This window comes from Canis lupus, chromosome 5 (assembly GCF_048164855.1).
Source record: "Canis lupus baileyi chromosome 5, mCanLup2.hap1, whole genome shotgun sequence".
NCBI lineage: Eukaryota > Metazoa > Chordata > Mammalia > Carnivora > Canidae > Canis > Canis lupus.
Genome location: NC_132842.1, coordinates 64,656,025 through 64,728,113, shown reverse-complemented (window position 1 = coordinate 64,728,113; position 72,089 = coordinate 64,656,025). Strand labels below are relative to the sequence as shown.

Here is a 72,089-nt window from a genome sequence, read left to right as displayed (position 1 = left end):
AGCACTTAGACTCAGGCACAAAGGGCTCCTCTCCAAAGCCCCGAGCTGTAGAGTTCTACATATCACAAACAGACACACAGGATACCCCTCTTAAAGAATATATAGTTGCCTCTGCAGCCCTGCAGAGGGTTGGGTGGGTTGGGTGCTTAGCCCTGGCAGAGCTTGACTTCCAACCCTAACTAACATCTGCTATGGTGACTAAGTCATTCAGGCCCCAGGGAAATGCTTCTCCACCTGTCCAGCCTTTTCCCTCCAAACAGAAGGCAGCTGGGGCTTGAATGCCACCAAGGGATGTGGATTGACTGCTGAGGTCGGACATGGAAGGACCAAAAGTGAAAAGAACTTCATGTTGGAGGTGTTGGGTAAGAAAAGAAGGCTAATTGGTATATCGACAGCTTCTTCTCAAAGAGGGAGTCAATTAAAATGTTTTCCTTCCATTCCCACTTCTCTTTATGTTCTCATCTGTGACATGAAGTGACTCACAAGGGTAACTTCACACACATTCTTCAGTTTTGTCATTATCGAAGGTACATTAGTCAAGGTAGAAGTGGGGTTGCCAGGCTTAGCAAATAAAAATTAGGACTTTTTTATTGAAGCCGGTGACTCCTGGGAGGAGTGAACATATTTTTATTTAGCAGTTTGTTAGCTCAATTTATGGCTCCTAAATATTTATACATAGGGATTGTGGGCCTCCATTTATACTCTTGCCCTTGGGGCCTGTGAATTTAGGGCTGAGCCCAACCCCAGTTTTGTTTGGGATCTCTTCTGGGGTTTGGATAGTATTAATCCCTATCCTGACCCAGGACTGGACCATGTGACTTATGCTTAACTAACCAATAACTTGCCAACTTCCTGGTCCAGAAGTTAGCGTGAGGCCAGGCTGGTCTAATCAGAGTGCTTCTTTGGATTTCTTCTGGGACATCGGAACAAAGTCAATTTTGATTTTTCTGCTGGATTCAGACAAGGAACACATGGACCAAAGAGCTATTAGCAATCACCTTAAACCAGCAGAAGAGCTACTGACAAATACAGTTTCTTTGACCAAAGTTTAGACAGGTCCTCATGAAGCCTCTTTTCAGCTAGCACCTCTTCCCACCTTCTGGTCTTTGGTCTGCCCAGCTCAGTTTTGGCAAGAATCCTGCTATGCCATCCCTCCCATTCTATGTGATATGTGATCATACTTGATATCTGATCAAGTACCTCATCTCCTTTGTCTTACCCTTAGAAGGATCCTGTTAGATCAGTTATAGAGAACCCCACACCCCTTGGTGTCTCCTCTTGGTAATTTCTATTCACAGCTGCCTTATCCCACTCCTTGGCTATAAATCCCCACTTGTCTTTGCTGTATTTGGAGTTAAGCTCATTCTGTCTCCCATATTGCAATACTTCAATTGCAATAGTCTTCCTTACTGTTTTAACAAGGGTCTGAATACTTTTTCCCCCCTTTAACAGGACCCTTAAGGTTAAATTGACAACATGGAAGAGAGAGCAGAAAAAAAACAAAACAAAAAAACCTATTTTGGGACTTAAGGTTGACTGGTGGATCAAATCTCCTGTGAAACCAGTCTCAGATATTGATGCTTCAGTTACAAAGCCAGTAACTACCAATATTGATTGAGCAAATTTGAATTATGTATTATAATACTGGCCATCAAAATATTCTTGACAATGGGAATGATTCGTGAGGGATACATGTGAGGATCCATATACACAGAACCCTGCAGAATGCAAAAAGGGTTTTAAAAAAAGAAAGAAGAGGGATCTCATCCTTCAGGGAGTCTGCTTCTCCCTCTGCCTGTGTCTCTGCCTCTCTGTGTGTCTTTCATGAATAAATAAATCAATCTTTAAAAAAAAAAAAAAAAAAAAGAGGAAGGATCCTGAGACTTACTCTCACTAAGGAGACTGTTTGCTCACAAAACAACAGTAAACAAGGCATATTACCTGTCCTGGGTAACCTCAGCATAAAGGAGCCACAGATGTGGGAGGGGAGCAGTAATTGCTAACTAATGTCTGTTGAGAGCTGATTTTGCATCTGGAACTTTTCAAAACATGTTCCATACCTTATTTTACATATCTTCTCAGTAACCCTATGTGGTACATATTATCATTCCTGTTTTAGAGAGAAGACATCTGAGACACAGAGGGGTTAGGCAACTTGCCCAAACAGCTAGTCACAATGGAGTTGAGCTTTGAACCCAAATCTCAGATGCTAGAGAGTGTGTTTTTAATTATCCTATCCTATCCTATCCTATCCTATCCTATCCTATCCTATCCTATTCTACAAGAGGTGAGCCTGAATGAGTCTCAAAAATAGGACATGGAATATAGAAAAGATGGAGGACATTTCTTCTGAAAACCAGACATCTTGAAAGGCAAATTAAAGTAATTTTCAGAAAATGTACCCATACGACACCATCCCCCCAGGGGTTGTCTTCCCAACCTCTTTCTGTTTCTAGTAGCTTCACTCTCTCATGCATGTGGGCAGGATTAATTACCTCTATGTATATATTTCTCTGTCTCACAAGATTTGAGATGTTCCAGAGGATGGAGTCTGTCTCCTGCACTTTCCCGACAGCACAGAGCCAAGGGGATGTCAGTATTCTGACACTATTCAATAGATTGATAGGCTATGATGAGTATCTGCTCACCTGCACGGGAAAGGGGCTGACAAACAAGATGGGCTGGGGGAAGTAGGCAGGGGTCCTGAAAGCTAGGCACTGTCTCCTGTGGCTATCCCCTTTGGAAAGACAAGAACCAGAGTTGGAGCAAGGTGGGTTTAGGGAACTATGAGCTGATGGACAATGGTGATCTCACCAGTAAAAACGCAGAAAACAAAAGGCATTCTTGACTTTTCCCAAGTTTATGCTCATATTCGTGACACTGTGTTGACTTCGCTGACTCTTCTAAGACTGGTGGGATGGAAGTAAGTGCAAGGCAGCAAAGGGTAATGAAGTTTATAGTTGAGCAGGTCTGGGTTCAAACTCTCTCACTCAATGTGTAGTATTGACAATTTGCTTCACTCTGGCTCTGGGTTTCCTCTTCTATAAAATAAAGTCAATAACATCAAATTGTACAGGCTAATTGTGAAGATTATATGAAAATGCATATATCAACTGCCTCTGATAATGCTTGGTTCATACAGTTACCAAATGAAACTTGGTTCCTTATGGCTTGATCTCAGGTTTTCTCTTTGGGCAGAACTCTTTAGGTTTTAAGTGAGAGATATCCAGAGTAAACAAGCTTTAAAAAACATAATTCATGCTGTTGAAAAGTCTAGGGTTATGTGGCATCAGGTATGGCTGGATCTAGGGGTTTACATGCTCTCTCTCTTCTCTTTCTCTGATTCTTGGGTCTATTTTTTTTTCTTTTTTTGTATTAGATTTATCCTTGTTTTGGCTTTAACTGTAGAAGGAAATGTATAGTAATAAATGTCTATTTTAGAAAAGAAAAATGGTCTCAAATCAATGACTTTGGTTTTTACCCTAAGACACCAGAAAAAGAAAATCAAATTAGATCTAGTTCCTTGGCAAGACCAATAAAATTGATAAATATTTAGCCTAACTAACCAGGAAAAAGAGAGCTAAGACACAAATTACCAATATCAAGAATAAGAGTGCTGGCATTACTAGTGATTCTACAGAAGATAAACTAATAACAAGGAAATATCATGGAGACCTTGATTCCAATATATTTGACAACTTAGCTACAATGGACAAAGTTCTTGAAACATATAGACTATCAGTGCTCAGTCAATGAGAAATAAAAAAGCTGAAAAAATTTGTTTTTTTCAAGCTGTTTAAAAATTTGAATCTTTAGTTACAATTCTTCCCGCAAAGAAAACAACAAGGGCAGCCCCAGTGGCCCAGTGGTTTAGCCTGCCTTCAGCCCAAGGCGTGATCCAGGAGACCTGGGATTGAGTCCCACATCGGGCTCCCTGCATGGAGCCTATTTCTCCCTCTGCCTGGGTCTCTGTCTCTTTCTCTCCCCCTACCCCCTCTCTCTCTATGTCTCTTATGAATAAATAAACAACATCTCTAAAAAAAAAAAACAAAGAAAACAACAAGCTAAATAGGTTTCATTGGTGAATTATACCAAATATTTAAGGAAAAAATAATACTAGCTCTACACAAACTTCTGGACAGTTGAAAAAGTAGAAACCCTATATCTAGATTTTATAAATAACTCTCAAAATTCTAGAATAGAAAAACAATCTAAAAAAATGGATAAAAGATTTGAGTAGATACTTTACACACATACACACAATGAGTGTGATATTACACCCACTAGAATGGCTAAAACTTTAAAAATTAATGACTCCAAGTGTTGGTAAGAATGTTGAATAAGAGGCATCTGGTGGGCTCAGTCAGTGGAACATGCAACTCTGGATCTCAGGGTTCTGAGCTGGAGCCCCACGTTGGGTAGAGAGATTACTTACAAATAAAATCTTAGAAAAAAAAAGAATGTTGAACAACTGGAACTTTCCTATGATATTACTGGGTATGTGAAATGGTACAACTACTTTGGAAAATCATTTATAGTTCCTTAAAAAGTGAAATGTACACCCATCTTATGATTCAGCCACCTTCTGGATACTGGATCTATCTGTCTGTACAAACTCTTTCTCATATGTTTGCATAATAATTTTTTTATGATAGGCAAAAAGCTGGAAACAACTCAAATGTTTATCAACAGGTGAATTGATGAATCAGTTGTTATGAATCCATACAGTGGAATACGGCTCAGTCATTTAAAAAAAAACCCAGGAAAACTATTGATATACATGAGTACATTAATGCATTTTGAAATATCTATACTGAGTGATAGAAGCCAGGTCCATAAGAGTACATAATCTGTATAAAATTCTGAGAAATGCAAATTTCTCTACAGTAGCAGAATGCAGAAATGTGGCTGCTCGGGATCCAGAGGAGTGGCAAGGGCTAGGAGGATGTGACTACAAGGGATCAGAAGAAATCTTTCTTAAAAGATTTTATGTATTTATTTTAGAAAGCTTAGGGGAGGAGCAGAGGGAGAGGGACAAGCAGACACTGTGCTGAGTGCAGAGCCTGACATGGAGCTCAATTCAGATCATGACCTCAGACAAAACCAAGAATTGGACACGTAAACCACTGAGCCATCCAGGAACCCCTAGAAGAAATTTTTTTTTTTAAATGATTTTTTAAATTTATTTATTTTGAGAGAGAGAGAGTGAATGAGGAGGGGAGGAGCAGAGGGAGAGGGAAAGAGAAACTCAAGCAGACTTTTCAAGGAGCCCAATACTGGACTCAATCACATGACCCTGAGATCATGACCTGAGTAGAAGCTAAGAGTCAGATGCTTAACCAACTGAGCCACCCAGGCACCCTAGATCAAAAGAAATTTTGATGATTATACTGATTCATGGTTTCATGGGTGCAAACTCATATCATAACTTACCCAGTTGTATACTTTGAACACATGCAGTTAATCATATGTCATTTATACCAAAACATAGCTGAGGGAACAAAGACCATTCTGTAGTAGCTTAGAACATGGATGGGCAAGACTCAAAAGTACCTACAAAGAAATAACTCAGGAGAAGAGTATAGGATACAAGAGCTAATGAAAGCTTAGACCTGAATGGAAAGAAGTAGATGTGAGAGAATTTTAGAAGGGAGAATCAACAGAAGACATTTAAAATGGCCTCAAGAGTTTTGGCTCAAGGGAGTGAGTAGGTGGTGTGCCATCCGGGGAGAGGTCAGAGAAGCAGGTTGAAGGAGTGGAGAGGTAATAAATTCACATTTAAATGGGCTGTGTTGAGGAGCCACAAACAAGCAATTCAATTTGATACCACACTAAAATATTCTTTGAGGTCAGGGCCCACCTCTCTGTGTTATGCCCGTGTACTACGCCCATGTGAAACAATGTGCCTGCAGTGTTATCTTTAAAAATCCCCAATATGGGCAGCCCGGGTGGCTCAGCGGTTTAGTGCCGTCTTCAGTCCATGGGGTGATCTTGGAGACCCAGGATCAAGTCCCACATCAGGCTCCCTGAATAGAGCCTGCTTCTCCCTCTGCCTGTGTCTCTGCCTTTCTCTCTCTCTCTCTGTGTCTCATGAGTAAATAAATAAAAAGCTTAAAAAAAATTCCCAATAAATGGGTAAGAAGCTAGAAGATGAGGTTCTGAAGTTTTCTGATCCTTGTTGTATTTAATCCAAGAGTTCGTTTCTTTGATTTTCTCTGAAGCTGCTCTATTCTGAGTAGCACAGACACAGACATAGATCCACACCCTTTGTTTGCTCCAATTCCCCTGGAATCTCCCCCTGACTACCCACAAAGCTAAAGGAATACCACCTAGGATTCATTTTCCAGCAGAGTCCCCATGTAGATGTGTCAGAATGAGGATCTGCTGTTAGGAAATCTTAGAGAATCTGAGTATTTTAAGATTGGAAGATATATCATTCAGCCTGACTCCCCACTTGATGCTTGGAGTCCTTTGTGCCATATTTCAGCAGGAAGACCTGCCTTGCTCACTGGGAGTGGGGGCACAGGCCCCATTCTGCAAGCCAGTGGGTTCCTAAATGCTTTTGCTTTTGACTTCCTAGAGCTCTCAGCCTTGCTTGTGGTAGAGACAACAGGCTCACCTTGCCTTCCACAGGTCTAGAAGATTTCAATTTCAAAGTTTTATTCTGTAAAAATGAATGTCCTTCCCTCTACATAACAGTATAGAGAGGCTTCAGCTTTTAAAGTTAAGACTCAAAAAAAAAAAAAAAATTAAAGTTAAGACTCATGAAAAAAAAAAAAAAGACTTATGGCACATATCAGCCCTAGAAGGCAGGTAAATACTAAGGTACATACCATGTGATCCCCCATAGTTGATCAGACCAGGGAAAACACTTACACTTACTTTAGGTGACCCCAAGCCATTGGCCTGTCAAAGCTCTGTGACTTGTATGTTACAACAGAGGAGCCTGTGACCAGGGAAGGGAGAGATTTGAAAACAACCAACCCAGAATTTCCATCCCTTATACATGCTTCTATCTTTATGCTACTTCTTTCTCACTCACCATCTTCAGCCTGTCATGCTTACATTTCCTAAGATAGCCAAGAGAGAGGCTCTTATCCTGCTCGAACGTCTTGATTGGCCGCACTTAGGTGGAACACCCATCCCTGTATTATGTAAGCATGGCACGGCCTGGAGTTCTTGTAGGAAATCTGTGAACCAGGCACAGGTGACTCAGAAATAGACAATACAAGGATCAATGGAGGACACTGGGCTTAAGTGGAGTAACCATGGGGAAAGTGTCCAGATGTGGGCAAAAAATGACGGCAGAATGGCAAGGATGAGATGAGGAAGAACTGAGGCAGGAAATGAGTTGAAAGGAAAGAGTGAATTATTCAGGGTGTGAATGGAATAGGAATGCAGTTGTCAGGGGAGGGCAAGGCATGCCCAAGGCAAGCTTGAGATCCGGGGGCTTATGTTTATGGGCAGCGGGTGTATGTATAAGAATGGAGCACTGGGGCTCCTGGGTGGCTCAGCGGTTGAGCGTCTTCCTTGGGCCCAAGGCATGATCCCAGGGTCCTGGGATCCCCGCAGGGAGCCTGCTTCTCCCTCTGCCTGTGTCTCTGCCTCTCTCTGTGTGTCTCTCATGAATAAATGAATAAAATCTTAAAAAAAAAAAAAGAACAGATCACTATCAGGACAGAAAACTGGAAAGGTATGGTTGCAGAAAGCTTTCCATGCTGGGATAAGGGGTCTGGATTTTATCTAGCAACTGAGGGAGTCATTGAGAGGTTTTGGACAGACTTGCCGTTAATGGAAGAAACCTTGCTTTCTTAGGTCTGTCAAAGAGTGGTCTGTTGGATTCCAGTCAGAAGAGCCTAGAAAAAGCCCTAAAGGAGGAATCTACAGTTCTGGGCTTGAATTCTAGCTCTGCTGGTTATGGACAAGCCACTGTGGGCAAACTATCTGAACTTGTGTCATCTTTTGTCAAATGAGATCCTAATATCTGTTCTTCCTACTTGACAAAGTAGTTTTGAGGGTCACATGATAGGATAGGGTACATGAAAGGACTTAGCACAGCCCCAAGCTCTATGTAAACCATGATTTGTACTATTGTGCTACTTTTGTATCCAGCTGGCCTGCCAACCCCATGGCACTTGGTGAAATGCAGATGTTCTCCTGTCATGAAAAGGAGTGCCATAAAACATCCAGACAGAGGGAAGAGGACATTATTTACCCGAGGCCGAGATGCCCCTTGTTTGAGAAAGCTCATTTTAGATTTCTACGCTATAGAAAATAAAATTTCAGTGGTGGATTTGTTCACTCACCTCCGAAGTGAGTGGCCAGGGAATAAAAAAGCTAACTACGACAAGTTTCCCGCAATCTAGGAGCTTGGCATCTCCTAGTAGAAGCAGACTGATAGATAAGCATATAAGTGCCCTAGAATGTTATGGGGTCTGTGAAGGGTCTCCGTAAGGTGGCCTCAGGTACCAGCAAGAAAGTGGTCGGGGCTCAGAGGGTGCTTCAGGGCGGGGATGCCTACCTGGGCTCCCTGCCCTCCTTCACACAATCGAGAAATAGTGAGCACTTATCTTGTACTCAGCCCTGGGTAATAGAAATAAGACAGCAGATTAGCAGGCAGAGCTCTGTCCCCAGGGACCTTACATTCCGGTAGAAAAAACAGAAACGTGGGCTCCCACAAATATGTAAATAAGAGAATTGCAAATGGTGTGACAAGTGCCAAGGAGAGAGGAACAGGAGATGATGAATCAGAGCAAGATTGAGACAAATAGGAAAGCCTTTGAGGGAAGCCACATTCACATAAGCAAAAAGAAATACACAGCTGGGATGATTTTCTTTAAAAGTTATTTATTTGAGAGAGAGAGAGAAAGAGAGACAGCACGCGTGTGCATGTGCATGAGTGGTGGGTGGAGGGGCAGAGGAAGAGGGAAGAGGAGACTCATTGCTGAGCAGAGAACCCGAGGTGGGGCTTGATCCCAGGACCTTGTAAGGGGGACCATGTAAGGGGAACCTTGTAAGGGGACCATGTAAGGATCCTTACATGAGCCAAAGGCAGACATTACGCACCTGAGCCACCCAGGTGCCACTGAAGCCTATCATTACTAATCATCCCACCTGTGGGGGCCCCTGGGCGGCTCAGCCACTGAAGCATCTGCCTTTGGCTCAGGTCGTGATCTCAGGGTCCTGGGATGAACCCCGTGCCCAGTTCCTGCTCAGTGGGGTGCCTGCTTCTCCCTCTTCCTCTGCCCTTCCCTCCACTCCTACTCGGGCTCTCTTTCAAGTAAATAAATATGATTATTTAAAAAAATAATAGTAATAGGCTTCATTTAAGCTAATACATCCCAAATACTATCATTTCAGCATATAATCAATATAGAAAATAGTAATGAGACATTTGAACTTGTTTTTTTTTTTTTTTCATACTCAGTCTTTGAAATCTGGTGTGTATTTTACACTTAGAGCTTCTCACCGTGTGCCCCTGCCATGTTACAAGTGCTCAGCAGCCACAGGTATTTAGGAGCCCCTGTACCCAATAGCACAGCTCTCTAGGCTTCTCCTTCTTTTATTGAATGTGTGTGTTGATTCTCTTCTTAAACCCCCAGAAAAGAGATTTTTATTTTATTTTTTATTTTTTAAAATATTTATTTATTTATTTATTTATTTATGATAGAGACAGAGAGAGGCAGAGACACAAGCAGAGGGAGAAGCAGGCCCCATGCCGGGAGCCCGACGTGGGACTCGATCCCGGGACTCCAGGATCGCACCCTGGGCCAAAGGCAGGCGCCAAACCTCTGAGCCACCCAGGGATCCCCCAGAAAAGAGATTTTTAAACTTCAGTGTAATCTCGAATGCTGAAATTGCCAGCATGGTGCTCTCATTCCTTCCTGTAAGGAATGTCCTAGCACTGACCCGGGCATGTTGGGAAGGGCTGAGTCATGGTGCTGATAAGCCATCCCTCACGGACTGGTCAGCGGGGCTGGCCTGGCCAGGATGGGACGAGACTTTGGAACAGGCCCTGGGGGCCAGCTGCAGTGATGGGCTTGGTGGTTTCTCTGCGAAGAGCTCTCCTGGGCTGAGACAGGAAACAAGAGGAGCTCATTTTTGTCCTGCAGTGGTTCTCACCCTGGCAAAGGGGGAAATGAAAATGAACACTTTGAAATGCTAATTATTTAATCTCTGCCAACTGTCGGCTGCTTCCAGGGGAGCCTGTGTTCATTTGTAAAATGAAACCATTTTAGAAAATGATCCAGGTTGTGAAAGTGTGGCCCGGAAGGAGGGCTAAGGGGGCTCTCCTGGAACCCATCAGCCCTCCAGAAGGTTCCAAAGTCCTCTTAGCTGTGAGGGTCCACCGTTCCCCAGGATCCTTCTAGGAAGCCCCCATAGAGCCCCTTGAGTTTAGAAACTTCTACCAGCAGACTACCACGGAGGTTGAGAACACTGGTTTTAGAGGCAGAAAGACCTGAACTCAGTACATTTTCTGCACTTGCCTCCTGAGGGCCCTTGGCAGATCATCAGCAATTTTCTTATCTCCAGAATTTTCTTTCTGGATTTGTCCTGTGGATTGAGTGATATCATTCACATGATGTGTGTGGCCCTGACGGTGTCCAGCCCACTTGGGACTCGGTACATTTTAGCCATTCTGGGTTGTGTAATTATCGCTGATGCACACTTCTTTCTCTCTACTTTTTTCTAAAGTTCATATTCTCTAAATATAGAAAGAAGGCCCTTGCTCTTCCCTTCCCCCATGTGAGCCTATGAGTCAGCTCAGGCCTCCATAACAGGAGACCACAGAAATTTAGCTGATAGCCCTGGAAGCTGGAAATCCAAGAGCCAGGGACCCAAGTTTGGTTTCTCCTGTGGTGTCTTCCCTATGGTCTGCAGATGACCACATTTTCTCTGTGTCCTCACCTGAACCTTTTTCTCTGTGCTTCTCTACCTTTTCTTATAAAGTCTTATTGAGTTAGGGCTACACTTGGCTAACCTCACTCAACCTTAATTACCTCCTTAAAGACTCTGTTTCCAAATACAGTCACACTGCGGGGGTTTGGGCTTCAACATCTGGATGAGGGGGTGGTGCTAATGAAGAACTCAAGCATCCTATGGTCTTTAGAATAGACATCTGAGAATGTGCCCCAAATCTAATCACTTACAAGTGTTTTTCAAACTCTAGTCATTTCTTTCTTTTTTTTTTTTTTAAGATTTTATTTATTTATTCATGAGACACACAAAAAGAGACAGAGACACAGGCAGAAGGAGAAGCAGGCTCCCCTGCAGGGAGCCCAATATGGGACTCCATCCCGAGACCCCACACCCTAAGCCAAAGGCAGATGCTCAACTACTGAGCCACCCAGGTGCCCCACTTTAGTCATTTCTTTACCATCTTTTTGTTTTTACCACATGCGCCTTCCCCATGTACTATATTTAGTATCTTTTTAAAACTTGTAGTAATTTTAATCTTATTTAAATTCAGTTAATTAAAATATCTATCTTGAAGTTGACTCCATATATTACTTAAATAAATAGGTTTTGAAAGAAAATCTGAGATCACTACCAAGAGATTTCAACTGCCTGCTTAGAAATAAGAAGTGATCAGGAAATAAGTCAATGAATAAATTCAAAGGGATGTTACTGAATTCTTTCCGGATGGTGCTTGATTTGACAAACACACAGCACCTACCATATATGCCAGACGCTATCAGCACTTAATGAACATAATCTTGTGTATCCTTCATGACCTAGGAGTGAATAGGTAACTTTATCATTTTTATTTTGAAGAGGAAGAAATACAGGCCCAGAGAGGTTAAATAAGTTGCCAAAGGTCACACCGCTAGGAATGCTGGCAGTCTGATCCTACAGCCTTTAATGATTAAACTGTATTTGCTGAAAGGCTAAGTTTTACAAATTTCATGGTGAAAACTCCTGTAGGGTAGCTCCCCCCATTCTCAAGATGAAAGTTTTAAAAGTCACAGCAAATAAACTAAAAATGACATTTTTAAAAGATTGTATGTATTTATTTGAGAGAGAGAGAGAGAGAGAGAGAGAGAGCAAGCACGTGAGAGAAAGCATGAAAAGGGAAAGGCAAATGGAGAGGAAGAAGCAGGCTCCCCTCTGAGCAGTGAGCCCCATGCAGGGCTCTATCCCAGGACCCTGGGATCATGACCTGAGCCAAAGGCAGACACTTCACTGACTGAGTCGGAGTCACCCAGGTGCCCCTAAACATGACTTCTGATTCCAAGAACAGGTCTCAGACTTTGGCTAACAGCTAGGTGTCCAGGCTTCAAGAACACCTTTCTGCGCAGGCCCTTCTGAGTAGGAAACCCCACACTGATCACAAGGCAGCAGTTTGCTTGTGAGGAAAGCCTCTATGAGCCCTGACAGCGTGGCTAGGCCGCCTCACCAGGCCTCCTGGAGGACCCTTCATGCTCCGGTGTCCTCCCTTAGCAGGGGCGGGTGGGTGGGGAGGCTCAGTCCCAGCCTTGTCCTGGCCGGCCACAACGCATAACCTGCTGGCTTCCAGGTACCAGGAAGAGACGGTGACTGAAGGGTGCCACTACAGGGTACAGCCTGGTAAGTGCATCATCAGGATCCTCCTGGGCGCTCCCCTAACCTTCCCAAGGCTGCCAGCAGAACTTGGGCTTCCAGAACGGGGTTAGCACCACACAGCTAATATTGCTGATTAGCAGAATCGGATGGAGATGCGTACAGGCAGATACGGTATTGAATTATTTTATCGAGGGGGTCGAATTAGATCTGGACATGCCAGTTCTCCTCCCCAGAGTGCGGAGAGATTGTCTACACCTGTGTATCGACCTGTACCCAGGTACAGAGGTAATCCCTTGGCTTGGGCACCGTGTGCACCTTGGTATTGGTGGTTACTGCAGGGTCGGGGTCACACAGCCGGTGCGAGGACCCCGAGGCATTGCTGCCCGTCTCCTCCGGACCTCTGACTCCCTTCCAGCAGACACAGGGGGACCCGGGCCCCCTCCTTCTTCCTTCTCGGAGCCCCAGCCCCCAGGTGGGAGGGGGCAGGGCCCGGAAGGTGAAGGGAAGAGGCAGGCCCTGCAGGGCCGCAGCAGCCCGGCCCCCACCTGCCCCGGGAGGGCGCCCAGGCCCCGTCCCGCCCACAGGCAGCCCCGCTAGCAAGAGATCGCGGGTGCCTGACCCCTGGGCAAAGCGGACTCCTTCGAACCCCGGGTTCCACTTTGCCAGTGTGTCCCCGAGGGCCGCCCTGGGGGCCGCCTGGCGTGCACGGGGCCGCCCCGGGCCCAGCCGGCGGTGGAGGGGTGGGGGGTGGGGGATGGGGGGCAGGGCCTGGCCGGTTCAGGCCTTAAAAGTAGTTTTGTGCAAATCCCCTCCTCCAGCCCCCTCCCCCTTTGCTTTGGAGCCCCCGTGGCCCGCAGGATTTCCAGGGCCCGGAGAAAAGGAGCTCGTTTGATTTAAGCACACAGAGGGGCTGGGAGCTGGGGGGGGGGGGGGTGTTTATATTTTCTCGGCCTCCATTAGGGCGGGTGGCTGAAGGGTGAGGGGGGCGGAGGGGAGCGGAGGAGGGAGAAACTTCATTTATATGTTAATAGTTGCCAGCACCCGGGCTAAACTGACAGAACTATTTCATGGGAAACTGACAAATTTTGTCAGCCAGGCTGTGCCTCCACATCTCAATGGGGCAATAATCTTGATTAGCAAAACAATTGGGGGCCTCCGGGTTCCTGCTCAGGTTACACTGGGCCAGTATGGGGAAGGCTGGGGCCTGCGGGCCGCAGCGCAGTTTCAAAAGCCCCCGAGTTTAGGCAACGGCCGGGAGCCGTGGGGGTGGGGGTGGGGGTGGGGGTGGGGGTGGGGAGGCGAGGGACAAAAGGGGTTAATATGATTGACCGAATCTTCCTAGTCTTAGAACAATCATTTACTTAGCGAGTAATTCCGCCAGAAACCAGTGGTGCCGACAGGAAATTGGAGTGCAGGATCTGTTTGCCCCAGATGTGTGGGAATTCTAGCCGCCTCCTTCCACTTGCCAACCCCCGAGAAAGAAAGGAAAAAAAAAAAATTTGCAACCCCCTTGGGGCCCTAATTACCACGTGCAGAATAAGTAGCTACCTAAAAATACACACCCGCTCACACCCACGAGCGGAGTCACTGCAAGCCACTGCTGCTACCTCATCTGGACTCCCCTTGGCTCCCATCGTTATTATTAGTTCGCTGCATCGTTAATTAAAGCTGCAAAATGATGTCCTGCCCCCGCCCCCCCACTTCCAGGGCCGCCTCAAGAAAGCTCCAGTCCCCAGCTTCCTTTTCAGTGTGACCAACTGGCCCTGTTTCTGTTTGTAAACATACTGGGGAAGGCCTGGGGTTCCCTCATCCCTTCTAGCACCTTCTTGGTGCCAGAAGAATCCACGCGGGGAGGATGTCCCCTCTCAGGGTTGAGGGACAGAGGGACGTGGAGACATTCCACACCTCCCCGGAGGGGAACCTTCTCAACCTGCTGGACAGTCCTTGCTCCCTTCCATTGCTCAGCCCTTGAGGGGAAAACAATTGTTTGATGCAATGGGTTCATTTATTCTAGGCTTTTTCTCTCGAAATCTTTATAGACTCACAAGAAGTTGCAAAAATGGTCCATGGAGGTCCTGCGTGCCCGTTACCCAGATTCTCCTAATGGTGACATCGATAGTTTATTATCAAAGCCGGGAAGTTCATTGTCACCACTATGCCATAGATCATACTCGGACTCCCCCCCCCCCCCCTTTTGAACTCATTTCTTTTGCTTGTCTCTGTACATTATTCTTTGATTCCTTTATTTTTTAATCTTAATCTTATTAGAATAAGGAAGGCAATCCTCTGATTTCAGATCCAGAAAGGCCATGATAATTCCTTCACCCATTATGCTCCCCAGTTTCACTCTACCCTCCTAGTGATGGTCTCTATACCCCGTCCTATCCTTGAATTCCCTCTGAAAACAAATCGTCTTTAGGTGATCATCAAGCCGCAATGCTTGCACACTTCACACGACAGGAGGCTCATTACCTACGGTCAGTGGTTAAGCGTCTGCCTTTGGCTCAGATCATGATCCCCGGGGTTCTGGGATCGAGTCCCACGTCGGGCTTCCCACAGGAAGCCTGCTTTTCCCTCTGCCTGTGTCTCTGCCTCTCTTTGTGTGTATCTCATGAATAAATAAAGTCTTAAAAAATGTCTATTATTTGTATTAATGCACTGGGGTATCAAATTCCTTTTTGAGAGTGGTACTAGTGACTTGTCCCTTAATTCTGGACTCCTGTCCTAGCCCTTTATACTTGGAAATTGGTCTTAGACTTCTCTATTCAGTGTACTCCTCTGTGCTCTTCTTTCTTTGGTCTCAGCCTCAGGTCTTTCTGAGTTCCAAATATGGGAGAGCAAGAGTAGCTTGGATAGCCTCAGATGTGAGTTAAGCACATCTGACTTTATTTTTTGGATAACTCTGCTATTAATTGATTATTGATTACTGTGTTAATTCAAACTAATTCTCCCTAATCCACATCAGGGCACAAGTCCTAGTGTATGGCCACTCAAAGTGTGGTTCTTGGATAAGAAGCACTGGCATCATCTGGGAGCTTAGTGTAGCAGAGGAAAAATTTTTTTCTCTACCCTCTTAGGTTTAGTGAATGAGGTCCTGCAAATTAACCTGACAACACAGATTAAGAAAAGAAAAGCATCCAAGTCTTATTAACATGTACAGCGTGTACACATGGGGGAACCCAGTGATGAGTAACTCAAAGGGATAGTTAGAACTTGAGGTCTTTATACTAATAGGGGAAAGGCAGTGGGAGGGCTCTTAGGGAAAAAAAAAAAAAAACATTTTGGAAAGATAAGTGGGCCCTTAAGGGAACAGATGGGAGACTTGATAGTTTTCCACAGTATCTGTTTGGGTGTGGTGCTGATTTTTTTTATCTCAGAGATTAGAGTTGCCCCAGGGGAGAGGATTTATAACAATGAGTTCTTTGGAGAGGCTCTGCTTTTAGGCAGATAAGGAATTTCAGGAACTCAAATGCCTTCAGCTCAGAATAATTTTTATGCAAAAGTGGCATAATTTGAGGTGGCATATCATGATCCTCTCCTTTAGGAATCCCAGAACCCACCCCAGATCCCATGAATCATAATCCGCATTTTAGTTAGATCTTCAGACAATTCCCAGGCATTCATTTTTAAGAAGCACTGACCTAACTGCAGCTCCTTTAAAATAGCTTCTAACGCATAATAAATCCTATTGTTTATAGAGTCTCTATCTTAATACATGAGTGTCTTAAAAACAGGGGTGTCAGTGTGGTTGTTATACAGACCCTGTGGGCTTCTTAAAGAGGTGGATTTTCTCACTGCCACTCATCCAGGGAGATCCCAGGACAGAAAAGAGAAATCCAAGACAGAAGAGGAGGATAGAGAATGGGCAAGAGCAGGAGTGCCAGTCTACCTCTGGCTTTGCCTGGTCGGTGTGGACTATTTTGGAGAGCTCTGACAAAGTGCTTGATGGTGCTTCTAGCAGGTAAGGAGCTGGGACAGTCCCTGGTACCTGGAAGCAGGTCAAAGGAGCTGCCTGTAGTTGAGAACTTGCCAAACTGTTATGGTTCTATGTTTATTCCTGGTCTTAATGTCATGATGGATTAATTCGTGCCTGCATTTGGAGGACAGCAATGTTAGGCACATTGCTGGGGCAACCCCGCCCAATGGTAGCAGCCCCTCTCACCTCACTCCGTGCCAGTGTGGACTTTATAAGTAGTACTCAGGGCTAAGAGTCACAGCTGCCAAGTGTCACCCTGCATCCATGCCGCGTGGTGATTCTTTCTTCACTAATAACTCAAAAAAGCCAAGTTATATTTTGTTAGGGAAGGTGGCAATTTCCATGAGTCTCTTGAAAACTTTCAAAGTGAACTAGGAAATAGAGATTTAAAGTCGCCTTTTATATTTCCCCAGAAGCCAAACTCAGTTCCTAGAAATAGGAAGGTCCCCGAAGGATACTTGCATGTGATTTGCATTTATATTCTCTATCTCCTCTAGCTTTAAGGTAAGGAAATAGCACACCATCCTTTCCAAAATATATGATTCATCTTTCTTAATTAGCAAAGGCCAACAAGGTTTACTGTTGCGTATTCAAGGCCAAATGCTATAAATGGCAAATTATCAGATACCAGATTAATGTATTAATGCAACTGAAGGTGCTGTTTGGTGTTGCTTTGCTTTTTACTTTATCAGATCAGATTCCACCATGTTGGAAGAGGTCTGAGGAGTGATCAAACTCAGGGATGACATAAAAGGCCCATCTTTTGGTCCAACCTGGTAGATCAAGAATTGCGTTACAAGAGATTTTCTGCTGTGTCTCAGCAGTAAAGGGCGAAACTCTGTGATTGATTACTGATGTCTGCCAGGGCCAGTGGTGAAGCAATGAGTGTACTATATCAGGTGTTGGCCAGTGCAGAGGACCCAGCCCTCATTTCATGGCCAAGGAACCTAGAAAACGTGAATGATTTAAGATCAGACAGCAAGTCTTTGCCACAGCCAGGATGCTGATACTTTGACTCAACCCAAGTTCTCTCACTGGTCTACAACTGAATTCCTCTAATCTATCTACATCATTTGAACTTACAGATTAATTGCTAAAACCCTGACTCCCTTGGTACCTTAGCGTCACAATCTTATTTTACCCATCCAAATACAGGCAGGGGTAACTTAAAACTGTCAATCCACTAAGTACACATCGTAGTGCTCAAAACCTTTTGAACGAATTAGGAAAATGGTATTGGTGCACATATTGATATTATACATCAAAAAAAGGGTGTTACAGGTTAGATTACCATTAACACAGTTACAAGGATGCTAATTATTTTAAAGTTATAAATTAATAATGATTTCTAATTATTTTGTTTAACATGTGAAAGAACACATTTCAAGAACTGACTTGAAATTGCATGCCAGGTGAAGAAACAGAAATAAAACAGTACAAATTTATCTCCGTTTTTAGGAAAAGAGCCCAAAAAGCAGGCATTGAGAGAAGTGAGTGAACAATCTACTTGTTTAAAAATTAAAAATTTTAATTAATAATAATATAAAAACCCCACAAATCGGTTATTTGCATGTGGCACAGAGCTAGGATTGTGCCAAGAATTATCCACATATGGTGATGTCTCAACTACTTAGCCATTTTTTTTGTTAATTATTTTTTTAAGATTTTATTTATTTATTCATGAGAGACACAGAGAGAGGCGGAGACATAGGCAGAGAGACAAGCAGGCTCCTCTCAGGGAGCCCGATGCAGGACTCGACCTGGGATCACAGCCTGAGCCAAAGACAGATGCTCACCCACAGATGCTCAGCCACCTAGGTGTCCCAATTTTTATTTTTTTTAAGAGAGACAGAGGGAGGGGAAGGGGGCAGATGGAGAGGGAGAGAAGGAATCTTAAGCAGGCTCTATGCCCAACATGGGAGCCTGATGTGCGGCTTGATCTCACAACCTGAGATCATGAACTGAGCTGAAAGCAAGTGTTAGTGACTTAACCAATGGAGCCACCCAGGCACTCTATTGTTATTATTTTTTTAAGTAAATTCTCCCCTCAAGGAGAGATTCGAAGTCATGACCCTGAGATCAAGAATCACATGCTTTACTGACCGAACCAGCCAGGTGCCCCTATTTTTTGTTAATTATTATTTAATTATTTATGATTATTATTTTGTTTTACTTATTAGTCCTCTGAGAATAGAACTTCTAACAAGGTTGGTTTTCCAAAGGCTGATGGCAATTCCAGCTGCTTTTGCCCTGGGTGGAAGTTACCGTAGAAACCAGAATTATCCCTCTTTTTTACCATATGGAAAGTTTTATCTTGGCACAGGTTTGCACAACCAAAAACATTTCCCAGCTTCCTGTAGATGTAAGTGTGGCCATGCAAGTAGGTCCTGATCAATGGGGAATGAGAGGAAATGATGTCTGTGACTTCCAGGTAGCGATCTTCAAAAGAGAGTGTACTCTCTCCTCTCCCCTTCCACCTTTTTTCTGGCTGATACTAGATGTGATGGCAGAAGCTAGAATGCAGCTCTCACCATCACTGAGAAGGAAGCTGCAGGTTGGGGCTGGCAGGACAAGAGAGAAACAGAGTGTCTGTCCCCGACATCACTGAGGCGCTATATTAGTTCTGGACCATCAGAGACATAAACTTCCATCTTGTTTAAGTCACTGCATTGGGGGAGCTTTTATTGCAGGAGCTTAACATGTGCCAGTTACTACCACTGAGGGCATCCCATGCGTCATGTTGGTCTCTACACACACCCCACTTGCACACTTCGAGTAATTTGGATCATGATCCGCTTACTTTTTAGGATCCTATGCCATATGAGCTACAGGTCAAAAATTTCCACTGACACAGAGAATTGAGAGGCAGCCTTTTCATTATCATTAATCAGATTGCTCCCCCCACCCCCCACCCCCCGAAGCTTGGTAGTGATTTCTCATTGCACTTAGACTAAAGTCCAAATTCCTTACATGGCCTTCAAAGTCGTTTTGATTTGGACTCATGTACCTTTCCATTATCACGTCCTACCATCTCCCTCCTATTCACCATCCCTGCTTCAGTGCTCCGGCCTTTATCTTTTCATGAATGGGACTTGGCAGTTTCTTCTATGTGGTCTTCTGTCCCCTAGATCTTTCTGTGGCTAATTCTTTCTTCTCATCAATGGCTGGATTCAAATGTCAACTTTTCAAAGAGCAAACCTATCTGAAGACTTATCTAAAATTTATCTGAATCCTCTCTCTACTTATCTTCCCATGATTTTGTTTCATTTTTACCATAGAGTTATTAGACAATTAAGACAATTGTTATAAGACAATTCTGGAATTGTCTTACTGATTCATTCAATCATTGTCTCTGTCTCCCATGAGAATGTTAGCTCCATGACGGTGTGGACCTAGTATCTTAGTGTCTATGAAAGTTCCTGCCATAGGTAGGTACTCAATAACTAAATATTCACTGGCTGATTACGGAATGAGTCCTCATGAGGTCCATACCATTGTTATCTAAATTGGACAGAGGACAAAATGGAGAGGCAGGTGCACATAGCTCCCAAGAGGTGATACAGTGTTTTCTGGCATGAGAGTGCTTACCCACCGTGCTGCTCTGCTGCGTAGACACTCAGCTTTTGTCCTCTAGGAACTAATCTTCCAGATTCCCTCAAGTTGTATGTCCATAGCTTATCTCTGTTACGGTCTCCATAAATATCCATTAATTTACAACATGAATCCACTTAAAGGGGTTGCTAGACATTATAATATATTTATGTATGCAAATATAAAGTCAGAAAGCTGTGTCCAACAATTTTATTCTTTTGGCTTTTTTTGCATCTAAGTGTGGAAAAAAAATATGTTTTTGAACTCTGGTCAGACTTGATTACTGCTGATGAATGACAAAGCAGTTCTGATCTTATCTGGAGAATTTTCCATGAAATACAAGGGGAGAGAGAAGCCAGAATAAAGGTTTGAAATAAATATATTGACACAATTCAAAGAAAAGATAATACATTTGGTCATGTTCCTGGCACCATTAGTAGGGGGCCGGGGGGGGGTTTGCCCAGCCAGACCTGTGTTTGGTTATAGATTAATAATCCAAGGTACAAATGGTTCGGGACAAATCAGAGAAAACATAAACTACAATATTCAACAAACTGGAGTTCAAAGGTTTCTGGAATTTGCTAAGTGTTCTCGGTCATACATTTTTTAAAAGTGATGACACAATACAAAGTTTTTGAACTTTGTCACACAAATAACAAGTAGAGTTTTGCTTGAATCGCATTAAAAAATTGTGCAACTATTATTAAAAAAATGAGGGAGGGGAACCAAGTGGAAAAGTTAGAAAGTACCAACTGTCCAGTTGCTGGTAGAAGAATAATCTAATCATTCTCCTGTAGAAAATGTGTGTTTAGTTTATGTTCCATGTCACACGGCGATTAAGAACGTGATTCTGGGCTCACTCTACAACCAGCCATTCGGTTCTGACGCTTACTGTCTCTGTGATATGGGGGAAGTGACTGAACTCAGTCTATAGAAATATTGTTTAAGCCCCATATAGTACACCGGGCACGTTTACCTTCTACCCAAGTTCACTCTTACTTCTTCAGTACATCCTCTGCATTGCCGGTATTGTAGAGTGTTATCTTTATAATACAAATAAAGTCATGACACACCCTTTCTTGAAAACCCTAAAATGTCTTTGCAAGAAGATGAAGAGCAAAATTCATAACGTGGCCCACAGGCTGTGTGTCCTTGTTCTCCCTGCCTCCTTGTCTATTCGCTTGACTCCTCTATGGTCTTTGCCCCAGCCATGCTGGACATCCCCTGTTCCTTCAATACACCATACTTGCTCCTGCCTCAGCATCTTTGCATCTGCTTTGCCATCTACATAGAATTCTCCTCCCCTTTCTCTTCCCTAACTCATCTTTTCAAGATCATTTTGATTAGCTGTCTTCAGGAATGTCCTTTGCCCCTCTAGACTGTTCTGTACTGCTCCTTTTTTTTTTTTTTTTTTCAAGATTTACTTATTTATTTCAGAGAGAGAGTGTGTGAGCACAGGGTAAAGGGGCAGAGGGGCAGAGAGAGAGGGAGAGAAAGTCTTAAGCAGACTCCATGCTGAATGTGTAACCCTAAGCGGGGCTTAATCTCACAACCCTGAGACCAGGGCCTGAGCTGAAACTGAGAGTTGGATACTTAAACGATTGAGCCACCCAGGTGCCCCTGTACTGCTCCTTTGTTGCATGTACCCAGGTGGACTCTGACAGAGTGTTTAATTCGTGGTTATTGTCTGCTCTCATACTAGCCTGAAGTGCCCTGAATACAGGGGTGGCATCTGATTTGTTCACTGCACCCCCAGCACTTAGCACAGGGCCTTGTACCCACCAAACACTCAATAATCACTCAGAGTAAATAGAATGAAAACATCAGGGTCTCAACATGTCCTCCCCTGTGAACACTGGGATAACACCACCTCCTTTACAGGTGCACAGTGCAGATTAAAAGAGAGAAAAAGTATGTGAGCGCTTTGTCAGTCATAAAGGACCATAAATAAGTAAGGTGTGATTAAAATTTTTAGATATTCTTTCATTTAATTTCAACTGCAAATGATCAGAATCTCAACTCAAATTGGCTTACACTAAAATAAAATAAGATAAAATAATGATAATAATAATAATGGAATTTTTTGGTATATATAACTGAATAGAGCTGGCTATAAAGATGCTGAAATGGATCATCAGAATTATCTCTCTCTGTGTGTCTCTCCCCTTTCTGCTTTTCCTCCTTTGTTTTTCTGTGTTCTGTCCTCAGCTAGGCCCTCCCACTGTGATGGTCAGTAGAAGAAGATGCAGGTTCTATTACATTGCACCCAGTCTAGTTTTCCAGGGGGAAGAAAGGGCATGTTTTTCCTATGGTTTTAGCAAAGATCCATGGGAAATTCTCTTTACTTCATCTTAATAATATGACTTCGGTTTTGCACTGAATGTGTTTCCCCAGAATTCACATGCTGAAACCCAACCCCTCAGTGTGATGGTATAAGAGGTGGAGCCTTTGGGAGGTAATTAGGATCAGATTATGTCACGAAGGTGGAACCCCCAGGAATGGGGTTAGTGCCCTGATCAGAGTCCTGGGACAGTCTCCTTCCTCTCCCTGTTCTCAGCAACGTGGAGATACAAGAAATGGACAGTCTGCAACTCCAGAAGAGAACTCTCATGCGAATCAACCATACTGGCACTTTGACATCGGGTGGGCAGGTAAGATCTGTTATTGTAATCTTCTCAAACATCTGAATGCTCACAAAAGATAAAGGAAACCCCGTAGAAGAGAAGTGCCCAGGTCTCCAACCTTGGGACTTCCAGAAAAGAAGCATATGTCAGTGTTCGTAAAAGCATCAAGCATCACTTGAGTGCGAACTGTCACTCGCTAGCAGTATAATCCTGGGCAGGTGTGGCAGATATAGTTCAACAATGGAACCACTCCCTGTTCCACCTCTTTTTTCCCTTGCTGGGGACTTTCCAGTGATGGTCTGTGGTGTCCTTAGGGGAGGAGGAAGTTCTGACAAATGAGATGTAAGAAAAAGTCCGTGGATGGGGTTTCTGGAGCTTCTGGGGTGCAGCAGCTATCTTGTCATCCTGAAGATGAAAAACATCCACAAAGCCCTTCTCTTAAAATCAGAGGATTTTTGTTTGTCGCTTTAAGTATTTCCAATCTGGCTTAATTAGCTTTCTAGCTAAAATCCGTAGATAATGGCCACTAGTGTGACATATAATAAAACTGATTCACAAACCACCTTCAGGCTCCTCTCCATTTTCTTAAATTGGTAGGAGCCTTTTTTTTTTTTTTTAAAGACTATAGAGTAATCATCTAAAAAATATATATATCTTTGCCCCAACTAAGTTTCTGTCTAATTTTGTAATGCATTTAAAAACTTTTCATTACTGCTATTTGGATCCTGAATCTTCTAAAAATGTTCTATGCTAATTTGAGGAAACTTTTCTATGGAATTGTGCTAACTTTCTTTGAAGTGTCTGATTGGGGCTCACACGTCATTGAGGCAGATGGAGGTTATGGAGGAGGACAACACATCGATCTTCTGTTTTTTTTTTTTTTGTGAAATTCTAAGACTTAATTTCACCGAAAGGACATTTTGAAGTAGAGGTATTTCCTACCTTGAATTAGCTACTCATATATTAGTTTCTGGAATAGAATCATAGAACACTGATAGGAGACACATCATCCTAGAAAAAAAAAATTGATGGTAAAGAACAATATAAAGACGATCTAATCCAATGCCCTCATTTTGCAATGGCCTTGAAGCCCAGAACGGGACATAGCCTGCCCAAGGTCACACAGCTATTTAGCGACAGAGTCAGGAGTGATCCCTTTGGGTTTCTGAGATTTGCTGTTATTTAATCCCATCTGAATGGCTGTGATCAAAGGACATAGTTTCTCTCACACATAAAGAAATAACTTGCCTTAAAAAAAAAGTTGGTTAGGTGACTAGTGAACTATGTCTACCACAAAGCGGGTATCCTTAGTCAACCGCTAAGGTCTGTTCATGCGCCTGCTTTTATTTCTGCGTGACAAGCCCTCATTTGAATGCACAAGTGAACACACATACCCTGTGGAAAGATCATTAACTGAGCTGTGGTGGGGCCCATAGGTAGTAAACCACACGTCTGTGTGTATACTGCTGGAAATTATGTTGGTGATTATGAATGTGTTGACTGCTCAGCTTTGGGTGATGGGTTCCAAACATACTAGTTCTCTCCCTAGTGGTCCCCACCATGGCCATTCAAAAACAGATCTATACCTGTGGCTCAATCAATCAATATCTGTCAATTCATCGATCTAATCTCTCATCTGCTTTTCACTGATAAATGTGTTTGTGTGACAGTGTATGTGTCGCAAAGATATACACATGCAAAAGATATATATATATGTGCAAAAGAGGGTTTTATTTATCAGAAACCTTACAAAAACAGGCACAGGGTTTTATTTTTCCCCACTTGTGATCTCCCACATCAAATTTGGGTTTTGTAGGGTCTGGCAAAGCACATTGCAAACTACTGCTTATTCTGACATTTAAACTTGGAGTGAGATTAAATTAAAGGCAACATTGTGAACAACTTTAAAGAGGACAAGGAACCATTTAAAGAGAGTCTGGTGGACAATGCAGAAAAAGGAACAAGGACTGATCTTGTCCAAGTACTTGGGCCTCAAGTGTGTTTAGTTTTGATTTGTTTCTGTGCTGTGTGAATTTCCTTCCCCAGCTCCTCCTGGAGTAGCGCAGACAGGCCTTGCCCCCGTGGGTCCCCCTCCAACTTGACACCCTTCTGACTCATGGTGCCCAGAAGGCAGTGCTGCTGCTGTAGGGAAGTCGGGTCTAAGCCACAGAATTTTAGGACCTACTTTAAAATCAAAGCCCGGGCTGAGAATTTCTCTCCAAGTGCCAAAAATTAAGAAGTGAACTTGTTTGTTAAAAACAACACCGTCAACAAACAACCCAAAGCCAATGTCTTCTCTTTGACCTAATTTTGCCCCAATATCAAACTCTTAACCTTCTGAATGTACAAAGAGGTTTTTATTTTAAATCCAAGGAACAAATGACCTCTTCAAATTCATAATGAGGTATGCATTGAACGGAACACAGCCCAAGGTGAGTCATTCATTAATCATAAACAAAACAGCCCCTGATCAAGGACACATCAGAACACACTGTAAAAAGAGGCGAGGTTGCCCAATGCCTTTATTTAATATTAACTACATTATGTTTTTCATGTGAGTTCTGAGAAGGTGATTTTCTCACTTTCTTTGTAGCCAGCTCAGTGTGAATGGATAATTACTTCCCTTAATGCTGTTTCCCCTGAAGGTTAACCCTGTTCAACAAGACGCGACCCAATCTCTCCTCTCTAAAGGGGGCGGGGGGGGGGGGGTGGGGGTGAGGGGGTGTGCGTCCATCACCCAAGACTTTCAGCCAGAATCCTTCAAGCATAAAAACATCCGCCAACAGGAATATTCCAAATGACATGAATAATATTTGTGATTAATAACAGCTAACCAGAGAAGCACAATCCAAGAAATACATTATTAGCTTCTTACAGATATCTGATATGCTAATTATCTTCAAAAATTTCATTGCTGATGACTGTTTTGGCAGAAATTTGAGCAGGGGAAGAGGAAATTCAAACTTTTATATAAGTTGGAGACAAAGCATTGGGGCAATTGGACCTGAGAGGACCTGGGGATGGGATTTGGTATTTAAGTCTGACTGATGAGAAGGAAATTAAATAATGAGAATAGAAATCAGTGTGAGGATTGAAACTTGAGTTGAGGGGGAACTTGGCGGACTTCCTCAGGAGCTTTTCCTTACCTTCAGTGACAAAAGACTCCTGGCGCTGAAGTGGGTCGGGAACACAATGTGGTTTGACTAGATTCACCTGGGGGCCTTTCGGGGTGTGTGTGTGTGTGTGTGTGTGTGTGTGTGTGTGTGTCCCTGCATTCCTAAGGGATGTGCTCCTGGATCTCCACTTTCCCAGGAGGACACTGAGCTGCCAGCTTCATTTCCTTTCTGCTCTGGCCTCACCCATGTCCTAGCCAGATTCAAGGCGAAGGTGTCCAATGGGCAGAGTCCACTTAGGCACCATCACAGAAGCACCACAGAACACATGTGGTACCCGGAAGGTCATACAGCTTTTTAGTGGAGGAGCCAGGAGTAAACCTTCTTCTTCTGATGGAAAAGTTGAGTTCCAGAAAGTGGCAGTATATGACCTACCATCCCAAAAGGATGAGAGGATTCTGGCAAAAGAAAGTAGGCTGTCTGCTGTGGGAACAGTGAACTCATCTCACCCTGGACCGTTTGCTTAACCACAAATGTTCTGAGTGTCCCCTTCCAGAAGTTTACAACAAAGAGAGACATTTTGATGTTGATGGCAAGCAAAATAGGTTGAAAGCATTCCTCATTTAGACTGTAAATCAGGAGAGGTGGACACTCTAGCAGGGAGATACTCCATCCCCCGCCTACCCGTCTGTAGTCAAAATACCAGAATGATACTTCTCTCTGTTTATCTCTGTATCATCTCCTGGATCAGGTTGGGCTATCTTTGAATCTCAGATTCTGGAAGAAAATAAATCAGGCCACCTGCAGGGCAATTGCTCAGTGCTGCAAACAAGATGCCCTTAGAGCCCCAGAGGCACTGAACATAGGTAGTCTGAGGTTCATGATGTCGCCTCCTAGAAACCCAAAGAATCCACTGTAAGCACTATCACAGCAAGTCACGGGAAACCAAATATTGAAGCAGAGACCTTTACCTACTGCCTCAAACCCCATGATGACTGAGACGTTCTCCACCTTATTCTCTTATCCTTGCGATCTACATCTAGTCTGGCCCCAGTTAGACACAGTTATGGAAAGAACTGCTGATTTGAACATTTTTGAGCACCTACCCTGTGCCAGACTTGTAGGCAACTATAAAGGAAACAAAAACTGTCTCTTTCCATGAGTTCTTGGTCTGATAGAGACAGAAGACAGATCCCATGAATTCATGTGTGACCTCCTGGGTCAGGATGCCTGGATTACTTCCTTGGCCATTTACTGGCTGTGTGAACTTCGACAAGCTCCTTGACACCTCTAGGCTCCATTTGCTCAATGGCAATAGGGGGAAAATAATTCTCCATATACACATAGAGGGTTGAGTGAAGGCTATGCCATCAGACAGATTCAGCCCAGAGTCGGCCGCATAGTGAGTGGGAGACATAGGTTAGCTATTATTAATTATTATCATCATCATTATTATTATCATCACTCTTGTTTCCCTCCACTTCTCCTTTAGCATTTCTGGGTAAGCATTCTGAGTGATATCTCGTACATACAAAAAAAAAAAAAAAAAAAAAGACCGTCTCTGTATCTCTATCCATCTATATAGTACAGGATTGTGATTATATTAAAGGTATACTAATCAACTCTCAAAAGAGTAGGGGAAAAAGAGAAAAAATGCTATTGTTCTTTCTTTTTTCCTCCTTTCAAATGTGCAGCTTCCTCCAGCCTCAGCTCTGCACATAGTAGGTATGTTCCAGAAATTTCAGGGAACCCAGATGCATGTAAGAAACTTAGGGGCAGTGGCAGGGTTTTCCGTCAGCAGTCACTCTGAGCAAGGAAATTGAGGCCAACCCTGAACTGCTCACTGCTTTAAGAGGGGCAGCTAGAAGCGCCGAGGAAGTCAGCTGCATCATTACTTTAGCTCTCGCCCAAATTGCAATCTTTGTTGCCTGCACCAGCGTGCGTGTTGTAGGCAGCTTTGATTGAAAAGTTAATCAGCAGGCTTGAGTTTCTATCAATAAAGAGGAGCGAGATTGATTTAAATACTTGATGAAATTTTTTTTAAAGCCCTAAACCCCAAACACCTTAAAATGTAGAGATATGGAATTAAGAGACAGTGAAAGATGCGTTGTGGCAGGTTTTCATCAGAACAATAAAGTTTTCAAGAAGAAAGTGGTCTTGGGAGAGGGGATCCAGGCTTGACAGGGAAGTCAAGCGGGAAGATGAGTAAGGAAAGGATGAGGGGTTGTCGACTGGTTGGGTGTTTACGGATACAGGGTGAACCAGTGCACTGCCAGAAGCTTCCTGACACCCCACGCCTACCCCCACCTCCACCCCACAACTACCTGAGGGCCCAGAGGATGGAGACATGCTGCCTTCTCTTGTATCACCTCATGTAAGAGTGAACAGCCAAGGATGAACAACAGGTGGGCGGTCAGTGGAGGGGATGAGCTTTGTGGGTTGAAGTCGTCCATCAAGGTGTCCTGGAGGAGGGTTACTTGAGTAAGGCATTGATAAATGGGCATTTTGGAGTTGAGGTACCATTCAAGGCATCAGGCACAGCCCTTCCACTGATGATTTGGAGAAAGGGTGAATGTGCCAGGTGGTAGAAGGCAAACCCAGGAAATGGAGTGTCTTTTCTCGACCTCAGGATGTCCATACAGCCTTCAGTGAACCGGTGGTAGAGTCTTAATACTAATAAACATTTCTGAAGTGATTAGCATGGCCAGGCCCCATACTAAGTGCTTCTCGGGTAGTCTTTCATTTACTCTTCCCAGTCACCTGGTGAGGGCCTTGATTCAACTGCATCTTATCTTATAGATGAGAAAACTGGATTTCAGCAGAAGAGAGTAACTTGCCTAGGGTCATAGCCCAGCCCATTGTGCAACTGGAACTGAGAGCTCATGTATTCACACACTGTGCTGCATGGAGAATGGATCGGCATATTATAAATCTCTGCTCAGAGGCCGAGCGGGAAAACAAAAGTCTCTAGCAGATAACAGGGCTGATTTATCTAGTGATGTAAACTCATGTGAAGTGTTTAGCCCAGATAGTCCCCAACACATACTAACAGATATGCTTTTATTAATAAAGTATCTACTGTAGAGTCTAGAAAAAAATAGGTACTCAATAAATGCTGGGTGTTATTATAATGGCTGATATGATCGATGCATTAGTGTTATTCCCCACTGCCTTCGCCCATAAAATCAATATCCTTGCCACACTTGTCTATTTTCCCTCATTCCTTGTACCTGATGTATTTGGCCTTGCCCATGATCACAGTTTCCCTAACCAAGGATGCCATTTCTCCTCCTCATCCTCCTCCTCCTCCCCCTTCCTCCTCCTCCCTCCTTCTCCCCCTCCTCTTCCCCCTCCTCCTCCCCCTCCTCCTCCTTCTTCTTCTTTTTCTTCTTCTTCTTCTTCTTCTTCTTCTTCTTCTTCTTCTTCTTCTTCTTCTTCTTCTCCCCACTGAGAAACTTCTTAAAAAAAAAAAAAAAAAAGAAACTTCTTATTCTGCAACGTCCCACTCAAGAACTTCTCCTACCAACGTGGTGTTGGGCCTGACCCCCAGTTTACTTCCTCACCTGCCCCTATAATCAGAATGCCTCTTCCTCAGTGAAGGCTCCAGACTCTGATCACACCTTGATCAGCCTTTATTAATGCTCCTGCATCATCTTGAAACATAAATATGGTCACGTCCCCCACCTCAACTCTGAGCTCTCTAAAGTCTGGATGGTACTTGCTGATATTTACACCTACTCATTCCTCTCTGTTCATCCTGCTCATTCTGTAGAACTGTGCTTGGCCCCCAGTAGGCACTCAGGGATCAATCTGAATTGCAGACTGCTTTGGGAGACTCCTATTTTATAATCTGCATGTTTCTATAGAGAAGTTGCTCAATAAACTGTTGTTGGGTGTTGAGTCCTTATGTGGAGCATGCTGAGCAGACAACTAGATCTGCCTTCTTTTAGAGGACAGAGCTTTGGCAGCACGAGGTAGGGATACGTTTTGAACAGAAATGATTGGCAGAAGAAGGACAAGGGAGAGCAGCGCAGTGGGCGATTGAGAGCAATGCTGTGGGTATCAAAAACAGGATTGTTGAGATATTGGTCACACAACAACCATTACCATAGAAACTAGTGTCTACCCAGCTTGCTAGATGGTTATCCCGGCTAGGTTGGGGTCGGGGCACCTGTTTGGCACCCCCTGGGAACATCCCATGGTAAATGCATCAAATCTCACTCCCCACCTCCCTAGGGAGCTGTCAGTGTCACACATTCCATCAGGCACTTCAGCAACCCCCAAATCACTGCATCACAAAAGCATCTTTTGATTGATTCATCAACTACCAAACAGGAAAGGCTGTCACAGCTCCTGGAGTAGCAATTAGAAATGGGAGGAAACTCAGAGGTTGGGAGTTTTGAAAGAGAGGATAAAGCCAAAGAAGAGCTCTTCATCCAAACACCCCAAACATCCTGGCCCACAACCTGGCTCACAGCTTAGAATGAGACAGAGCGTGAGAGCAATCTCTTAGAATAGTAATATTAAGACTATAATTAACAGATACTTACTGAGCACGAATTAGCATTAGGTATTGCACATATACTTTGAGTCCAGTTTAATTGGATTTGATTTAATCTTTTAAACAGCGCAGGAATGAGGAATATTATTTCCATTTTACAGATGAGGAGATGGAGGTTTGGACAAGGTACGCATCTTGTTCAAAGTCCGACGGCAAGGAAGAGGTGAAGCAGGGATTTGAAAACACATCTTTGTGACCTCAGTGAGTGAGCATCTGAACATTGAGATTTGCTCTGTGAGCAGACCCGTAGTCTAGAATCTGGTTGTGCTATGAAGGTAGATGAAAACTGACCTAGTGAATCCTTGCTTTCAAAGTACAATCTTTTCCTTTCCTCCCCTCACAGACCAAGTACCTGCTTCTCTTCCCTATAGTTAAGCACGGAAATGACCATCTGTATAACATTCTGTTTCAAACTGTTAGGCGCTAGGTAATTACAGCTTACCCACTGGCCATATTTAATGTTTCCAATGTGTTTTTATTTATTTCTCCCCCTTTTTGGGACCTTCCTGAGAGTATTTTTTTCCAAAATAGGAAAATTCTTAGTCATTAATCTAGCACTGAAGTATTTATTTAATTATTATTATAGATGTTATTTTTTTAACCAAAAAGAAGTTTTAGAGGCATCAGAGATGATTTTGGCTAAAATGTGAACAGGGCATGCACTCAACCACTCTAATATAATTCTATTCATTTCTTGCATTTTATCTTGGACAGTTTGATCAGAGAGCTTGGTTTTTCATACAGGCATTATACATGTAAACATTTTTTGTATCTTCCGTAGATTTATGTAATTTTAATTTCTTAATGTCAAAAAAGAATTTCATTGCATTGATTTTCTCAATTTTCCAAATGATTCCCCATTTCTTTAGATGTTTAGGTTAGGTCTACTTTTCAGATATCGGCACTAACACAGTGATAAACATCTTTCACAAAACACCTCATTTCAAATTCCTAAAGCAGCCATCAATTTGGCCAGATTACTTTGTGTCCCTCCCACCTAATTTTATCTTATTTAAAATTAAAAAAAAAAAATCACTATACTCTATGTGGGGCTTGAACTCACAACCCTGAAAGATCAAGAGTCTTATGTTCTACTGACTAAGCCAGGCAGACACCCACTCCCCACCTAATTTCAAAGAGTTGGTGAAGCACATTTTAATTGGCTGATAAACTATTTTAACCCATGCTTTGTTTCTTTTGTTTCACTGGGTTCCAAGATGGCATGATTCTCAACACACCATTTCTCTCTCAAATGGTAACAGTGGAGTCCAAAAGCCAGGAATCGCTGATTGGGACTTCATGAACTCAACTTGACAGAAGAGGGTCAACACTGTGGCTGGTCCCAAGTTTTCTATGCCGGGCACTGTACCAAGTGGCTTACACTCATTAATGTTTAGTACGGGGCTCTACACACAGTAGGCCCACAGTCAATATTTGTTGAAAGGTTGTGTGGTTTCCTTTCTCAAAAGAGAAAGAAAAGTTTTCTCAAAGCTTCCCAGTTTGTTCCAATGACTAGTCCCATTTTAAATCTTTTTAAAAAGGTTTTATTTATTTATTTAAGAGAGAAAGAGTGGAGGTGTGGAGAAAGAGAGTTGAGGAGAGGAGCAAAGGGAGCAGGTCAAGCAGACTCCATGCTGAGCACGGAGCCTGATGCAGGGCTTGATCCCATGACCCTGAGATCATGACTTGAGCCAAAATCAAGAGTCAGGTGCCCAACTGACTGAGCCACCCAGGTGCCCTGGTCCCATTTTAAAGATGAAAACACTAAAGCTTTGAGCAGATGGATAACTTATTAAAGTCACATGGTTAGTAAATGGTGATGCTACTTTGGATTCAGTTCTGCCTGACTCTAGAGTCCATCAGCTTTCCTCCTTTCTTAAAAATAAAAGTACAAAAACCTGCTGTCTCCACCATGTTACTGGGTGGGCTACTCAGGTAGGAGTGCATCTGTATATATATTTTTTCTTTTATCTCATCTCATTTCTGGGAATCCTTATGAGATTCCAAAATAACTCAAACTCAATTTTTATTCTATTTTTGTCTAAGTCTTTAAAAAGGGACAGAGAAACCAGGAGAACAGGCATATGACACTGTCCAGTATATTTTACTGTTATCTACAAGGCAAGCCTGCATAACTATACTCATGGAGCAGGAATACTGCAGTAGCTCCATCTGTGCCAGGCGAGGGGTGAGGGATCCGAGATTCAGGCAGACAAAAGCTCTCCTCCCCAGACCTCCAGGGAAGGCAGAGTAGAATCAAGCAAACCATAAGCAAACAATAATTCATGAACACGAAGGGTATTCCAAAGAAAAGAAACAAGGTGATGAGATACGAGTGACGGGACGAGGTGGGAGGGGTCCTAATATTGGTAGATTGATCAGTAACTGCTTGCTACTGTCCTACTGGTGAAATCTCTGTAGAAACCTAACTCAGATTTTTGACATGTTTGAAGGTGGCAATTCTTTTTTGCTTTTCAATTTAAAAGCTAAAGTGACAAGTCACCTCTCAAGTGCTTGTAGAATCCTAATTCTGTCTTAGCACCTTACCAAGTCAATTTCTTATCCCTTCCTTTTAAATCAGAATTTTTCAATCTCAGAGCTATTGAGATTTTTGCATCCAATAATACTTTTCGTAAGGGATTGCCCTGTCCACTGTTGGATGTTTAGCAATATCCCTGGTCTCTACCTACTCATGCCAGTAACCCCTCCTGCAAGGTCAAGACAATCAAAAATGTCTCTGGACATTGCCAGATTTCCTCTGGGGATGGAGGCAAAATTGTCCCTGGCTGAGAACATAGATCAAAACATATTTGATATCACGAATGGTTTCCAGAATCTGACAAAAATCCAGGAAATACTGTCATTACGTGATTTCTATGGGCCACGTGTTCTGTTAATGCTTTCCACATACTATTTCATTCAATTTTCAGAACTCTTACATAAGGAAGATACTGTTACCACTTCCTTATGGGCTAAGATCACATAGTCAGTGGCAGAGCCCAGGATAGACCCTGAGCCTGTGTGGATGGAGAAACATAGCTCTGGCTCTCCAGCACCACACATGAGCATGGATTGTCGTCATCATCTAAATTGGCACGTCTCAAAGTGCACCTGGAGCGCCTGGGGATCTTGCTTAAGTGCCATTCCGTAGGTCCGAGGTGGGACCCAAGATTCTGCAAGTCCAGGAAGCTCCCGGTGCTGGTCCATGCACCAAACATCGACTGCCAAGGGCCTAGAACAGTAGTTCTTAAATCTTTCTGGATTACAGATTCAGCCAACAGTCTGGTAAGTTATGAATCTCTGCCCGGAAAACTGCAGTGATGCTCATAACATTAAAAACCCAGGTTAAGATCTCTGCTTCTCTTTAGAAACACACCTTAACCTGCTTCAATCAGATGGATCTCGCTTGTTTCAGCAGATCACTGATAAAGCAAACTCCACTCTGGATGATCCCTCCCGTTCCATCATGTTAAAATGCCAACAGTGTGAAAGTCCTTGTGATGCCTACACTGAGTCTTTCTTACTGTAGCTCAAACCCATCATCGCCATCCTTGCCCTTTGTAGAAACCGGGAACAGCCAGTTATCCTCATCAGAGCATGGGCCTCAAATCCAACCCATCACTTTCTTCTTTTGCCTCATCTTAGAAAATCCCTCAAGTCCTGCATGGCATCTTTCCATAATAATGCTTGCTTGCCACCCACTCCCCACTTCCATTAACAATTGTCTACGTAATGCATATGCCATGTGATACAGTTATCAGAAAGTGCTGTTATCGGAACATACACATACAAAACAATATGAGAAGATACTTTTCTAAAAGAGCAGATAACCTTAAACATTAATAAGTAGAAAATCTGTGAAATCAAAGCATTTTTTTTCTTTTTTATATAATAGCCTTTCATTCTTCTTATGATTTTGTCTTTGAAAGCTCTTTCTGCAGATGACACACGACATTGTTCTTCCATCCTGCTTCAGACAGAATTAAGGGAGGAAGGGGGGAAAAAACTATTGTAGAGCCTCTCTGCTCTGCAGCACGATTTTTATAATTAATATATACAACTGAGCAGAGAAAGGTACGTTATAATGAAATGCAATTAAGAGGTGTTTGTTCTTTTCCCACACATGATGACTATAATTTCCTTGGCTGTTTAGAAGTCAACCATTATCATTACATTTTGCACATATCTTTTCTATTTTTTTTTTTTTGCTCCTGAATTTGTTTATTTTCAATAAAAAAACAAACATAGATTTAGAGCGTTTGATATTCAGATAACATCATCTTTTAATTATAGTCCTTGGTGATCATTAAATCTAACACCTTTTATGGTATCTCTTGCATTGGCATGGCTTCCAATTTTTAATTAATGGACCTTTAAAAATAGCTCCAAATAAAACTGTAATTTCAATTTACAAAAAAGCTTGGGTTGGACGACAACATTATGTTTTCCTTCCATGTGGAAAGCAACCAATCTGATTTTATAGTTATCTGTCATCTTGGACTTTAATTATAACTCTCCTGTACAACCTGACATTTAGCCATGCACGCTGGGCTGCCCTCTCTCCATGCTCCCGATTTTCCTTCTCTTTTGTCCCAATCTTCTCTATCTGGAATGGAAAAACAAGGATTGGAGGGATCCAACAGTCACTTGTTGGGGTGGCGGTGCACACAGTGGTGGAAGCAGGCACCCATTTGGATCCTGCTCTGGCTTCTCCCTGGCTATTTCGCTGTTGCGAGTGTTGGGCAAGTCAGCGCCGGAACTCCTTTGAAATAGCTGAGCCTGATGCTGAGAGACCCACCTTTGACGGTAGAGACCCGGTTAACACCAGAGCAGAGAACTACCATCTCACACAATAGATGCTTGATATAAATGTGTGGATTAAATGAAGCCAGCAGCTTTCCTGGGATGAACAGAAATAAATGCAATTATAGAACAGGGCCTCTGACACTAAGTGTCAGGGCATAATTTTTACTCTACATCTTTTAAATGTCCCAGGATCTACAATTAAAAGAGGCAGTGCCATTTGCTCTTACTGACCATATTTCCATTTTGGGGGGATTGTTTAAAGCACACAAGACAGAGAGTGGATATTCCTCTCACTAGCCACGTTTGATATTTCAGAAGCTATTGGGGAAATGGCATTGCTGGTTAGCTCATGAATATGTTTGTTTTGTTTTTTTTTTTTTCTCCAGGCCTGGATAATCAGGAGACATAGAAAGAGTATACAATGATCAAATGTTTCTTTTCATTCTATATAGATATAATGTTTTATTAAAGTGACAGTAACAGTCACTTAAAAATCTCAAACAACTCTTTTCAGCCTACAAGTAGAAGTCAAAATAACATAGAGAGCAAGATTAAAAAAAAAAAAAAAAAAAAAAAAAGGAAATCGTTGGATCCCAAATAATCACCTTCTCCCACTACCCAACCTTTTCCAGTTCAACTTAAGGAGCCTCCTACATGGCAGGTAAAGCTCAAAAGGATACACAGATCAATAGAATAGTAACTCCTGCCTTGGAGAAGTTCTTTGACAGAAATATCCAAAGCAGACAGAAGTTTCCCCAAAGCAGTGGGGAAGACTTCCCACACCTGCTGAGGCCCTGAGCCCACAGGCTGATTTTCTTTTCAGACTGGCTCATATGTGCTCCTTCCAGCTCCTATGTTCACACTGAGCAGGCTTCTGCTTGGTTCTTATTCATTACTGATAAAACAGTTCCTTTCAAAACTTGAAAAAAAAAAAAAAGCTAGGGATGGTTGGGGAGCTCAGTGGTTGAGTTTCTGCCTTCGGCTCAGGGCGTGATCCCAGAGTCCTGGGATCTAGTCCCACATCAGGCTCCCAGCAGGGAGTCTGCTTCTCTCTTTGCCTTTGTCTCTGCCTCTCTTGCCTCTCTCTCAGTGTCTCTATGAATAAATAAAATGTTTAAAAAATTTTTTAAAAAGCCAAACTGTTACAGAGAGTAGGAAAGTGACTGCAAAGGAGTAAAAGGTAAAACTTGCAGCAACAAGATACACAGTCTTGAGGATCTAATGTATAACCCAGTGACTCAGTTGATAACGTTGTACTGTCTAATTGAAATTTGCTAACGGAGTAGAACTTTGATGTTCTCATCAAGATAGGTTTTTTCTTTTTTTTTTAAAGATTATTTATTTATTTATTTATTTATTTATTTATTTATTCATGATAGACATCGAGAGAGAGAGAGAGAGGCAGAGACACTGGAGGAGGGAGAAGCAGGCTCCATGCCAGAAGCCTGACGCGGGACTAGATCCTGGGACTCCAGGATCGCGCCCTGGGCCAAAAGCAGGCACCAAACCGCTGAGCCACTCGGGGATCCCCCAAAATAGGTTTTTTTAAAAAAGATTTTATTTATTTATTTGAGAGAGAGCGAGCGAGCGCGACGAGCAGGGAGGAGGGGCAGAGGGAGAAGCAGGCTCCCCGCTGAATGTGGAACCTGACATGGGGCTTGATCCCAGGACTCCGAGATCACAACCTGAGCCCGTCAGACACTTAACTCACTGATCCACCTAGGTGCCCCCTCACCAAAATGGTTTTTAAAAGGGTGACTATGTGAGGTGATGGATTTGTCATTGCCTCAGTGATACTTTTAAAGTTGTTGTACACCTTAGATATCTTACAACAGTATTTGTCAACCTGACTGCAAGAAAGCAAAAACAAACAAACAACAACAAAAAAAAAACCCAAATCAGTTCCTTTCATGAGAGTAAGCTACTTGCGAGTCTCAGACACTTTTCCTTTCTATTCCTTATTCCCTGATCTTTCTAACCAATGTTGAAAAGGAAAAGATGTAAAAATGAGCCACATCATGTTCCCCGGCTTAGGCTTCCAACCCAGTGTAATTTCCTTCCCACGAGAAGCAAAGTTTTCTCTGCAACTCAGTTATGACTTAATTAACTTTCCCTCTATGCTTTTCTGCTTTTTATGAAAAGCTAGCTTGAAACCACTTCTCTGCTCAGCTCTGAACTTTTACAATCTGCCGGGCTGGGGTCCCCAACCCCCCCTCCGAATTCTGGCTCTTGCAAAACATAGTTTGAACCTAAAGGATTTTACAGGTATTCATGTGGTGGTCTCTTCCCTGTAGGCTTTGCAATTTGTTTCTTTTGGTCTTTCTGCCTGGCTTCGATCCTACCCTGCCAGAGGGTGTGGGTCATGTGACACGGGGAGGTCCCTGCTAGCTCTGGGTCCTCGGGTAGCTGCATGAACAGTCAAGAGTATTTTTGGTGGCCATGCCCCTTTATCTTCCCCTTTGTTCAATGATGGAGCTCTGAGCTCAGGTACTGACTGGCCTGCTAACTTTTAGAGCGAGTCTCCCCCCTTGATTGTCAATTGACGTCTCTATATAGTTGGCATGAGAAGAAAATGAGCCAGTGCTTTCCATAGAAGGGAGCATTGCCCAGAGGTTAAGAATTTACATCAAGGGGTGCCTGAGTGGCTCAGTCGGTTAACCATCTGCCAGAGTCCTGGGATTGAGCCCCCACATCGGGCTCCCTGCTCAGTGTGGAGTTTGCTTCTCCCTCTCCCTCTGCCCTTCCCCTAGCTTGTGTGCTCCCCACCCCTCTCAAATGAAAATATTAAATCTTTTTTTTTTTTTAAAGAATCCAGATCAAAATTCAGTAGCTACCCACTCTGTTTACAGATCTTTGAAGTAGAGCCACACATTTCACCCCTCGAAGCCTCAGCCCCTTCATCTTTAAAATACAGGTAATACTGGTTCCTTCTTTATAGAGCTGTTGTGAAGATGAAATAAGAACTTTTAGGGGTGGCTGGGTGGCTCAGCGGTTGAGCATCTGCCTTTGGCTCAGGGTGTGATCCCGGGGTCCAGATCGAGTCCCACATTGGGCTCCTTGCGGGAAGACTGCTTCTCCCTTTGCCTGTGTCTCTGCCTCTCTCTCTCTCTCTCTCTCTCTCTCTCTTTTTCTCTCTCTGTCTCTCATGAATAAATTAAAAAACAAACAAACAACTAAAAACTTTTAGTATCAAACCTATGATATAGATCCTTCCTACATCAGTAAATGTGGGGAAGTATTAGCTTCTACATGCACACATGGGGTGTGTGTGTGCGAAATCTGAAGCTTTATTAGGATCAGGGGATTTCTGGATTAAATGCCATGTATTAAAAATTGAACCTTGGGAGGCAACATACACTTTTAGAAGCATAACCATCGGCCTCATATACCCAGATTCAGAGCTCCCTGCCTCGATTTTTTTTTTTCTCTTCTTGATATTATAACATATATTGATGTTATATATCATAGTATATATAGTATACTTGATAGTATAACATATTATTACTTAAAAGTCCATTTTGACTTTTCCTTACCAGTTACCCAGCAACAGCTGAAGAGTCTCTTCGTGATTTGAATTGGGCCTTGCGTCTCCTACTGCTCCTGATCTCTGTGACCATGGGGCAGGGGTCTGCCCTCTAATCCGAGTGGGCTTCCTGAGCGGGTGGCTGCACTTGCTCTCAGAAGGGCCCTGCCCTGGATTGACTGCCCTACTGTTGCCCTTCCCAAAATCTCAACCATTTCTGAACTCGGGGTCCGACGTTTCTGTTTGGCCCTGAGCCCTGTCAGTAGCATAACTGGTCCTATTTCCAGTCTATGTAAACTGGACTTGGGCTGCACGTGGCTGCGGGGCCCTTGGGGGAAACCTTCACGCGGGGTGCTCTGCTTGTCACCTTAGTCTCCGGAAAGCCCCCATCCTGGAGCAGGTTCTTTCCTTTTCCTTCAAGTTAAGTTTAGAAAATTGACCATTGGTGATCTCCTTTCTGGACCTTGTGGGCAAATGTCTTGCTATTTTTCTCCTGTGAAAAGGCTCATCATCTATTTAAACCAACTTCACATCCACCCTTCCCCGTTGCCACCTGCACCGTGGCCAGTCTGCTGTCTGGATCCGCCGGTGGCAGGGATGACTATAACCTTGTCGGAGGTGATTTGATTACTGCTGCTTCCCACGGACATGTGAGCTGTAGGGACCTAATGCCCTCTCAGACCTTTGGGATGACTTGCCCTACAGGTAGAAGGTCAGACCGTGAGCCGGTTCTTCTTGAGCTCCCAGGAGGCATAGCCCCTAGGTCCCTTTTGTCTATGTGCCCCGGGACGAAATGGTAACCAGGCCCCCAGGCCCCCTTGGGGATGCAACCCTCCCTTCTCCCAGCTCCTTTGCACTAGCAGAACGTTCGCCTCTTGCCAATTGCACGGATCTGCCCTGCATCATTGTGGTTTCTCCTTTTAATGTCAGGCTATGCCCAGTGATTGACAATTATAATTATTCCTCAGAGAGCCTCATATTAATAACAGCCATTGATCTAACTCAGATGATTCCAAGCATCTTTATTTCCTAACCTCAAATGTGAGACATTAGCTCCTCCAAGCTTGAATTCTACAGCTTGCAAGAGAGAACTAAGACCAGATTTCAAAATAATAGGTAACCTTGCTCTCCATATCAGTCCAAATGCAGAACCCCCTCTCCTCAATAGGTTTTTTTTTTTCTCTTCTTGATCAACATATTATTATTTTAAAAAATCCATTTTGACTTTCCCTTGCCAGAAAAGGCACAGCAGGAAGCTCTTTTCGACTCACTCAGATTGGTGGGTGGAGGAGACCACAATTATACCCCATTTCAATGACATGTCTGGGGTTGCAGTGACTCCAGACAAAGAAGCTGAAATGTATGAAAGTTTCTGTGTCTTCAAGACAGAACCTAAAAATACCTGCCTGAGATGCAGGTTGGGAGCTATTTCCAACAACAGGGCTCCAAGGTTTTCCCGCTGGGAGCTCGAGAGTGTCTGAATTCTTTTCAGCAGGCTGTCTAAGATACCTGGTGATCAGGGGGTAATGCACAAAGACCAATGTTGAGGGGTAGAAGGCTCCCCAAGGGGCACCTTAGCCTCCTATTCCCACCCTGCTGTGCCAGGTGACAGGCTTTGATGGGTCTGTTCCAAGCTATTCCAAATAACCAAGGACACAGCCCATCAGAGAGCAGGCTCTTGGGACCAATGTTATCGTCCTTGGTTTCTGTTCTGGGGAGATGAAAGAAGAGAGAAATGTGCCCGGGGAGAAGGGGATCTTAAGATTTTCCAGTTACTCCTTCTCCTGATGCTTCCATTATTTCAGAGATAGCGTCTTACCCAATGGTTGTGTGGCCTCCTTTCTCCATAATTCATTTGGTGGGGCCCTCACTTCCTGCAGAGGCATCACACCATTCCATCTTTGGCCACTTCCCTTTAAAAACACTCATCCTTGTTCTTGACTCAAAATTGACCTGTCTCTAATGTCTAGGTATTGGGGCCCCAGGGAATTCATCTAGCTCATATTCTATGTTTTGGTATCGTGGATACTTGGAAACAGTGCTCATGTGTTCCATAAAGCTTATCTTCCTTAGGTCAAAGACTCTGTTTCTTTTAACCTTTCCTCTGGTGACCCTCAGTCCAACCCAGCTGGTCTTACCCCTCTGAGAAATCTATCTAAGGAGTTTCTCCACTGTGGCACAGAGGTCTTCCTATGTGAGCATCCAAACGGACATTCTGGGAACATTTTCACAGTGTGAGGTTATCTCACGGAAGTCAGTGATCACCCCTTTCAACTTGAATCCTTTGAGCCACCCAGAGACTGGCTCTGCTAACTTAATTCATGGTTTTGAAACAATGAATTCAAAATCTGTGCCTAGACCCAGCTCAGGAGCATTTCTTAACTCATAATGTGCAAGGTCAACCTCTTGCTTCCAGAAAAACTCAATCTGGTAGAGCTCTCAGAAGGTAAGGACGAGAGTCTCTGAATTCATTGAGTTATTTGAGAGAAGGGAAACATTTATTGCGAGACAGCAGAAGTACTCACCCGTTAGATACTTTTTTTATTTTGTAAAAAAAGACATAAAATACCTGCATGAACCACAATGTAAAGAAGGAGAGATAATTTTACCAGGAAACCTGGCCTAAGGAAAGCTATACTGTTTTTTTCACATGAATGATTTCCTCATTTCTTTTTCTTTTTGTGAATTTCTTTTTAAAAAGTATTTTTTAATTTAAAAGTTTTAAAATTCACACGAAAATTGAAAACATGGCAGAAATGAACAACTGTATCTCTTCATCTAGATCCAACTGTTCCCATCTTGTAACCTTCACAGCCTCTCCGTCTCTCCACCCCCCCCCCACACACACACTCTTATAAACACACCCCTACATATTTCCAGACATCACAATATACACCCCTCACCACATTAATCTGTCTGGCATCACCCAAGAATAAGGACATTCTTTCCCTCATCCAGAACACCCTTATCATATCTAAGAAATTTATTAATTCAGTAACAATTACCCAACTTGCAGTCCATACTCATGTTTTCTGAAAAATTTTTTAAAAAAAAGTTTTTTAAAAAGTCCTTCTGAGTTATTGAAAAAAAATTTAATCCAGAATTCAATCAAATTCCTTGCATTTCATTGGTTCTTACGTGTTTGTATCTTTCTTAATTCAGACAATTCCATCACTTCCCTCTCTTCTTCATCTCACTGTGTCCTTTGAAGGGTCAAAGACTCTGTTTCCTTTGAAGGATTCTGCAGAATGGCCCACATTCTGGATTTGTCTGACCATTTTCTCACAATTATATTCAGGTTAAATATTTCTTACAAGAGCACAGGTCCCTTCCATAGCATCACACCCGGATTGTTTTTGTTTTTGTTTTTTAGACATCTCTTAATGCCTACTTTCTGTCCCGCCAGAATGACAGCATCAATGACCATGACACCCACAACACAGCACTCATTTAGGTTGAGAGGACAAGAAAACATGGCTAGTCATGGACAATTGCAATAGAATTAAGAGAATTTGGGAAAGAGGGTATATGAAGTGATTCTAAAGGGGTTGCACAAAGCATGTATTTACAGAGTAACTCCAAATTATCTAGTCTGATTTTAGTCATGCTTGAGGGTAAAAAAAGATTGGATTGGGATATTTTACATATGAAGTCAAAATGTCTTCTAAAAAAAGTCTGATAAGTCTTAGAGATTACAAGCAAAACTAAAATGTCCTTGTGACTGAGCAACTCTCTTTATAGAACCCTGACAATTGGTTGTCATTGAGATATTCAGCTTCCTTCAGCCACTCTGCAGTTCTTTTGGGGAGCCTCAGGGCTGGTGGTGTTGACCATAGGCTCTGGAATAAGCCTACTTATGGGCTTCTCCTCTGATCTCCTTCTCAAGCCTTGGCCCCAGCTGCCCACGAGGACATTGCTCTCCTGAGCTTCCTACTCTCAGCCCTGTGCTCTGTCACCTGGACACTGAGTCAACAAATCAAAGGCTGGACCTCAGAGAGTTGCTCAGGAAGACAGCTTCTGGTTTTAACCATCTTTACCTCAGGGTTCAAAGCCAACCCTTTGGGAGGCATGTAAGTATTGGCAGTGTTTGTGGGGGGTGGGGAGCTGGTGGTGGTTACTCAAGATGCCTTGACATTTTTCTTCACTCCCATAACATAGCCACTTTCGCCCAAGGTTCTCCTCTTTGCACTAGCACATGACCTTCTCGCCAGCCAAAGCCTCCCACAGGCATCAAATCATGCACATAGCTACTTGGAGAGCAGAGTCTCACTCACCTGTGACCCAGAGTTCAATCCAACCAAATCAATCCAACCAAGACCAGCATTTTATCCTATATGTTTCATTAGAGACCACTTCTTCAGGGGAGACAGCTATCTCTCTACAGATGCACACCTAGGGAAGATAGAGAGGTATATTCAAATATATATTTAATGTATAAATATATGTTTTAAAATTCTATGGCCAAACATGTTTGGAAATCATGCATCAAATGCAGTTGAATAAATTTTTATTGTTGTGGATCCTTTAACATAATGACACGCATTGGGAATCTCCAAGGAAAGATTATTGTTGTAACAGTTCTCCACTTACTGAAACAAGCACGCCAATATCTTGGAGGAGTTTGTGAAATTACCCCCATCCCAAACCTGCTTGGGAGACTTCACTTAGACGTGTAGAGGACCCCAGTAATGAGCCCTAGCTGGGAATACGTTATGTTTTAGCATCTTGTGCCAACCGATTGCTTTATTTCTGAAGCTGAGAGGAGAATCAGCAGGAGGGTGAATTGCCTTGTATTTAGAGCTCTAAGCAACCTCAAAGAGTGTTTACCCAATAGGTTCTGCTCTGCTTCCAAGTCATTAGTAAAGAAAACTGTTTGTATTTCATAAGTATGTTGTTATTTTGGGATCCTTCACCAAAAAGTCAAGAGAGAACTTTGTTGTTATATCAAAGATAATGACAAAATCCCACTCTGTCTCATTCCTGGGGTCACCATTGCTCCACGGGAGTCAACTGTGTAAAAGCCATGAAGCCAAGTTCTGTGGAGTCCACGAAGGGACGCAAGGCTTGCTCTCTTCCTGTGAGAGCGGAGCTTTAGATTTCAATGGCATAACTGAAGTGTAAATAGAAGCATAATTTGAGAACCTCTACGTGTCTTTTCTCATCAGTCAACATCCTTCAAGTGTGCCACTACGATAATTTCAAAAGTGCTAAGTCCTTCCCCTCAACTGTCTCCCTGATCGATATCCGGAAGGATTTCAGGAAGGACAGTAATACCCACGTTTTGTGCAGAATTCCATCTCCAGGAAAACATGGAGACGGTGGCTGGGGTATCGGTTGCACACAGTCTAAACATTCCCTGCAGTCTTAATTAACCACACTTGCTTTCCTCTTGGCTTCAGGCTGAGTCAGACCAGCCATGACCGAAGCACGGTCACGTGATCTGTGACTACATCTTAGGCTGTGATAAACGATCATGTCTCCTGACCCATAAGAGTTTGTGGCTTTTTTTTTTTTTTTAAGTGTATATTGAGTCATTACTATTGCATCAAACCCAAATAAATGAGCGTCTGTGCCATTGTTATAATAAGAGAGAGTAGAAAGGAGGGAGAGGGGGAAAAGAAGGGAGGGAGAGAGGAAGGGGGGAAGGGAAAGAGAGAGAAAAAAAGATCACTTCATGTGAGCTTTCCAACCTCCCAGGCAGGACAGACGGGTGTGCGTTTTCACAGCCATCTCCTCAGACCTCTGGGTGTTTGCCATATTGGATCCGTCACTAGGGTGAGCAGCAGAGAGCACGCCTGGGTTTAAAGCATGATTCAGCTCTAATCAAATATATGAATTTCGGCAAGCTGTTTAAGTTTTGTAAGGCTCCTTTTGCTGAGTCCTTACTTTGGGATGGCCTGGGCCTAGTCACTCTCTATGCGTGTTAACCCAGGATCCCAGGATCATGACATTAGCCAAAGGCAGATGCTTAACCAACTGGGCCACCCAAGCACCCTTCAAACTGTCACTCTTATTGTTGTGTGTTTAAGTGTCTTTTGTAACCCATTTGCCTATGGGTTTCTCAAGGACAGGGATCAGTTCATAAATTACGGTGGTCCACCTCCCCCCCCGCCCTATCACTACAACCACTTCCCAGAATTGGGAGGTTCTGGGTGGATTTGTTGCTGAATACATGTGCATGCTAACAGGTCATGTATGATTTAATGAAGAAATTGTTCAAAAAGACGTGGAGGTGTGATAAGTGGCTGCACTTGAAATGTGAAAGGAAGTCAAGGAAGTACTGTTAAGCACACTTTCAGTGAAATGAAAACACTTCTAGCTCTACTTTGAAGATGCCCTGCATGCAGGGGTTCTTTGTCAAGAAAGTTGCATTCTCCCACTGAATCTTGGATAAAATGTTTTCCTCCGATGAGTAGGGGCTACTGGGTAGCTTGACTGTGTATGCCAACAAACACTTATTGAGCTCTTACCATTAGCCGGTCACTATGGTAAGCGCCTCAGGGGTGTTACCTAATTAGTCTTTCTGATAACCACAAGAAGGAGGTTCTACAGTATCCCCACTTTACGGGTATGCAAACTGAGTCTTGGGGTCTATAGGTACCATGCTAGTGAGGATCTGAATCCACACCTCTAGAACTAGAGCTCATTTCCAGGGAAATGCCCTTGTTTCCATGGGAGTCCCCTGGAGCATTAGTGAAGTAAGGGTCTGCTCTGTGATGGCTTTGGTTAGCCCTCAGGCTCTTGCCTGCCCCTGTCTCTTGGCATTTCTTATGAGTTAGAGATGTCCAAGCCTCTGGTCCACAGAGTGCAGCCAAGAAAAGGAATAAAGGAATGTAGGGTGATGAGATAACCCCGTTGGCCAGGTATTATTTCTCCCTTGAAGCTGTTTCTAACTATAATACTGGTTGATTGCACAAAGCAAACTTAGCACAAGTACTGACATCAGCCAAGAGAGTTGAACACTTAGTCTATGTTTCTAATACCCAGATTCGATGTCTGACTTTATTCTAAAGTTCTGAAATCTTAAAATATTATGGTTTTTCCTGGTTTCTCCTTGGTTGTTAATGCTGAAATATTTACCATTGTGTTGAGATAGTGGTACCTGTCGTGCCATAAAAATTATCTTTGATGCCAACAGCAGACTAATATTGTTGGAGGTTTTTTGTTGTTGTTGTTTTTATTGGAGAGGGAGGGAAAACTGGCATCTGCTTGGAAGTCACTGTACATTTAATATCAGTGATTGAAGTTTCCTCTGGTTGGCTACTTCACAAATCCCCAAACTCCATGAAACAGCATTAGAGACAATAAAAAAAAAAAAAAGCACAAAACAATAAAAAGTCATCCAGAAAGATTTTCATAAATGCAACAGTACTTAAAAAAAAAAAAGCAATTTTGTGTCTACTCTAGGTAGACGCATAAAATCTTATGAACAAGTTCAAAGTCTCATTCATGAGGTTTTCATGAAGATTCTTTTAGAAATTTTAAAAGAAAAGAATCGGATGGGAGGAAAGGGAGAGAAAATGAGTATTTGGGCCCCGTGAGTCAGGAAAGGAATTCCTTATGCTTTCTCTTGCTGGAAGTGTCACGAGTCTCGAAGCCCCCGACGTTAGTGGAGTCTAGCCTTGTCACAGGGCTCATTAGTATTCATCATTAATTCATATTTTCCAAGCAACAAAGGAGAAAACAGCAGTAGGAAGAATAAGGAAATGTCAAATCCTGGGAGTAACATTTCAGTGCAGTGTTGCGACTAAGGTTAGTGGAGGTTGTGCTGTTTTAAAAGCCAATCCAAACAGAGAGAAGAAAGCACACCCTCTTGCCTCTGAACATCAAATTCCCTCTGACACATCCCAGCCTATCTCTTCGGATCTGGAAAGTTCCATTCACCCGGGGCCCCACCAACCGCGCCTCCAACGTCCCCTCTGAGATGCCTCCTTTGAGAATAATGAAGTGGGTATTTTGTGCGGTGCTTAGGGATTTACTGGGGATTATCTCATTTCACTTCACGGCCACCTCGGGAGGCCATGCCACGTTATCCCTATTCTATAGACAAGGTAACTGAAGACAAAAAGGTTTAGTGACTTGCCCACGGTTTCCTGGCTGATCAGCTTTGTGGCTGGGATGCAAACCCAGAGCCTGTGCTTTAACGGGGGGCTTACCCCACACACAGGACCGCCGCTCCTCTGTCCACCCTGAGCCCTGCCCTTCTCAAGACTCCCTCGCACCCATGCTCTCCCCTGGCTTGACAGGGGGTGGTTTAGATTTCTGGCAATCCAAGTATTGATTGATTAAAACAAAAACAACAAACAACAAACAAACAGGGATGCCTGGGTGGCTCAGTGGTTGAGCTTCTGCCCTTGGCTCAGGTCATGATCTCGGGGTCCTGGGATCGATCCCGCATCAGGTTCCCCACAAGAAGCCTGCTTCTCCCTCTGCCTGTGTCTCTGCCTCTCTCTGTGTGTCTCTCATGTCTAAATAAATAAAATCTTTAAAAAAAAAAAAAAAAAAAGCCCATACATTTAGCATCAGGTTTCACTGAATCTCTTATCCTCACTGTAGGGGGTAAAAATTAAACCCAGGGAGGGTTTTTTTCCCTACACAAATCATCATTCTATGCTTAGCATTGATGAATGACCATGTATGTAAGGCTCACGTTTAAGAAGCTGTATTTTCAGCAGCCTTTTAAAATATATGAGTATGAAGAGGATGCATGGGTCTCCATGTTGCAACCCTTCCAAGACTTTCCTCTTTTTTCTCACCTTCTCCATTCTCTTATTCTTTATGTAACCAGTCACTCAGCAAACCTTGGCTGGTGCCCACAGCATGTCAGGCTCCAGGCTAAGGAACTGGGGGTCCAAGGAGGAGCAGAGGAAGGTCCCATACTCTGTGGAGGAGGTTTGCAGACATGGAAATGGAATATTATGTTAGAAAATTAAAGTTAGCATTCATTGACACGATTTGCCATTCTAAGCACCTTGCCTGTGTTTGCTCTCTTAGTCTTCTGTTAGTTGCTATTATCCCCACTTTACAGATGGGAAAACCAAGGCACAAAGAGATTAGATGACTCGCCAACAGACTCACAGTAAGTGCACGGCAAGGCTCGCCAACTCAGGAGTCTTGATCCAGGGCCTGGACTCACCCTCACTCTGCTTCCTGGCTCAATCACACAAGTCATACCTGGGGAAGAGAGCAATAGACTTGGGCACAGATGAGGCTAACGTTCAAACTGGGGCTTGAGGGATAAGTGGAAGTTAGAACACAGCATAAGCCAGGCCTGGAATACTGTCAACGCTAGGACATAGGAACATAGAAAATAGCGCAGAGCAATAATTTACGGAGGCTGAATAATCGGGTAGAAGAGGGTGTGGAGACACAAGACTGCATGAGATAAAAATCGAGAAACATATTGTCATTTTCACAGATAAGTGCCTGGGCTACCTGTTTTGTGTGTAACAGGGAGCTATTGAAGGTCCTATGTCAGGGTTGTGCCCTCCCAGAACACTGTGTAGAGCATTATCTCCATGGTCCAAAATGCTAATACAGTTCAAGGATGTGAAACCCCTAAGATACCATTCTTCTACTTTTAGTTTTTAATTCTTGTAGTGTGTTTTTTCTTTATTCTTTCTGAAATGTCTGAGTCTCCTGGGCCTGGGGTATAGTTGAGAGAAACAAATCTGGGTTAGGTCATCAGTTGTCAGACTACATATTTGGCACAGTCCAGGCCTGGGGTAGGGGGAGTGCAGGTGGAGTAGAGGTTAATTGTGACCTCATCATAGGAAATAGCCTAGAAGGTTATAGGTCCTGATAATTCCTCCATAGGTGCTGTTTTGCTGGTTTTTTTGTTTGTTTGTTTGTTTGTTTGTTTTTTGTTTTTTGCTTTTTTTGGGAGGGGGGCCTTCCATGTATCTCTTTCTCCCACAGATAGAGAACAGCCAAAAAGAAAAACGAACCCACTCAATTGAAGGGGTCGGTCATGTAGGATACAGTTTACAGAGGCCACAGTGGGCAGAGTGAGAACAGAGGCCTTGATTTAGTCTCCACGTGGATCTCTTAGTTTCAGTTAACAGATTTCATTTGTTGAGCCAATTCTGATCGATTTGTAGCCCGGGTGTAGAGAGCTTTCTGAGGATCACGAGGACCACCTCTGTAATCCACTCGCCATGTCTGCCACCAGCATAGACTGGGCTGTGCTGGCACATTTGCTAAGTAGCTTCCAAGGTCCTGATGGAGAGGAACGCTGATGCAAGACAACGGCTGTTTGGTACCCCACTTTAATAGTATAGAGCTCAGACTGGAGCTAGGGGAGAGGGAAGATGATTTGAGGTCGCATCGATGGTTCCCCAGCCCTGACTCGCTAACAGGGAAGCAAACCAAGGTCCTCGCTTACCCCCTTATAGCACGAGATGGCAACACTCGGATAATTGCACCACAGATATCAATGTTGGGAGTTAATAGATATAAATGACACAACCCTCTGTGTATAAATCCAGAGGGACATGCCTAAAACAATTCCGGCTTCCTGGTAAGTGAGGTTTGCTGAACCAGCTGTTTTTTTCTTCTTCTTCTTCTTTTTTCTTAATCTAATTTTAAACAGACCCGTGATATATTCTGTTTGTACTGTGTGGCTTAAAGTTCTTAAAATTTGTTTGCATCTGAAACCAGTGAAGTTGCTACAGGAGATTTCCTTACGTCTGCAAGACAGCCAGGATTCTACGTAAAGAGGCAGCAAGGCTGGCCCCTGCTTCGCTGAGTTGAAATCAAACATCGTCATCACTATTATTATTGCATCCTTACAAGGAAGGCAGACACTCGGACTGCGAGCTCTTGTGTTATGGGGACTGATTGTTTTCCTGGTTCATTTTGTAATCCTGAGGCCATTCTGAGCTTGGGGTCTAAGTGAATGGAGGACACATTCTCCAAGTATCACATTTGCAGGCATTGTTGCTGGGATTATGGCGCTAATTTCTCTCTAGCTCTAACTTTTCCTCCTAAAAGGTTGCGATTTATACCTCCGCCTGAAGTGCACGTCACCCGGTTGCTACTATGTCTCTTTCTTAGGGTTTCTTTGGGGGTGATGGTAAGGAAATCATACCTACAGAGGAACGGAATAGCCTTTGCCTCCTGAGGGGTTTCAGATGCGGGCAGTGGAGAGGAGAGAGCTACTGGGGGAAATTAAGCTAGCAAAATGCATTTCAAAGTCTGATACGAATGGGGTAAATGTATCAATTCATTTGTTCATCAAATGTATCAAAGGGGTAAATGTATCAATGTATGAATTGATATGAATTGATACATACATACATACAATGACTGAGCGTCACTGTGTGTTTGCAAAAATCCTGCCTATGGTAAAATAAGTAAGAGAGAGAGAGAGAGAGAGGATAGTAAGTTTAAATGGGAGACGTTATGTTGAAAGACCCGAAGCTGTCACTATTTGACCAATTTTGATATACAAAGGAGACAATTGCACGTGGTTCAGCCTAGGAGCTGGGTGCCCGCGACAGGCGACACGGGGGTCAGGACGTGTGCATGACCATCGGCCGTAGCTGGCCCCAAGGCCAGACTCTGTGACATCTACTCTTCCACGGTGGCCTCACAATTATCGCGGGGAGCACCCCTGAAAGCAGCTCCAGCTTCCCAAGGGGCATCCTGGTGCCTGTGACCTCGACAGAGAAAAACAAAAATCACAGGCAGAGAAGTAGCTGTTTAAACATCCTTTGATTCTCCCTCGACACTTAGTAAATGCCTTAAATGAAGCTGCAGATGTTTTGCTGTCAACACAACGCTGTATTATGGTGTGTTATTTTCCTGATAGAAACATTTTCTATACTGTAAATAAACACAGTTCTGTTAATTAGTTAATGAATTATTTTTTAATGCTCCATTAGGCTTTAGAAAAAAAAATAGCGCGAGCTATTCAAAGTTCTCATTTTTAATAAACAGACCTTGTAGTAAATACAGAATGCCTACTATCTGCTGAAATGGTAGCTCTTGCAGGAGTAATTATGGCTTCAGCTCTCCGTTTTAAGTTTTTATGCGCTGCTCAGAGGATCTGAGGCTCGGAGATGAAGGTTTATGAGAAAGCCCCAGGATTTGGGATGGAATATTGGGATATTGGAATACAGCATCTTGCAGGAAGGGACAGATATTAGGGACCCGCTCATTTATTTTATATTTTATTTTCTCCTGCGGGGGTGGTGGGGGTGGTGTTGGGGGTGGTGTTGGGGGTGGGGGGGCGCTTTAAACAAGTAGCAAAGGCACAGAGAATTCGGTGCCCAAGATCCCAGTCACCCTGAGAAAAGCCAGAGCTTCAGCAGCGAAACAACCCCGCGAGCCTCCTTCTTCATTCTGGAGTCACGCGGTTTTCCTCCAAACAAGGACGGAGCCTCTTTGCTTGTGAAGTGTCTCAGTCCAGCAGTAGATTGGAAAAATGTCCAAGCAGGGGACGCGAGTTCTCTCCCGGATGAGTTCATTTCAATAGTCACTGTGTTTCATCGGATGCAGCTGGTTACATTTTTAATAGGCAGATGGCTAATTTTACAGTTCCAAGCCAATCTCTCATTGGACACCATCCAGAAAGCCCGTGGTGGGGTAATGCCCGGCAGAAAGTTCAACAGGACACTTGGGGGGAACATATGCTAATGTCAGCCCTTTTACTTAAACGTCTTTAAAAAGAATATTCAGTGCTAAGCTGAGGGATTTTCACGGACTCCAGCCTAACACCAGATGGGTGGCCAGCTATGAAGCCCTTAGGGCCTCAGCAAATGCTCTTAATCAGGCTTGGATGGTCAGAGAATCAAATAGTATCAAACCAGTAATCACTGAGTGATTTTTTTTTTTTTTTTAAACGACAAAGGTGTGTGCACTCGCAGGAATGACCTGGCTCACTACAGATGCGATTTTCTCTTAAGCGAAGGCCCTGGCGTTCTTAAAGCTCTGGAGCGCGGTGATTGCCTCTGCAGGCCGGCCTCCGGCTTGGACACGCCTCCCTCTGACTCTTCTGGAGTTAACTGAGGTCCCTCACCTCCCCCAGGTGACAGGCCGCCTCCCCCCAGGGTCGGGGAGAGGTCGGGGTATCTGTTGCAGTTCTAAATGTTTCCTTATTTTTAAACTGTTTGGAAATCTCTCTCTCCAAAGCACTGGCTATTTAGACATCTTAATTAAAAGGGAATTTGGGAATATCTCCCATTTTGCAGTGCATGTAATCAAGCATTTCTTATTCTCCGCAGAAGGACTTTGGTGTCTTCACAAAAGGCTTTGAAACGTCCTAAAACAATCCCCCGCAGCTCGGGGTGGAGGTAGGGGTGGGAGGGAGTAAAGAAAGAAAAAAAAAAAAAAAAAAGAAAAGAAAGAAAAAAAAACCCAAAGCAAAAAACAACAAACATTTTCTGGGAGGTGATAAAAGTCTTGGATGCAAAGTATCCTTATTTTATCCCTTGTGATGAATTGCCATAGGGTGACTGGAAAACTATTTAAGAACCACAATGGCAAATGCCTTTGTTTAAATGAGGCAAATGTTGTTTACCTCTAAGCAAAATAAAAGATGAGGATCAGAAGAAAGAGGGGATCAAAAGAGCTTTCTCCAAACAGATTTATAAAAGAGAGTGATTTTTAAGTGATTTCAACTCCTACTTTATAAAAATATTTTATAAGGCACTTTTCCGAAAATAATATGGTTCTGAAGAGTTTTCCTCCCCAAATCGCTTCCTGAAAATGGTGACATTACTTTTATCCAGTGCAATTGGCTACACTGGACTTTATTTAAAACAATGCAGAGAAATCCAACAAAGCCAGTAACTCCACACAAGGAAACCGGGCTTTATTATTTTTTTTTTCCTCCCTCTCTTTCTTTTTTTTCTTCTTTTGGCCAGGAAAATAACCTTCAAACCTCAAATTGAATCTATAAATGCTTCTATCAAATTTTTCTTTCAAGAACCTGGAAAGCGGTTCGTTTTGTTTTACAGAACAGGTTTGAAAAGAGTTTTCTTGCAGAGTTTTTGTTTTATAATCAAAATAATTCAAGGGAAGTGACATGACTTCTCTTTTGAGTTTTTTTTTTTCCCCCTGGACAAAGTCTAGTAGAGAGAGAGAGAGAGAGAAGAGGGTGGGGTGGGGGGGACTCTAACCAATTCCAAGACTAGCAGACAAAAGTTACACACAAAGGGAAAACCCTCAAAGATAGTTATAAATTATTCTGTCACTAAATTAAAGTATTGGTAGAAGAAAAGTCTTCAAAATGTAAAATGAGTACTAGTCACATACCTTCACAGTTAATGGCATTACGGAAACTTCTCTCTGGTGTGAATAACCCCCTCACCACCACCACCGATACGTTTTAGCCTTTTCTTTCTTTCTTTTCTTTTCTTTTTTTTTTTTTTTTTAATGTAGTTTAGAGAAACTTTATGCCATTTACCAAATAAATAAATAAATAAATAACTTTGAAGGGGGGGGAAGCCAAAGGAAAAGCAGAAATTAGGGCAGTTTTTAAACTACAAGCCAACTGTTTGCTCTACTTTGCTTTATTTATTAGTTCTTAAGGTATTTAAAAGTTGAGCATTAAAACTGCAGAATAATTTGCAAATGAATGCCGTTGGAGTTGTGAAATATAACTCAGAGCTGAATGTGGGTTATTCAGACAAATGGCTGCTTTGTTCGAGGAGGGGAAGTAAAGTTCTGTGTTAATTTATTACAAACTGCAGCATTTCATCCGTGATGTCCAGGCAACAATGTTTTTTATTTCGAGTAATTTATAAGCACTTCCCAGAGCACTTAGCAGTGATGTCCTGGGCTATTTTGCTCCCAGAAACCGAGTGGATATGTATTTACTGTGGGAATTTGTTTTTAATAAAACTGTTGTGAAGCATTTTTATTCCTTTGCTTTGTTACATTAAAAACATTCGCTGCATAAGTAATGTATTTTATTCCAACTTGAAAGGCAGCAGATCACAGCCGGCAACTGTATTGGGGGGTGGAAGATAATGACAAGAGGGATGTTGAGAGCAAACCAGGCTATTTTCCCTGAAGCTCTAGGTGACTCCTCTGCCTAGGTGTCTCAGCCGGGCAGCTGGTGGATGATGACCAAGGGCCCCACGCGTGTCCGGGAGGTCCCAGGACACGAGCACCCCAGACTGCAACACACTCTCGAGAACTGAGTGGAAGAAGGGACAATAATGTATACTGAATGCGTGTATGTGTTACTGCCCCTGCGTGTGCACACTCACGGGCACACACACGTGTGATCAACACCACAAATCCTTAAATTTTCATATGGTTCTCCGTTATCTCCTAGAATCAATCCACAACCCTAGAGATTCCAAAATTGGCCTTTAAAAAATTTAATTCCTAAGAAAAACCCACAGAAGGAAGGAGTCTGGCTCCTATATACACAATTAAAAAAAAAAAAATCAGAATTACCGGGATGCCCTTTGCTGGGTTAAAATTGTGGCAAAAACCTCAGAACCGTATTAGGGGTCCCGCTTTTCAGCTTTGGTGAGAGAACTATGGAGAATTCTAAAAGTCACAAAAGTCTTGCCCCAGAGGCTAGTGGTAACTTCTCTGATGGCAAGAGGCCTTCTGGAGATTCTGGTTCTCCCCATGCACCTTGAATCATTTCACTTTCTCAAGAAGGGATGAGTTAGTTGGAGTCATAGCCCGTCTATCTATTATCTATCTATCCATCCATCTATCATCTATTATCTATTTATCCATCCATCCATCCATCCATCATCTTTTATCTATCTATTATCTATCTATCTATCTATCTATCATCATCTATCATGCAGTATCATCCTTGGTACCTCGCCTGCGGGAAAATACTTTGTGCTAGTCCTACCAGATGGTATTATGGGTAGGGGTTACTTAATTTCCATAGGTATGTATAGGTATGTATCTGTGACCACAGAATTGCTGTGTATTTAACATGCATCACGTGGTGCTTTACACGTGAACACAGTTGATGCAATCTTGCACTCCAAAGGCAAAGATTATACCAGGCCTTGCAGCCTACTGAGGTACAGGAGCTATATAAAATGCAGCCTCATAATTATCTAGACACATTTGAGAAGTTCTTTATAATTTGAAAATTGCTTTGACTTTTAAAAAAGAAATTTGATGAGCAATTACTCTATAATAATAGATTTTAAAACTTATTATTAAAAAAAATAATGAGGGAAGTGTTTGAACAAATTACCTTTAAGAGAATCTAGGGAGGTTTTTTTTTTTGTTGTTTTTTTCCCCCTCCCTCTGGTCACTCACTTTTCCAGAAGTGAGGAGTAAATGAAAATAGAGATTGCTGTGTTAATTACCCATAACAGTCATATTCATTATTGGTAAAGGAGTTATGGAAATAAGCACTGGCCTGTAAGCCAGGGGATTGGAAGAAAAATGGGAAAGGGGTCTATGTGCTTAAGGCAAACAGAAGATTTCTCTTTTTTTTGCAGTCATTATCTCTTTTGGAGAAGAATTGGTCAATGCTTTCTCCTATTCCCTCTGTTTCTTGATAAAAAATTATCTTAATTTTTTAAAGACCAGCTCCAGGAAGCTTTTCTGACTTAACCTGTATTCATCTCTATCATCTTTTGACTCCGAGATCCCCAAGGCTGGGGCACGTAGAGGGTATATTTATATATATTTTCAGAGCATCACAGAGCATCCTTCCCTCTCACCCAGATCCAGGCCAGCTGGGGAGGCAGGGGGAATGGGCGCTGGAAGTTTCTGCAGAACAGGGGTGTGGAACAGAGCTTAGCTAGCTGCAGATCCTCACATCCTCAAGTTCTTGTCCTGGAACTCCTTCCTCTGGGGTTTCTAACACCTTGGGTCCCTTGGAGATAAAAAGGGTATCGCGTATTTTTTTTTTTCTTCGTAAAAAAATCAATGTAAGAGCTGGTCATAAGAAAATCATGTTCAGGTTTGGGTTTTTTTCTCTTTCTTTTTCTTTCTTTCTTTTTTTTTTTTTAACAGAAGTGAGAGAGAAAGAAAGAAAACAGCAAAAGGTAACAACACATCAATTTGTGATGTGGCGGCGACAGCTGAGAGTATTTAGCTGACGTTGGAAACAATTATCTATCAATCAAATGATCCTCGATTTAAAATTTGTCCAAACAAATATTTACCATGTATGATGAATCTCAGTGTTTCAAGGGGGAATATTAATCTCCTACATGAACAGATCTCAAATATTACTTTATGCTGAGATGATTTTTTTTTAACCCCATTTTAAGCATGTCCTCAACCAGCCAACCAGCCATGATGGCTACTCAACATACTAGAGATTCCTGGAGAAGGACACAACGTTATTCTGGTCCTCAGGAGTTGGAGCCCAGAGTGACGGAGACACCAGCACACTGCCTCCCAGCTGAATGGCCAGTTCACAGCACCAGGATGCCCACTGGATACCAGTCAGCAGGAAAAAAAAATCATGTGACACAGGTAAGGGAGCTTTCTCTCTCAGGATGGAAACCCTGACTCTCAACCACGTGGATCCTCTGCAGCTGGTATGAAGTCTTTTTATGCAGAGTGGCAGGCTCTGGAGGCCCAGTACCTCCACTCCATCCCCACACCTGCTATTGGCCAGCCCTGTGATAGTGGGCTGGTGGCTCTACTGACATTGTGCCTTAGTTTCCTCATTTGGGAAACGGAGAAGAAAATGATAGTACCTACCTCATAGGGATGTTGTGAGGATGAAATATATTACATGGTATTTTCTGAGTGTCACCAAAGTGTGGCATATAGGAAGTGGTCTTAATGTCACTACTATTGCACGGCAGAGTCCAAGTTATTTATATGTCCCTTCAACTGACCAACAACCACAGTAAACCTTGACTTGTAGCTTTGCTCACTAGTAGCATGCTTTCCCTGCCCGTTTTTGGCTTTTTCTGAAGTGTTTTCTTCACCAAGGAAGGCAGACTAGCTCCTTCTTTCTGTGCCTCCCTGGGGGTCTGGCTTTTTCACATTGTCTCCCGAGATACCCTCTTCCTGAGCCTCTGTCTCCTTGAGTTATCTCTAGACATCCACCTGACAACTGTCTCTACCTTATTGATATTCATTAATTAGCATTCGTTTTGCATACCCCTCCCTTAACAAGTCGGATGTAAACTACTCAGTGCTTGGGAGGTCACTAGGGCAGGAGCTGGGAGATTCTGGAGCGGTTACAGGGGGGGAGGTGGTCAGTCTTCTTCCAGTCACTCTGGAGGAAATAGAGACTTTCGAGGTTAGAGCACAAAAACAGGCCCTGATGGCTCCTCAAGATCAGAGAACTCAACAATGCCCCAAGGGATGGAAGAAAAGCTTTCATTTAAGGGGTTGATGCTTCTGTCCCTCCATCAGGCTGTGTGGAAGAGCATGTGCTGGGGTGGAGGGTAAGTATGGACCAGGATCACATCTTGGGCACCTGAGTCCCTGAGGTTTGCTCTTTTTGGATCTCTCCTCTTAGTTTCTCTGGGTCTTATTACAGTGTTCTCTCTTCTCCACCATTATCTCGACTTGTCACATTCATACTTGTCAACTCTGATGAAAAGAGCTAATCCAATTTAATGCAATATCTCCTTGTGGGATTTGGGTTTTAACAATGTTTAAAGATTGCCTCTAGATTGTAGGATGGAGTGACAAACTGGTAGAACACGGGTCATGTTTGGCTCTTGGTTGTCTTGGTTCCATAGTGTGACAATGGAACAAAAACAAATAGATGTTAACAATTAATAGAATTTCCATAAATTTCTGGGGGGGTTTTGGAGGGGGTCTGGCCTCCCTTCTAGGATCTAGGCTTGCCTTCCTCCACCTTCTCTCTCATTGAATTTCTAGAAACTCTAGGGTTTTTTTAAAGTCCAGTTTTTAAAAACACTTTTTAACAAGGGTTCGTTCTCAAATATCTGCCATCTAAGACCAAGACACTAAGGCCCTCCACCATCCTAGATACTGGGGATTTTTTCGGAAGAGACAGTCTGGCCCAAAATGACCCACAGGCTAGGATATAAATATGTTTGGAATTTTTACTTTCTATTTTTAGGTTTATTAGAAAATGTATATTTGCATCGATTGTTTAATATAAATATGTACAAGGAAACACATCTATATTGGGACGCATGTTCAAACATTTTTGACTGATGGTGTACATGATCAAACATGAAGACCCTTGTTGCTACACTCTGGTATACTTGGGAACAGTTGTCAAAAGGCAAATGCATGCAAAACACATGTTAATTCATGAATAACAAATAAGCCAGATGGAGCTGTAGCAAGGATGCCAGGAGATAGATAGCTCAAGGAAACAGGGACAAGCACCAGGAGAGGGAGAGCAAGGAGAAAGAAAGAAAACAAAAAGACATGGGTACTAGTGAACATGAGCTTAACCACCCTCTCCATATGCCCCCATGCTCTATAACTAATTCTGTTTGCTATGGCAAAAGTCCACATGGGAGATAGAAAAGTCTCTTCTGTAGCACATATGGAATTCTTGCTACATGGGTATGGAGCTTGGAGGAAGCTTAGATATCTATTCCGATAGGTCACTTTACCCATTGGGAAAGTCAGTCCTCAACATTTAAGCAGTTGGCCCAGAGTCATTAGCAAGGCTTCATTCTTTGTAGATATACAGGGTCATTTCAGGTTTCTGGGAAGTGACCAGTTACCAGTACATCTAGAAAGTTCTTTTTTTTTTTTTAAGATTTTATTTATTTATTAGAGAGAGAGAGTGGGGAGGAGTAGAGGGAGAAAGAGAGTATCTCAACCAGACCTCAGACTGAGTGCAGAGCCCAATATAGGGCTCGATCTCATGACTGAGATCATGTAGGGCTCAATCTCATGACCCTGAGATCATGACCCACACTGAAACCAAGAGCTGATTACTCAACTAACTGAGCCACCTAGGCACCCTGAGAGTATAGTTCTTAGATACCACCAATAAGAGATGTATCCCTTATTGGGGATCTATTCATACCATTTCTATGAATATAAGATGGGGTTCCCTGCTCTTTTACATGGTGAAGCCAGGCCACCTGTCGTCTTATCAGCTGTATTCAGGGAAAGACATACTGGCCTGGGTGAAACTCAAGGAAGGGCTTTTGACACAGTGAATAAGGACCGGGCAGTGGGGTCAAGTTCCAGGGTGTGAACTCAGGTTAAGCAGTTAGTATGCCCACCTGTAAAATGGAGAGAAGTATAGAACCCACCTCCACAGGCTCTTGGCAAGACTAAATGAGGTGCTACGGGTGAAATACGTAGCATAGGCTCTAGCCAAGGAAAGGGGCCCAGGGAATGGTAGATATTATCTGATGCAAATTGATCTCAGAATGTCAGTGCTCAGCTGCTGGTGCATGACTCACACATGGGGAGGTGGTGGCAGCTGGAGCTTCCTCCAGAGTGGCACCTTCTTCAGTATCTGATACACTGGAGCCCTCCGTCTTCATTGCCAGGAGCAATCTCCTTGGGGCACCCCAAGTCATCTGCAAGGAGTCAAGGAGTGAAATGACAGCTTGACAAGGCTGATCATGGAGGCCCAGGAGGAGTCCTGTGCCCTCCAATCAGGACTGATGACCTGGAATTAACTGAGAAGGACACTGCCCAGGAAAGCACCTATGGCTGAACAGAGAGACTATAGGTCTGGAGTCTCATCAAGAAGGAAGTCTTGCTTTCTTGTGGGAAGAGACACTGGATGTTCTATGGGACAGAGTATGCTCTTGGCTCTGGCCGGGGCAGCTAGCATTTGGTTTACGAGACCTTTGGAGGGGGATTGGTGGGGGGAGTTGACGAGGAATTTGCTTGAGTTTTGGTGTAGAAAGACCTCTCGCATTCCTTTCCCCTAATTTCTCCATCCCCGAGGCAGTTGGCTGGGACAGGCCAAGGACTCCTGTGTGGCCCAAGGAAAGGATCGGCCTCTGAAATCTCAGCCCGCCTTCTGCTCTGGAAGCTCCCTCCTCTGTGGCTCCTGCTTTGGGTGCCAACATCCCCTGTAGGGGGCAGATGGGAAGCTCGCCCTGCCTCACCACTACAACCATTTTGCACAATGGTGGCATCTTTTCACACTCTAGGTCAAATCCGGAGACTCCAAAGAAGCTTTCTCTACCCTTTACGTGAAGAGTACCCCTGGGGTCTTGCTGGCCCCCTGAGTCTGGCTCTCTGTGTCCTTGTTCTTTGCAATGGAATGAGCCCAAAGGCCAGTGGTGAGGGATGTGTGGCAGGGGAGGACACTACCTCCCAGATCAAATTCCAGGCAGAGAAGAGGTGAGGGTTGGGGTACTGACTGGGGCGGGGGCGGGGGGGGGCGGGGACCCAGCTCAAAAAGACAATGCTGGGATTGGTGAACCCCTTCAGCCTAGTGCCACCCTGTGCTTTCCCAGACGCCGGGCATCCTTCCCAGTGCCATTCCGGGAAGGGTGCTGGCTCCTTTTCCTTAGCGTGGCTCCCTTTATCAGTCTGGAATAGGAACTTCTAAAACCCCATTAACTAGTAATCACTCAGGGCCAGTGAGGGCGCCTCCACCACCCCAGGGATATCCAATTAGCAAATCATGATCCGGCCCTCCAGTGAAAGAAGTCAGACCCATTATCTGTGATGTCCTCAATTAGAGTGTTTATTCATGAAAGACTGCACTGAGCTGGCCAGCCAGGCGGCTCCTTCCTCCCCAAAACCAGGCCAGCTTCAACATCTCTTCCCACCCCCACCCCAGCCCCGTCACCCCCGCAGGCCCCCGCTACAGTCTGCCCAAATCACGAGGAGTTCTGCTAGCAGCGGGATGGAAGAGTCAAATTCTTCAGGTTTGGTCATGCCTGACTTGAGTTCCCTGGTTTGTGTTCCTTTTTTTTTTGGGGGGGGGGATGGGGGGGAATAAATGAGCAGACACCAGAGCATGGCTGTGATTTCATTATTATTTATCCATCTTACTGCGGCAATAAAGCTGGCATTTATCAGACACGGAAGAGGCCCCAGTTCCGGGGTCCACTCCTGCCCCTTTCTGCTTATGTTTTAACCGCATAGAAACCGCAGATCAAGGGGCGCCTGGGTGGCTCAGTAGGTTAAGCTTCTGCCTTTGGCTCAGGTCATGATCCCAGGGTCCTGGGATCGAGCCCTGCATCGGGCTCCCTGCTTCTCCCTCTGCCCCTCTCTCCACTCATGATCTCTCTCTCTCTCTCAAATAAATAAAATCTTTAAAAAAAAAAAAAAAAGAAAGAAAAAAATGTGGATCATTTAGAGCAAACACAGGGCTTCGGCGACTGAGTGGCTCAGCACCCTTCCACTCCATTTTACAAATGAGGAAACATGGCATTATTAGCTTTGGTTGTTTTATAACCCTCTCCATGTTTAGATAGCCAAGAATGCAGCCCCACTTTTAAAATGTCCGGGTAAATATAGTGATGATGAAGTTAAAAAAAAAAAAAAAAAGGTATTTGCTGGAAAGATGATCATACTAGAGGATCGTTGTTTTGGAAAAATTGAATAAAGGGGAAAAAAAAATCCGGATGCATGTACGGGAACAATTCCATTCTGCTTGCTGGTTAGCTGGTAAACCCAGCTCTGAGAGCACTGTGAGGCAGGCCGTTTTAGCATTTGCCGTAGTATGAATTTCCTTCCAATATCAGGTCTCAGAAGTCAGATTCCCCCCACCCTCCACCCCCTAGAAGGGAAATTATATTTCTTACTAGCTTTCCTGCTCAGACAAGTTGCTTGAGGGAATCAGGGAGCACTGCTTCTAAGCTAGACTTGTGTCAGGCTGCTGTGAAAACACAATCTGTCTGTTTATGTTTCTAGAGCCAAACACGGTGTTTTCTATAATTCTGATTAGCATCTACTTGGCCCCTTCCTTGAAGTATCCTCTGAGGAAAAATGTTCCAGATAGAAATCTGTGAGCTCCCTCAGTCCCTGGAGTGCTGGAGCAGACCCCTAGCAGCCCGAGAGCCCAGTGTCAATATTGCAAGGGTTTTGCAAACTGCTTTTTTAAATACAACAGTTACTAATATTGGAATCGTATAAACTTACGATTAAATGAATTATGTGAAAAGCAAAGGTGGTGATACTCAAAACTTATCACTGCCTAATGATTTTCCTCCCTCTCGGTGGTCGTATACAACGTACTGCCTTAATTTGTGTATTGTATCTGTATGTGCGCTGTAGGATGGTGTGCTCACCAGTATCTCTTCCTTCCTCCTCGCCTTGAAAGCAGCCATTAGGGGGGATGATTTCACCATGGAAATCAGAAACTGCAAATCAGGGTGTCCCCTTCCTGCCTACCCCCGGAGCCAGTTGTTAAACATTTACAGCAGATCACTGGATACAATACCATCTATTTAGTTGAGCTTGTGACCTTGAGCAAAGCCCCACGTGTGAAGTTCACACTGCAACTCCGCACTCCCCTGGCATTGTTGGGCAAATATCTGGTCTATGTAAATAAATTTCATACACAGCTGAAAGCAGCCCATTCAGTACCAGGCCCTTTATTGTTGTACTTTTGCTTATTCTTCTAAATGGATATCACATAATCTGCTGTCTGTCAAACAGAAATTCTGACATTATTCGAATATTCCCTTGAAATTCGAGTGGGCCCCATCATCGCATTGTGCTCCATTGTCATGGTTTCCTCCGGGGAGGGAGGCAGGAAAGAGTCTGTTCGTCTCCCCTACGTGAATGACCTAGACACCTAGGAAGTTTTAGTTGATCTCTCCGCTTTGATGGCTTCTCTATGTCTTCTGGATGAATGAAAAGATGTCAGCTGTCACTCATGTTTTTAATTACACAAATAACACATGAACACATGTTCATGGTAAATAATTCCGATGCTACATTGATGAAAAAAGAAGGTCTCTCTCCAACCAATTTCTACTCTGGATCCTGAAATAAATAAGCCCTGTGTGTTTTGATACGTTTCCTTCCACCTCTTAGTATATGCCAACACATAATGTACATGTTATTCTATATAATAATAAATTAATACATTATGTATACATGGCTTCTACAGAAATGGCAATCACAGTCACAGATTATTCTGCAAGATTTTTTCACTTGTATCTTAAATTTCCTTTTTTAAAATTTTTATTTTAATTCCAGTTGGTAACATACCGTGTTATATCAGTTTCAGGTGTACAATATAGTGATTCACAGTTCCCTACAACACTCAGAGTTCATCACAACAAATGCCCTCTTTCATCCCCAATTCCTACTTCACCCATCCCCCCACCTAAGAAGTAGAATTTCTAAGTCATGGGATAGCTGTCATTTCTCGCTTCTTATATTTCTCCTGATACTGTCTTGTATCAATGAAATTTATTAATTTTGTGTCCATGAGTAAAGAGACTCTGGGTAGAGATTCTTCTGAATATGGCATAAGGACTTTATCAGATATTCGAGGCCGCTCAGCAAGTGTCCTCTGGATAAGTGAGTGGATGTAGAAACTGTTTGAAGAAGGTTAGTGAGGCAGGCTCTCCGTGCTTGTTCCCACCCTCAGGATCTCCTCTTCCAGCATGTTCCAGCTGTCTTCCAAGTACCCTTCTCTGTTCTCCAGACCTGCGGGCTTTCTCCAATACCTCAGGGGGCCATTTGGTGATGGAGGTAGGTTCTCCAGGCCCAAAGCGCTGGGGAATTAACAGCCCCCAGAAGCGACTCTGAAACAGTGGCTGGAGTTGGTGTGTAAATCTACCTCCCTCACATCTAAGGCAGCATCCTTCTGATGTGTGTGCTTTATGCCATTTCTTGGAGTTTCCCAAGAGGCTGCGGTTGGTCTGTGTATAACAGAAGCCGGCTCCAGGGGATACACTCTACCAGCCACCTTCCCTTCCCTAGTCCCTTTCTCCCTTCCTCTACCAGGATTTTGCACCCCCTGGATAAATTACCTGCAACTGAATGCTTGTCTCTGGGTTGTTCCTAGGGGACCCCAAACTAAGACAACTTATCTTCTTAGGATGGTGGCCCATGACAGCCTCAGCACCAGAAATATGATGCTGCTAAGCAAAGATAATGCTTCACCTCACTCGTTGCAAGGAATAAGTATCCTCTTTATGAATTAATCAAGTTATGTTTGGCTGCTCTTGTCCAGAACTTTGGGACACATGACTTGACCGGCAGGGTGTGCTGACTGCGTTAAAAATGTGTTGCATTTTGATAGACATTATCCCGTGGAGAAAACATGAAGAGCTCCACATTATCTTGCAGCCCAGTGCATTTGTTAGAGAAAGCCCACATTTGCCTAAGAGGACTGGGCCTTTATTTGGACCTGGAGGATTGGGTAAAAGAGAGTCATTCTGCAGAAGAACATGAAGTCTTGGGGCTTCATTGACCAGGAAATCAAAATCGAGGGAGTGGGATGCCTGGGTGGCTCAGTGGCTGAGTGTCTGCCTTCAGCTCAGGTCCATGATCCCCGGGGTCCTGGGATCGAGTCCCACATCAAGCTCCCCACAGTGAGTCTGCTTCTCCCTCTGCCTATGTTTCTGCCTCTCTCTGTGTGCTTCTTATGAATAAATAAATAAAATCTTTAAAAAACATCCAGGGAGCATGCGCTTCCTCATAAGGCAATGTTCCCCCATCTGAGACTGAGGCCTGGCACAGAGAGGCCCATCACATCATCCCTGGGGCAAGGTCAAAATGCCCCAGAGCTGGCTGTTTAAGTGAGGGCTTGGGAATTGTTTCAGGATCATCAGAGAATCTTGGAGCTTCTGTGAGCCAAAAAAGTCTTTCATTAAAGCTGTCCCTTTTCTATTCCTGAGCTAGGGTCAGCTGGTGAGGACTGTGAACTTCTCTATCTGTTCCCATACTGGGAACTTTCTTTCTCATGAACATCCACTTATTTCTCTCGCTTTGAATAGCTTTCACATGTCCCAGAAATTTGGACCCCAACTTAATAATAACAATAACAGCCAACCGTTATTAAACACAGTGCCAGGCATCACACTTTGTGACTCATGAGTCATCAGAACAGTGCTCAGATATGACAGACTAGATGATAATTATCCCCACCCAGATAAGGAAACTAAAGCCCAGTGAGGTTTAGTAGCTGGCACAAGGTCACATGACAGGCAAACGGTATAGTTGAGATTTTTGTTCTAGCATATCAGAGCCCATGTTCTTAACCTAATTGCATGACCTTGGGATTCTGACCATTTTCTTCTTAAAGACTTATTTAGTGATGACCTTGAGCAAGTCATTTAAGTTTGACTTCAGCTTGAGCAAGTCATCTATGCTTCAGCTTGAATTTCCTTGATGAGGGGTATGAAACTTATGTCACGAGAGTTGTCAGGATGGCAGAGGTAGTACATGTGTAGTCACAGGGCTGGTGCCCAATATAATGTAGTGACTATTATTATTGTCCTTTTTGTTGTTGTTGCCTGGTAGTCTATCCTCACCCATGCATGCTCTACTCCATTCGTGCTGAACTGCTTGCTCCTCTCTAGCTGTTTCTCAGTCTTCCATCTGCCTGCAATATTCTTTTCTTTCCTCTCTCTCTGGTGATCCGTTGATCCTTTGAGGCCCAGCATGAATGTCATCTTCTCTGGGGGAAACTCTGCAAATTCCCCTTGAGTCCTTTTTTCTTTTTTTAATATTCTATTTATTTATTCATGAGAGACACACACACACACACACACACAGAGAGAGAGAGAGAGAGAGGCAGAGACATAGGCAGAGGGAGAAGCAGGCTCCCTAGAAGCAGGCTGCCTGTGGAACTCGATCCCAGGACCCGCTGAGCCACCCAGGTGTTCCCCCTTGAGTCCTTTTAACATCAGTGATTCCATTTAGCCAAGGGGTAGCTAGTTGGTTAATAGCACAAGGTATGGAGACTGTCCAGCTTCAAGGAGTGACTCCATCCATCTCTTCTCAGTTTGGTGAGTGGCACAAGTTCCTTCATGGGTAAAATGAGAGAAACTATAGTAGCTATCTTATAGGGTCATTGTGAGGCTTAAAGGGGAATAAGTATGTAAAAAGCCACAAACATAGAAAATGCTCAATAAATCTTATTTATATTATTTTAGCGTTATCAACATAACCATTATATCATTGCTTGGCATTATTATTATTATGTTCATTATAGAGTAGGATCTTTGTCCCCCATAGGCCACAAACTTCTTGGAGATTGGAATAGAGTCTATTCCATTTTCTGTTCTTTTTCCTTATTCTAATGCCTGATACATAGTAGTTAATTTGATGTTGATAGATAGATAGATAGATAGATAGATAGATAGATAGATGAACGGGTGGATAGATAGATGGTTAAATGGATAGATGTATAATTGTTGCTTGACTACCTGGAAGTGTCAAGAGGCCAGTTCATCTCTGCTGAGGTACACTGATTATCACACCAGGAGTGGAAGAACACGAAGGGTCAAGCAGCAGGCTTTCAGACTCTAGTTTAAATGAGAGATGAGAAAGGAGAAAACAAACCAACACAAAACCAATAACCAAGAAGGCTAGTGATTTGATTTTTATCCACATTGGGTAAAGAGTTGACTTAATTGCCTCCAAGACCGTTTTTACTTCCCAACGTTTGTATTTACCTTTCCCCATCTCCAATACATAAAAATACCTACGTGTCATTCAGAGAGCCACTTACCCTTTCTGAGGAACCTGATTTGTCTTCAGGAAATCAAGAATGTTGCAGGCAAGTCTGGCTGCCCTGGGACTTGTATCTAGGTAAGGGAAAAGATCAAAGTAGGGTCTAGGCTTGGGACTCTCTTCCTGATTCTTCCTAGTAGAGAGGCTCCAGGCTGAGAATCCAACACATTTACATGCAAGACTAAGGCTTGCTGTGATGTGAAGTCATTTGATCCATAGGGGTCTTAGTCTTGATCTTTCTCCTTGAGAGCTGTTCCAAAGTGTGCCCACCAGGCCATGTCTAATCTCTCAGTGGGGACTGGATCCCTGTACTTAGATCCAATGGGGCAAACCCTTCAGAATTCACTCAGATGAGAATCACCTCCAACCCAATGTCATGTGTATGCTATGCCATCAATAATCCTTTCTCCCTTTGCCAGCAATTAAGAAGCCACCCCTATAAATGATCCCCATTATGTGAGTTGCCATCCCCTAAAGACACCATCTTCCCTACTAATGAAGGCTTTTACCTTTTATTGGAGTGACCATAGTGGGAATCAGCTGTAGAAACTTGGCTGCTGATCAATTAACCAGGTGTGCATTCAGTTCCAATTGGTCTTGTTGATGGAGCCTTGGCACTTCGATGGGACAATTAGAAGAGGTGGGGCCAGACTTTGTGCTTACCCAAAATAGGCACTGAGTTAACCCTAATACAGAAAAGAGGGAAGAAGAAGGAGGAGGAAGGCGTCAAGGATGAAGAGGAGGAAAAAAGATTCTTGTCCTTTAAGATCTTACTCTCTGACCTGGTTGGCAAGTCCAATGGCCATGGAATGATCAAAATTGCCAAAGGTAGTAATGAGGTTGATCTATCAGGTGACTCAGAGGAGACTGTATCCAAGTTCTGGAAAAGGAGATACCAGATTGGCTAGAGGGTAGAAGAGGCTTCTTAGGAAGGAGAATCTCTTGCTTCCCAAATCTTTCTTTTTATGGTACAGATATATGGAGGCATCTAGCAACTTGCCCCAGGTCATTCAGCCTGTTGAGGGAGAACAGTGACTAGAGCCCCAATGCAGCTATGTTCAGGGCATTGCATCTTTCACAGGCCACTCATTTCCTCCCTCTCTTCCTCCCTTCCATTTCTCCCTCCTTCCTTCTCTCCTTCCATCAGTTCTTCAACAAATATTAGCAGAGCTACTATGTCCTCTCCGCACAAACAAAAACTCCTTAAGGCATCAATGAGATGTTGGTAGTGGTTGGTGATCAAGAGCTCTGGCTTTGGAGACCACTAGGCTTCAGTTCAAATCCTTGTTCTATCAGCAATTAGCTGTGTGTCCTGCCTTAGTTATCGAACCCTATTAATCTGTAGGATCCTCCTGCATACAGCGGGACAATCAAAATATCTACCTTGGAAGATTTTGCGAAGATCAGGATGAGGCAATTAATACCAAGCACATCAAAGAAGCTGGCATCCTGTAAGCTCTCAGTAAATATTCGCTGCAATTTTTAGCTTTATTATCACAAAATACCCAACAAAACAAAACTGGCCACACGCATATTTACCTTTGCTATTTCATAGTGCACACTGTGATCAGCCTGACAAACTTCAGTTATCTCCGGTTTTAAGAAGTTCAGAGGGACCAGGAGATCGAGATTTCTTTCAAACAAAATGAAAGGAAAAAAAAAAAAAAACCACTCAATACCAAGCTTTCACTTTCTAAAGAAGCCTGAGTAGAAGGGAATGAAGGAATACCCAAGGTGGAGGTGTCTGATTCCCAGGCTCGAGTGCCCAGATGCAGCCAGAGTGATTCCATGGTCTGGATGATGGGGGACCCCTTGGGTTCTGGGTTGCTGAGATTTCAAGCACTGGTGCTTGGAGTGGAAGCCCCTGTCAGAGAGCTGAGACGAGGCCTGTCCACAGGCAGCTCTCCGGACCTGGTCTCCAGTTCTCATCTTGCCTTTTGCTGGCCACACAGGTGTACCTTGGACAGCTAATTCTCTAGGGATCCTTCTTAGGTGTCTTCTGGATCACCCAGCACTCTTCTCTGCCATTCTATGTCCATATAGAGTGAGGAGCACCTAGCCACTTTGACACTCAGCTCTTTTTCCTTTTCTGCCCTGACCACCTGCAAGCTTATTTTAAAATGATAATGGGAGAAGCTGGCACTCGCCTCACAGTTTTTAATCTTCTTTCGTTTCTAACTGTTTTTTTCTTTTCCCCATGCAGACAAGGCTGATGTCGCCTTGCACATTGGGAAAGATCAAACCTCTTTCTTTGTTTCCTCCCTGGGGCGAACAGCATCCGGCCATCCACCTGTGCCCTGCCTGTGGTCCCTGAGGACTCAGAGTTTGACGTCCCGTACACTTGGCCTTTGGGAACAAAAGACACACTTTATTGAAACGTCATATGTCAGCCCGCGTCCTTCCATTCTCTTAAAACCCCTTCTTTTTCCTTTTTCTTTTTTTTTCCTGTTTTTTTTTTTTTTTTTTTTTTTATAAACATTATGAAGAAAAAGGAGAGAAAAGAATTGGGGAGAACAGTCCACAAAAAAAAAAAAAAAAAAAAAAAAAAAAACCAGCAAACCCAAGCCCACTTTGGGGAGTTGAAACATCTGCACTTTCTCAGCAGTTTGAAAGGAAACAAAAAATTGCCAAGTGGTATAAAATTTGAAGAAAAATTACCCAAAGGAGGAATGGACGTTAACCACGCTTCAATTCCCCACTATGGGTTGACATTTGAAGTACTTTCTTCTCTCTTCATTCTTTCTGATTCACAGTGTGTCTAAAGAGGTGAATTGGGCACACAAAACCCAACCTCCTCTTGCCAGGGTGGGTATGAAATATGAAGGCCAGACGATTGTCTGGGCTCAGTGCATTGGAATAACATTGGTTAAATTATGGATAGTTTTTGAATAGTGTCACTTTTTTTTTCTCTGCAGATGGTTGTTCACACAAGGAGCCGGGTCTGCATAATTGTATCACTAATCAGCAGTAAGGCAATTAGTTGTGTAAGTGTGCTATAATCATTCTAACAGAAGAGATGACGAAAAGACAAAAAAAAAGGGGGGGCACCAAAATGTCTTTTCTGAATCCATCAACTGACAGCCATAATTAGATATATATAATTGAAAATTCCACAGTAGGGGGGCCAGCTTATACAAATGAATTTTCTCTGCTGCCCTTACGCATTTTTGTCTTGGCTGAACATCCCCCCTAGGAAAAGGCAGAAAATTCGTCATTCCAAGAGTGCATACTGTACTGGGTATTCTTTCAAACCAATGATGTCAGAATAACAATTTTGGGGGGGTGTGGGGGGTATAGGCTGGGGGACTGGAGGTTAGCGTGTTGTAAAGACAAGCGCCTAGCGTAGGCTGATAGGAATTGCGTGGCCGAGAATTATGTCATCGTCACTATTATCTTGAACCCGTTCTTAGCTGGTACCCCAATGTCCCCCTTTTGGTTCATACTGGGAAATTTGGGGAAGTGCTGACTTACCCGTGAAGCACTGGGTACTGGAGCCTGCCACACTTTTAGGGGTCCAGAGAATGTTTTAACTTTAACTTCTTTTTAAATTAAAAGAAAATAAAATGAACATTATAATAAAGAGCATGTAAAAATGAATCCAGCTGGATTATCATCATCTTCATAGCAATGCAGTGATAAAATGTAATTTCTAAGAGATTTTTATGGAGGGAATGCCCAGGAAAGCACAGGGCTCACTGAAATCATGATGCAGCACTGATCCTGGGGCTTGATGAACTCCTGTATGGAGGCAAGAAAAAGTGGGGTTTGAGGGAGCTTCTTTACAACAGAATATTCCATCCTCAGCTTTTATAGGAAAAAAAAGGGGACTTTATTTAGCTAAAGCCTGATTATCAAAACCTATAATTACACTTGGGTTAAAAATTCTTAAGTTTGTGGAAACTGTGCGGGAAAGCTTAGCACAGAATTAATCAGACTACTGGTCTCCCATCAAACTAAAAATCTTTTCAAATTGGAAGCGCATCCCCCCAACCTCTCTCTCTCTCTCTCTCTCTCTCTCTCTCTCCCTCTCTCTTTGAATCCACCAACTCTCCTATCATTTAATTGGACAAATCTTAACTGTGATTTTTTTCCCCTCCCAAAGAGGGGGCACATTGCGGCCAAAGCTTGTTAATTAAGTTCTTTAAATGCCCCCAGCTGTGCAATAAGTTTTCAAAGCAACACAACTGAAATTTTTTTTTTAAACATTTAGTGGCTAGTTTTCAATCATGCATTATTCCCCCCTCCTTGTTTTGAGGATGGGAAAAACAGGAATAATCTCTGAGAGAATTCCCATGCATTGTGGAATCTTGGAACAGTCAAATTGGAGGTGCCATTAAGTGGTGTCTAATTGGAGCCTGTTTGGGGGGGGGAGTCACAAGGGACGATTCTTTGGGCTCACAGGCAGCTTGGGCATGCACATGCTTATGTAGAAATAGCTATGGAAAGTACCCAGGGAAGTAAACCTCCCCAGTAGGGCCTCAGGGTGGGGTTCTTCCTCTGGGCAAATGGGGTTTTAGGGACAGTGGACTGAGCCAGGCCAACAGAAAGGCTCTGTGGATGGGATGGATGATGGTGACACGGGGTATGTTTCTGGTCTCTCCTTCTTCATAAGCGCAGCAGCCCATATTCCCTGTCTTTACCATCTTCACCATCCTAGCAGACATGGGTTGGACGTGGAAGGAAAAACAGAGAAATGAGTTTGCAGTGAGGTGCTCCATAAAGCATCTATACTTTTAAGTGACCTCTTATTTTGAAACAAATGATATTCAACTTAGAAGGGTGGAGGACCTTGTTAAAGAGAATTTTGTTCACCCATATTCTAGTTCTTCTAAAGCTTAATTGTCTTTGGAGGCATCACATCCCCCAACCCCCTCCCCCAACTGGATGTGGCCACACGATTCGCTTTGGCCAATGGTGTGTATGTGTACGTGGAAATGATGTGTGTCACGTGGCAGCTTTAAGAGCCAATGCGGAATGTTCCTCACTCTGTCACCCCCTGCAGGAGTGGCTGTGTTGAGGTGGAGACTTCTTTACCCTGGGTCCCTGAGCTTCCAAGATGGACAGAACCCTCCAGCAGCATCTACTCCCCACACCACCCCACTAACCCGTGTTGGACATGTAACTTGAAGAAGAAATAAACTTCTTCGTGTTAGACCAATGAGATCTGAGGGCTGTTTGTTCCTGGGATAATTACAGCCCAACTGATACAATTACTTAGAGTATATAGCTCAGTGGTGGTCTGGGGACCAGATCAGGTCTGCAGAAATGTTTTGCTTGGCCATGTTTTCTAAAAAGCCAGTTGCCAACATGTCATATCAGGAAGGCACACATAAAAATCTAGGCAACACTAGACTTACACTCCTCCTGAGTAGTCACAGCTGCCTGGAGTAGCAGCCCCCAGCTCCTCCCACCACCTGGCACCACGGGGTCCTTTACATCACCTACTAGTCCCCGTGGGCCAAGATCTTCCCACACCTGCAGGACGATGGGAAGAGAGTGTCTCGGGGTTTTCCCTCCTCTTTGCTTTCTTCTGTATGCTGCCAAAAGTGCAATGACCGGGCTTGTTTGGGTTTTGTTTCCCAACGGGGTGCTTTAGGAGGCAGGGAAGCACTCACTGTGGGCCTAAGAGAGTAGGAGCTGCAGGTCTGAGATCTGAGTTTCTTGCACACTGTGTGCATATCCATGGTCACTGATGTGGCAGTGACCAGTGGATGGGACATATCTTGGAGGGGCTCCGGCAGGCTCATTGGAACGGTCCCTTGCCAACTTTGCAACTATCACACTGGGCCAGGCAAAGAAGAGACTATTGGCACTAGTAAGTGAAAAGACT

At 43.5% G+C, this 72,089-nt stretch overlaps 1 long non-coding RNA gene across 1 annotated transcript; it reads right to left on the bottom strand.

Annotated features, from left to right (window-relative positions):
- Window positions 1-29,212: 29,212 nt before the first annotated feature.
- Window positions 29,213-53,133, bottom strand: LOC140633027 (uncharacterized). The gene is made up of 4 exons (XR_012030661.1): window positions 52,997-53,133; window positions 47,816-47,911; window positions 43,012-43,129; window positions 29,213-29,305 (listed from the first exon to the last, which is right to left on the bottom strand). It is a non-coding gene; the product is annotated as an uncharacterized lncRNA (long non-coding RNA).
- Window positions 53,134-72,089: the final 18,956 nt, after the last annotated feature.